The sequence below is a fragment of the Panicum virgatum genome, chromosome 5N (assembly GCF_016808335.1).
Source record: "Panicum virgatum strain AP13 chromosome 5N, P.virgatum_v5, whole genome shotgun sequence".
NCBI classification, from domain to species: Eukaryota; Viridiplantae; Streptophyta; class Magnoliopsida; order Poales; family Poaceae; genus Panicum; species Panicum virgatum.
Genome location: NC_053149.1, coordinates 43,487,716 through 43,556,043, shown reverse-complemented (window position 1 = coordinate 43,556,043; position 68,328 = coordinate 43,487,716). Strand labels below are relative to the sequence as shown.

General features: G+C 45.9%; 7 protein-coding genes and 1 pseudogene across 23 annotated transcripts; 1 reads left to right on the top strand and 7 right to left on the bottom strand.

Annotated features, from left to right (window-relative positions):
• Positions 1–6,681: 6,681 nt before the first annotated feature.
• LOC120672780 (putative glucose-6-phosphate 1-epimerase) lies at positions 6,682–9,916 on the bottom strand. 2 transcript variants are annotated; one of them, XM_039953366.1, is made up of 10 exons: positions 9,761–9,915; positions 9,547–9,663; positions 8,966–9,079; positions 8,835–8,886; positions 8,326–8,463; positions 8,095–8,193; positions 7,762–7,859; positions 7,290–7,397; positions 7,126–7,207; positions 6,682–7,003 (listed from the first exon to the last, which is right to left on the bottom strand). In XM_039953366.1, exons 1-10 carry the CDS (start codon positions 9,847–9,849, stop codon positions 6,938–6,940), a joined length of 963 nt encoding a protein of 320 aa, XP_039809300.1. In that variant the 5' UTR covers positions 9,850–9,915; the 3' UTR covers positions 6,682–6,937. The 2 variants fall into 2 exon arrangements, with proteins under 2 accessions (XP_039809300.1, XP_039809301.1); XM_039953367.1 differs by lacking the exon at positions 8,095–8,193 and having other exon boundaries at positions 9,761–9,916.
• Positions 9,917–13,290: 3,374 nt separating this feature from the next.
• On the bottom strand, positions 13,291–16,308 carry LOC120672779 (annotated as a pseudogene).
• LOC120672778 (pentatricopeptide repeat-containing protein At4g02750) lies at positions 13,291–19,678 on the bottom strand. 13 transcript variants are annotated; one of them, XM_039953358.1, is made up of 9 exons: positions 17,982–19,678; positions 16,173–17,683; positions 15,975–16,083; positions 15,703–15,861; positions 15,413–15,551; positions 14,997–15,327; positions 14,843–14,912; positions 13,988–14,130; positions 13,291–13,906 (listed from the first exon to the last, which is right to left on the bottom strand). In XM_039953358.1, exons 1-2 carry the CDS (start codon positions 19,431–19,433, stop codon positions 16,877–16,879), a joined length of 2,259 nt encoding a protein of 752 aa, XP_039809292.1. In that variant the 5' UTR covers positions 19,434–19,678; the 3' UTR covers positions 13,291–13,906; positions 13,988–14,130; positions 14,843–14,912; positions 14,997–15,327; positions 15,413–15,551; positions 15,703–15,861; positions 15,975–16,083; positions 16,173–16,876. The 13 variants fall into 13 exon arrangements, with proteins under 13 accessions (XP_039809292.1, XP_039809296.1, XP_039809293.1 ...); XM_039953362.1 differs by having other exon boundaries at positions 15,703–15,855; XM_039953359.1 differs by having other exon boundaries at positions 15,975–16,068.
• A 5,789-nt stretch (positions 19,679–25,467) lies between these two features.
• On the bottom strand, positions 25,468–28,410 carry LOC120674825. Its single transcript, XM_039955936.1, has 5 exons — positions 28,365–28,410; positions 26,635–28,178; positions 26,358–26,560; positions 26,051–26,276; positions 25,468–25,482 (listed from the first exon to the last, which is right to left on the bottom strand). Exons 1-5 carry the CDS (start codon positions 28,408–28,410, stop codon positions 25,468–25,470), a joined length of 2,034 nt encoding a protein of 677 aa, XP_039811870.1.
• A 9,428-nt stretch (positions 28,411–37,838) lies between these two features.
• Positions 37,839–42,460, bottom strand: LOC120672777. The gene is made up of 2 exons (XM_039953352.1): positions 41,887–42,460; positions 37,839–38,212 (listed from the first exon to the last, which is right to left on the bottom strand). The coding sequence occupies exon 1, from the start codon at positions 42,355–42,357 to the stop codon at positions 41,899–41,901; it is 459 nt and encodes a 152-aa protein (XP_039809286.1). The 5' UTR covers positions 42,358–42,460; the 3' UTR covers positions 37,839–38,212; positions 41,887–41,898.
• Positions 42,461–44,756: 2,296 nt separating this feature from the next.
• Positions 44,757–46,254, bottom strand: LOC120672776 (protein SODIUM POTASSIUM ROOT DEFECTIVE 2-like). Of its 2 annotated transcripts, XM_039953350.1 has the most exons (4): positions 45,875–46,251; positions 45,691–45,766; positions 45,463–45,554; positions 44,757–45,032 (listed from the first exon to the last, which is right to left on the bottom strand). In XM_039953350.1, exons 1-4 carry the CDS (start codon positions 46,070–46,072, stop codon positions 44,937–44,939), a joined length of 462 nt encoding a protein of 153 aa, XP_039809284.1. In that variant the 5' UTR covers positions 46,073–46,251; the 3' UTR covers positions 44,757–44,936. The 2 variants fall into 2 exon arrangements, with proteins under 2 accessions (XP_039809284.1, XP_039809285.1); XM_039953351.1 differs by lacking the exon at positions 44,757–45,032 and having other exon boundaries at positions 45,316–45,554; positions 45,875–46,254.
• Positions 46,255–47,165: 911 nt separating this feature from the next.
• On the bottom strand, positions 47,166–53,293 carry LOC120672775 (protein MLN51 homolog). 3 transcript variants are annotated; one of them, XM_039953348.1, is made up of 12 exons: positions 52,597–53,213; positions 51,049–51,148; positions 50,744–50,961; positions 49,806–50,644; positions 49,573–49,687; positions 48,934–49,053; positions 48,488–48,531; positions 48,341–48,386; positions 48,178–48,247; positions 48,017–48,093; positions 47,590–47,714; positions 47,166–47,502 (listed from the first exon to the last, which is right to left on the bottom strand). In XM_039953348.1, exons 1-9 carry the CDS (start codon positions 53,211–53,213, stop codon positions 48,220–48,222), a joined length of 2,127 nt encoding a protein of 708 aa, XP_039809282.1. In that variant the 3' UTR covers positions 47,166–47,502; positions 47,590–47,714; positions 48,017–48,093; positions 48,178–48,219. The 3 variants fall into 3 exon arrangements, with proteins under 3 accessions (XP_039809282.1, XP_039809281.1, XP_039809283.1); XM_039953347.1 differs by having other exon boundaries at positions 47,175–47,502; positions 47,590–47,672; positions 52,597–53,293; XM_039953349.1 differs by lacking the exons at positions 47,166–47,502; positions 47,590–47,714 and adding an exon at positions 47,770–47,919.
• A 12,989-nt stretch (positions 53,294–66,282) lies between these two features.
• LOC120672774 (protein TsetseEP-like) lies at positions 66,283–67,327 on the top strand. The gene is made up of 2 exons (XM_039953346.1): positions 66,283–66,650; positions 66,726–67,327. Exons 1-2 carry the CDS (start codon positions 66,344–66,346, stop codon positions 67,058–67,060), a joined length of 642 nt encoding a protein of 213 aa, XP_039809280.1. The 5' UTR covers positions 66,283–66,343; the 3' UTR covers positions 67,061–67,327.
• Positions 67,328–68,328: the final 1,001 nt, after the last annotated feature.

Here is a 68,328-nt window from a genome sequence, read left to right as displayed (position 1 = left end):
CTAGCCACCACGGAATCCACCAAGGGTTCATTGACCTATCACCGAGGTTTAACCGAGGCATAAGTCACACAGAGCTTATCCCTTCTCCTTGGTCACCTGTGTTGGAAATATGCCCTAGAGGCAATCATATTTCCTTGTATTCATGGTTAATAAAGTGTACCTTGAATATTCATGGATGACAACTTGTATTGATTAATGCTTATGTGAAGTATTTGTTAAACTCTATACTTGTATGAATATTCTAAAATGTTCCTAGTCGGAGTTCATGTGAGGACACACATGAATATTAGACTAGCACATGTATTAGTTGATTGACTACGTTTCACAAGTCATGGACATCGGGATGTCAAACTAATAATGTGGGCTCATGTGAGACATGAGACTGAACTGACCCAACACGAGATGATGACTTCTCATTACACAATATGTACGCTGTGTCCTAAGACCTGAGAACGTCGTATGTACTCAAGATGTGAACCGACTTACTTAGGAGCCATCAAACGCTGCACCGTAATAGGGTAGTCAAAAAAGTGGCTTTCAGGTCTGTCAAGAAGCATGCTGTGAGACATAGTCGGTCAAGATGGGATTTGCCCCTCTCTACAAGAGAGAGATATCTCTGAGCCCCTCGAGTGATTCGGATCAGGAAATGCATGGCCATGCTGGGGTTAAGAGTTAACCAAGGATTCCGAATCACAGGATCGAGAAAGAGTGGTCGGCTTTAAGATAGACCAAATATCGTGAGGCAAAGGGAACAACTTGTATATGATATTGTGGCGGCTCGTCTGATATGATCTTTGTGTGCGTATAGGAGTTGACATATCTTGCTAGAGGCCACTGTCTACTATTGGGCCGAATAAGAGTACTCGGGCCATGTCTATTCGCATGTGAGCCCATAGGGTCACACACTTAAGGGAAAGAAGCCTGATAAGGATGAGATCTGAATTAGACTGGGCTTAGGTGCACTAATGGGCCATTTAAGCCCAAAAGGGGGCACCCAAGGTGGGGCCCAAGGCAGAACACCTAACGGGCTATATAAACAGAGGAGGGGGCGCCTAGAAACCCTAACCCTGGCTACTATTCACGCATATGAACAGTAATCCTGGTTTATGTGTTAGAAATTTTTTGTTTTTGCTACCCCATATTCCTACAACCCGTTGCTCTCAGCTCTCCCGATGGCTATCAGACTAACTAGTGGGGTTTATGCTAAGCCGTTGCCACATACAACAGTCGAGTGGTTTGCACGATAGTTGAGTTAGGCAAGATGACACATCAACTCGGTCCTTAATTGCTCGTGGTACTTCTCGTCGACGGGTTCTCCCTCGTTCACACCGTGATCTACGACGCACACAAACAAGCACACAATAATGAAAAAGAAATAAAGATTTTATCATTGAGCTCGAATCGGATACAATTAAGATATGGAGATAGGAGTAATATTTTTGGGTGGTTTTCTGATGGCATGGCCGGAACTATGTTAGAAATGGCGTGATAAAGTTTCAGGTCAATCGGGGAACGTTTGACGCATGAAATGACGGGTCGAAGGAGTGGTTAGGGCTAAACAGGGATTCAAGGGCTTCCTTGTAATTATTTTTGAGATGACAGGGGCTTGGTTGGAATTTTATAAAACATCGGGGTCACTCTGGAAAGGTGTAGGGGTCTAGGTGTAATTATTTTGTATAGTGGAAGGGTCATTTCCTAAATAGGAAAAACCGGGAGGGCTTCTTTAGAAAAGAACATAGAGAGAGGGGAAGGGTTCTTTAAGAAATAGAAGGAAAGGCAGGGGGTTAAGGGCAAAACGGCCCTTCCCCTTCCTCCCCTTTCCCGTGAAACAGGGGAGGGGGCGGCGCGCTGGCGGCGGCCTGGGGCCGGCGGCCTGGGAGCCCGACGGTGCTCAGGAAGAGGGGGAAAAGGGAGAGGGAAGTGATAGGATCCGATTCTCTGCCGCAGCTCGGGCGGAGGTGGTCCGTGGAGGCTTGGCCACGGTGGCGGGCGGCAACGACCGTGGTGGCGCCTCTGCGGGGTTCGGCGGCGGCCCGGAGCTGGGGGGAAAGGGGAGGGAGGCAAGGAGATTCTATCCTTGTCCTCACCTTGGGCGGAGCCAGCGCGAGGAGGCAGCACGACTGTGGAGGGCGGCAGCGGCGCTGGAGCTCGGCGCGGCAGTGCTGCAGGCTGGGAAGGAGGGCTAGAGGTGGCGGCGGGGGTTGTGGAGCTCGGGAGCGACGCGGAGGCCTATTTATAGGCGGGATAAGGCGGTGGAGGAGGGGGTCCGCGGTGGTGGCCGGCCGGCGGCTCGGCAAGGCGACTTTAATGGCGCTCGGCCGCTTGCGAGCGGCGCGGGCGTTGAGGGCGTTGATGTGCAGGGGTGGGCAGTGCACGTGGAGGAGGGGTCGGTTGCTGTGCTCGGCGTCGCCGAGGCGGGTACAGGAAGGCGGTGACGGTGCTGATCGACGGACGGCGCGGCGAGCAGCGCGGCGGGTGTCGCAGCCGCGTGGTGCGCGTGGGGGCGGCCGGGAGCAGGGGCGCGCGCATGGAGCGCGTGGGGGGGTGCGGCGCCAAGCTGAGCAGCACGCGGGAGGGCGCGGCAGAGAGGAGAGGGAGGAAGAAAGGAGAAGGAGGGGAAAAGGAAAAAGAGAAAAGAGAAAAGAGAAAAGGAAAAAGAAAGAAAAAGGGAGAGCGAGAGAGAGAGCAAAGATCGCTCCGCGGAATTCGCGGCGGCGACTGCGTCCGGACGTGCACACGCGCCGGTCGGCGACGCGCAGCGCGTTGCGCGGAACGAGGGAAAGGAAGGGATGGGACGGCGAAAATTTCTGGGAAGGAATTCGAAGGATTAGGGGCTCTGTCGGAAAAGGGGTTTAGAATGATTTGAGCTCAATGATGAAAGGGAATTTTGAAAATTATTTTTAGCGCGTGATTTATCTTGGTAAATTTTTCGGGATGTTACTGTTTACTTGCTGAGATCTCGCATCTCACACCCTCTTTTATCTTTCCAGGTACTTGAGTGGCTTTTGTGTGAAGGGGTGGGGAATTAGTAGCTCACGTCACTCTTTCACACCATTGTCTAGTTTATCTTGTGATGTAACATAAATAGTGCTAGAATGTTGTTAGTCTTGTGGATCATGTCAGTTGTTCCTAGACCCTGGTGGTGATTATCTACTCTTTAGGTTATTTTATCTTGTTGGTGTGCTTACATAATCATATATCATGTTATGTTGTTGCTTTCACTTGAACTCAAAACAGGGGAGATGCTGCCAAAATTTCTTATTGGCTTGGTATATGTTGGTTTGGTGGCATCATGGTTAAGGTTTTCTTAGGGGTGTTACATATTTGAATCCTTGTCAAGCATCTTCACCATGTCATCACGGTTATCTTGAGAAGGTTGCACTTAATCTTTGCTCTTCAACTTGGTCAACTCTATTTTGAGCTTTTCAACCTCTTGTATGGATTCATCATTTTCTTGAGCAATCATCACAAGATTCTACAATAACATGATCAGCAAAATAGTTTTTTTTGCTTAGGAGCAACACAGTTTATCACAAGATAACTTAATTTCAACTTGTGAGCGTGTGCATGTCTGTGTGAGAGGTTGATAGAATTTTACCGATGTTAACACAACCTCATGAGCAATTTCTAGTGCAGCATGTGATTCAGCAAGCCTCTCATAGGCATATTCAAGTTCCATGTGGGTGCCTTGCAAAGTCACAAACTTATTAGTGAGCTTCTCCGCTTGAGCCTTGAGCATTTGATGTTCCTTCTCCAATGTTGCTACACATGTAAGTGAGTTAGTAGCACAAGCATAATCTTTGGACAAATCCTTGTACCTATTGACCAAGGAAGCATGTGTTAGCTTGAGCTTCTCAAGATCCTCGGTTAGAGTCTTGATTGCTCCAACTCTTTGACCTTCATCTTTCTTGGTCTTTTTCTTGCTTTTGGCCATCAAGCACTTGTGGTCACCATCACTAGAATATGTGGACCTTTCTGATACTATTGCTTGTCTTGATCGCCTTCAAGAGCACTTTTTGCTCTTGATGGGATTTTCTCTGGTCAGACCGATCTGATTGATCACAATAACTGGTCCAAACCGGTCTGACTAGTTCAAGCAAAGAACCAGCCAGCTTGCTTTTCTCCTCTTCTTGATTCTTGAGTGTGGTCATTAAAGGGTCATTGCAAAAGTTATTGATGTTGAGCACCACTCCAGTGACTTCTCCGCTATTTGCTCTTGATATGTACATTTGGACGATCCATATAGCTCTTCAAGGATTTCCTAAATGATATGTGCATCTATTTCACATTCTTCATAGATTACATCCTGCACATCATCGCTCAAGACACTATACAAGTATTTAGTTACTTGAGCGTTGAGTTGCCAACACTCTAACTCCTCATGAGACAAAGTTGATAAGTCAACCTTATCCACATTGAGATGAGAAGGAAGAATGCTCGCAACCAGAACCTTGCTCAGCAAGTGGACCGATGGTCCTAAATTCGTTAAAAACAAGAGCAGACCAAGAAGTGTAGTTTGAGCCATCTAGAGCGAGTGGATCAAAAGGTACCTCACATGTTGTCAACATCTTTTCTCACGGCGGTTAAGCTTGAATGTGACTCCAAGCTATGATACCAATTGAAAGGACCTTGATGTCGCCTAGAAGGGGGTGAATAAGAGTTTCTGGAATTTGAAAATTTAATGCCGCTATTAGCACACTGACCGGTCTAACACTTAGAACAGGCTAATAGACTACCAACCGGTCAAACCAGTTGTGTGACCGGTCAAACCGGTCTAAGATAGAAACTACATAGAAACATAGAATCTTCCCTCCTCGAGCTCTAGCACAAACCAAACTTGGAGCAGTAATGATCTCAAGTATTTCTATCAAGTCCGTGCACACAGAAAGGCACACCCAAGTAGATCGAAGCGGAAGCACAAATAAAAGGTAGAGAACAACAAGAGAGGCAAAACAAGAGTAGACATGAGAATTTGTTTGACCGAAGTTCAGATTCAACACTATGTTAATCCTAGTCTCCGTTGAGGAACTCTTTAGGATGTGATTCTATTCCACCGAGTTGGGTCATCTTCCAACCACTTCCTAGCTTCACTAATATGATCCTTTCCACCAAGGGAGTAAGAACACAGTCGGTACAAACTCGCCACTGCTCACCACATGTTGGGAGCTAGCCGGCGATTTCTAGCCATCTTAGAGAGTAACAAATTATTCACGAGTTGCCTTGACATCAACCAAGAGTGCTCAAGCTATGGAATACTCACTGTTTCTCACAAGATGCTCACACACACTCAATCTCTCAACCAAACTCAAAGATTTGCAATATTGTTAGCACAACTCACAAAGAGTTGTTGGGGAGAGCTCGCTGGTCAAGAGAATGGCTTTAGAAAGCTTAGGTGCAGAAGAACCATCAGTCTGTGAAAGAGAGGGCCAAGAGGTATAAATACCCAACTTCCTAAAACTAGCCGTTTGAACTTTCAGTACAGACTTGTCAGACCAGTCTATTTGAAAGTCTAACCATTAGAGCCTGGACCGGTCAGACCGGCCCCCAGACTAGTCAGACCGGTCTGAGCCAGAAGAACCCAAAACCCAAATAGAGTGCCTCACCTGGTACACCAAGACAAGATTTGGTCGACCAATTTGCTCAAAGTTAGTAAACAGGGATCTCTCTCAAGGATTCTCACTTGAGTGATCTATGAGCACTTTTGAGCGTTGTCAAATAACCAATGTTGCATCCCTCTTGATAATACGATGTACCTATATATACTCAAGATTAAATTTGAAACACAATTTTACTACTTGAGCCTTGTATCACTTCAATCTTGCCATACTTATACTTTTTCAAACTTGCGATTCCAACATTGCATATCTTCTTGAGCATTTCCATCTTTAGCTAGTGACTTAGGGTTTTTCCGTTTGTTCTTGATAAAGTGTACTTGAATCCTTAAGTCACTCCATTATATCAATCATAAGATATTTGATGCATTGCATTGCTTCACTCGGTAAGGTTTAATTATGATACTTTGCAAACCCCATGGATACTAGTTACTTCACCTTAGCAATATGCACATGGTCTCAAGCCATAGCTTAACCAAAGCTTGCTTAGTCCCTCGCTCTAGTCATCTCAATTGGTTTCTTCACCACTTACCTTCGCCATATTGAGTTAAGCTTTGCACATGAACAATTGAATTCCATTTGAAACTTATCTTTGTTTGCTTGATCTTGATTTCTAAGTAGCATCCCGTGTCTTAAGCTTCCAACAAGATCAATCAGGTAAGTCATATCCTCATATGCTTATCTTGATTTGCGATCACATTTTTGATAGTTCATTTCTTATGTGCCAAGCCATAGATTTTTTTTTCTCGAGCACGCAGGAACAAGCCATAGATAGAAACCACCATTGTTATGCATGAAAACTTATTTCTATTTTTCTTCACACTTTGCTTGACATTCAACAATATATCCTATTTATTTGATTGCATATCTCATGAGCCAATGCACTAATTCTTTTACAAACAAATTCTTGATCAACAATATTTTAACAAAGAAGTTAGCCCTTTAATCACGTTGTCATTCAACTCGCCTCACGTTATCATTCAACTCACCAAAACCCATTAGGGACCTATTATCAAATGATTATGCACAATGCTTAATCAGCAAAAAGAAAACATATTTCAGTAGCAGATAATTTGTCAAAGATCAATATGGGCACTCGCTTCCATTTCAACAGAGTCCGTGTAGTTTGAATTGTACATTTGCAACGCAGTAAACATCATACTGCCAAAAAAGCATCCTGATTTGCATCACTTATTCCTTTTTACAGGAAATATTGGATAACTTGGGTGCACAACTATTGTGATGACATGTGCCATGAAGAATTCCATTGGGGGGAATGCCATTTGTATCTCACTGCTTGATGCAGTTGCAGCAAGGCATTATCTTCAGATCAGTTCAATTTTCTGCTCTGCCACCCAAGATTGTTTCGGCTCCAGTTGTACTGTTTCAATCTACATGGGACAGTTGATCATATCATCAGCCAAATTCACATAATTATCAACGTCACTTCCCCCATGATTTCAATCAGGAAACGTCAACAAAAGTTAATCAAGTTGTGCAGTTGTTGTGGTACCTTTGCGTTTTCGACACAGACAAAATCTTTGTAACAGGCCTCCATCTGCAAGTGAGGATTCCACAACACTGCATCTGACCAACTGTGTTTCACAATAAAAACTTTAACAATGTGGACTTTACAATGTCAAAACATAGTCCTTCAATTCACAGATATCCACCTACCTTGAATTTGAGATGGCAATTTTGTCACCCAATCCATTGTCCAGGATGAGCTCACCCGGTGCACCAAGGTAGATGCAGTCAACAAATCCTGGAAAAGTCACCTCCTCCCTGTATGGTATCGAGTGGCTCAAAAAACCTTATAAGCAGTATACACCATACTTACTGCCGCAAGGAGTGCATCCAGCACAAATATCTAATAGGTGATGCAACAGCCCTGAACATCTCTTACACAAAAGTGAGAATAAAGGCAATATTGATTTCTGCTCCCACAGAGTCACATACAGTGTATAGATGCAAATACGATGACAAGGCAGGAAACCTAAATGCTAACAGTGTTTTGTGAATACTGGGGCATAGATGGGTAAATTAAATTAGGGAACACAAGAAAACAGAGTCTAATTTATTTTTTCCACACATAAAGAGGGTGAGTGTGGTGATGTCCTCATAACTATTGACCAAAATTCAAACTGACCTCTCTTCTTTGCCCTCCAAAGGATTTTTCGGGTCAGGATCCTTATTGAGAGTCTTACAACCTTTCAGACCTTTCACAGAAACGCCAGTTATGGAAGCCTGTAAACCAAATGTGCGAACAGGAAATACATGGAATCATTGTTCTTAAGGCGGTATAGCATCCTGTGGCGCCTTGAGTACGCCTTATCACCATGGTGACAAAGGCATAGCTAGGTCCTAGTGGCACCTTGGGTATGCCTTGTCACCTAGGCATCGCCTATGATGCATTTAAGAAGAAGGCATGGTATTTCAGAAAGGAAAAAAAGAAAGTGGTTCCAAGAAAACTGCAACTTACACGGAAATAAGTGTGGAGTGCTGAGTTGAATGAGAAAGGCTTGTCATCCATATTTGTTATTTTTAGAGTTGTTGACAAGCTTTTAGAGTGCAGGGAAACCTACAAATATTTCAAAAGAAAAAAAAACTCAAACCCATATGCTTCAAAGGGCAAGGCTACAACTTCTGTTGTGAAAGGTTATCAGTATGGACAGAAATCATCAAGCCACACAGTAATGTGGCAGAGTTTAACCTTGTACAATGCTTGGAAGCTAAAATCCCACATAGAACGACTATAAGAGTCATCTTTAAGTTCCAAAATTACAGCTGGATCTCCTTCGGTGACTTCTGAATCTGCGATGGACCAATTCACATTCCGTGCAAACCCATGCTGTCAAAAGTAAATTAGCCTAGGTAAATACAAAGAGTAAACTGGACAGATGTATCATTATCATGTAGCAGATTATAAAATGTGGTAAACATTATGCTACATAACTGCACCATTGAATTTGGTATAAAAAAACATGGATAGTGGCTACTATGATACTTTCTCCAACCTAGTAGAAGTGAATGAATTACTCAACGCAAAAATTGTAAGGATATTGGTTAATTTGCTAAGACATGTTTAATATTTGAATGTGACATCAGTCAAAATTAACAATTTTTTTTGGGTCCAAAGATCCATTAGGAGTAATGCTTTTTTGTCATATTTACTTTCTTTGCCGGTCCACATGGTTACAACAGAAAAACAGTTTCACAAACCTGCTGCATGGGACCTGGGCCAAACTGGGGGAAACAATGTGGAATTCCGCCACTGCTTTCAAAAAGGTATGTAGTCAGCATGCTTACTGGATAAACACCTGATGTTCTATGGCATATGGTTTCAGTCTAACCTGATGGGTTTCTGCCTATTGAACACTGCATCTGGTCGAACAAAGAGTAGGTCCTTTCCATTAGGGACTTTGAAAGAAGTAACACATGCTCCGAACAGATAGATCTCAGCCTCGCTTCATGCATAAAATGTTACACAATTAGTTGGCACTAAAATGAAAAAGAATTGAGAGTGAATGATAATATACATTTTTTAGTTGCATGGAAAAAAGTGAAATTCAGGATAAGTTTCTAAATACAAATGTACCAAGGTCAGGTTAGGACTGCCCAGTGAAATCCTACCACAGGAACACATCTTGTAAACACTTCTACAAGTCATAATATCTAGGTAAACCACCGAAGAAAAGCATGCACAGTTAGTCAACTCTGGCTATCTGTCATATTTCCCCCAATCTAGTGTTGTGACTCGTGCTGCATACACAGATGCAACCCAATGCTCCCGTCAACTCACCTAAAATCCCCTGCCAAGCTCCTATCTCTAAAAACTCATCTCCTAGACTAAAATTACTCAACCCCCTGACGCCCCTCAAGAATCACCTGATGTTCTTCCCAGAAAACATAAAATGAACTAAAAAAGAAGTACCTTCCATGCGGGGATTTGAGATTGATTTTTGGCAGTCCGCCATTGCCCTCCGACACCGCCACGCCGGGCGCGTACACCTTCTGCCCCACGCTGGCCATGGCCACCACCCTAGAGCGCCTGAATTCAAGAAACGAAGCCGAAGCAGGCGACGAGAATCGTCAGTTCACACCGATACGCATGTGGATCGGCTCGTACAGAGTGGTAGCCGTCGTACCTGAACCGCTGAGGTGAATTGGAAAAGGAGGAGGAGGAGGAGGAGGAGGAGAGTGAAGGGAGGAGGGTGGAGGCGCAAGAAGCCGCCATTTCTGTTTGGCCCCAAAGGTGAAGACGCTGCCTGTGTGCGCGCCCCTTCCTCGGAGCAGCTGAGACTCGGTGGTGTTTTTGCCTAGTTTAGAGTGGCAAGTGCACAGGATCTTCTACGGGAGAGCGCCGTGTGCGTCATGTTTAGTGCCTAATCAAACCCAGGCGGCTGACATGATACCATGGCAACGAAGATAATTGGAAACGTTGCAGGGCTCTATAGTTTAGATCGTTGTGTTGAATACAAAAATGACTCATAGCTGATAACTCCACCTTCATGAATTCTTGGAAGCTAAGCTTTATGGCAGACAGCCAGAGTTTGCAAATGCCAAACTGATCTACTCTATTGCCCATGCATTTATCTGTCATGTCTCTTGAGTTCTTGTACACTTGCATCACAAGACAGCTTTTCAACATAAGCACAAAAAGGACTACAGTCTGTTGCCACACAACCGATCCGAGCTGTTTCGCCGCAGGCACTTTGTGGCCTTGACGGTGGTACAGAACCCAGTTTGTGATTGTCCCTTGCGAGAAATTTTTATTCTGCGTTACGTTCAAAAAAAATGAAATTTTTACTCTGGGATATGCTATTATTCCAATGGAGCCTTTGAGCCACTGAAAGGCCTTCGCCATGGAAGGAGGACATGTCAATGCATATACATTTTCTATTGATCCTTTTTTTTCCTCTTGTTTTCTTCCATATTCTATGATTCATCTCCACGGCAGATTTAGCATCGGCCAAAACGAAATTGGCCAAATTGAAACTAGAATGAGATTCAACTGGTCGAGATAGCACAAGAGTTTGGCATTGACTGGAGTAACATTTTTTTGTTGTAAAATTTCCATAAATGCTCCCTCATAATTTAATTTTTGACATAGAGTAATTATACAGTAAATGCTACTAAATTCTTCACGCTTTAGATTTATTTCTACTAGATTACGGTCGTAGCATTTGACCATGTGAAACAGCTTTTTGTTGCCCTCATGATACGAAACCAGCAAATTGGCAGTTTCAACAACAGAAATTATCGTTTCAGACACTCGCTAAAGGCGTTACAATTTACAATCCTCTTATCAAACCATCGTTTGCACAGTTCAACTTGCTGCCTCTTCCGTGCTTGATTTCCCGCCACCCCCCGCGCTCTTACCGCCAGCACCACCGCCGGTGCTCGACGTCGCCGGCATGATCCGCGCCGCCTCCGTGTCGCTCCCTTCCACCATCAGCGCGCGCAGGCACAGCAACCGCCTCTCGCCGGTGTCGCTGCCTCATCACCACCACCTGCCAGTCTGCCACCGCGCTCGTCTCAACAAGCGGCGCTCTTCTCACGGGCTCCTCTGGCTTATCCTCCTCCTTCGGGGCCAGCGTCGGCGTCGCCACCTCCGGCTCCTCCCGCGCGTTCTTGATGTCCACGTGCACGCTGCTGTTCATCGACGAGTTGTTCACGCTCTGCACGTTGCTGTTCACGTTCGCAGCCACCCTCGGCGTCGAGCCCGGCAGCTCTCGGGGGTGGCGCATTGCCGAGCACCTTGCTAGCACCCACGTTGTGGCCGGCGAGCGTCACGACGCGGACACGTGGTACCCCTGGCCGCTCTCCGGTCTCGGCGCCGGCATCTCGCTCGCGGCGAGTCAAGATGAGAATGGTCGGGTCGACCCATTGAGTCGCTGGCCCGACCTATAATAACAAAACCAATGGGTCACCGGGTCGGCCTCAAATAAAAAACGATCCATTTAGAGTCGAAATCTATTGACCCGATGGATCGATAGAGTCGACCCGTAGCGTGACACTTTCCCCCACATGACCCATTCATAAGTGCACCGTCAGACTCCTCCGCTTTGCCAGTAGCTAAACTTGCTTGGACTGTAGCTGCCTTTTTTTTTTGAAAAGTTAGCTGCCTAAAATTAGGATAGTAGAAATGATGGTTATGCGCTGATTTGATATGCATGGAAAAAATTAATGTCTGTGTTTTTGCCATCTGAATGGAATTAATACATATGCAAATTGGTTGATTGCCACCTTCATCTGGTTCCTCTGACATAGTTGAAGGTAGATTATTGGTGCTGCGTCTTTTCTGATGTTGTGGAACTCCATGCATGCCTTTTATGCATTCTTCTTGCCTTTTACTTTGAACTTGCGGCACAATCTTTTCCCCGTAATATGGATTATATATTTTTCACCTGTGTATTTTTGAGTTTAGACTAGCTGACATTCTTATTCATGTAAACATACAAGATTTAATGAATTACTAGTGCTGATATATTCTGACATCTCGACCACAATACTGCCAGTGATATTTGGGAACATATCTGGTGGAAATCACAACTTCGTGAAAACCCGTGCAAATCACGGCAAAAAAATTGTCTAAATTCACTAAAAAATCACACATTTAGATGATATGATGATACACAATCTTGTAAAATATCATGTCCAAATTCGACTTCGTTTGTGAGATATAAAATTAACAAATTTCAAGTCAGAAAGCTGTCCAAATGATTTGTTATAAATTTGTTATTTTTATATCTCACAAGCGAAGTCTAGTTTGGATAAGATATTTTACAAGGTTGTGTATCATCATATCATCTACATGTGTGATTTTTTTGGTGAATTTAGACGACTTTTTGCCGTGGTTTGCACGAGTTTTCACGAAAATTGTGGTTTGCACCAGATACGTTGCCGTGATATTTAGGCTACTTTGGCCAATTGCTAGCGCTATTCTGAGTATAGCAGTCTTGACGTGTTTTAGTATTCCGAAAGAAAGTATTACCCATTATGATATATGCCAATGTTCTAACATCTTTTGGTGCTTGCAGTAAGATTCCTTTTGGTAATGTAAACACTAACGCCTTTTCCACTCACGGTTTTTTCTTTCAAAAACGTAAACACACTAACTCTTTTGAACGGGCCGACCCGTAATGCCCATTGGGCCATCAAAAATATAGGTAAAATATTGATTTGGGTCGGTCCATAGCCTCATAAGTTGGCCTTGAGGCCAGGGGGGCCAAGTCAAGTCCAAGGCCAGGTCCGAGCCGGCCCATTCTCATCCCGAGCAGCGAGGCTCCTGAGGCAGTCTCTCTCGGGGCGGCGGGCAGCGGAAGAGGGCGATCTTGATGTCGCTGCCGCGGTTGCCCTCGCCCCTCGGCTCTGCCCGAGCTAATCGGTTGTCTATTAACAATCAACTGGCCTTGCACGAGGGGCATCAGATTGGGCCAGGTTTTGCAACTGGTATCTAACCATTTAACTACCTGCAATTTTCAACAAATTTCAATTTACATGTTCCACGCTATCATATAATATAATGCGATGGTCATACTCATGCTGAAGATGAAGGTATACCGTGAGGTTAAAGCAACTAGAGTTGTCCTTCAGGCAGTTGACAGTCAAAGAGAAGTGTTCAGGAAGATCACAATGGAGTAAAAGACAATCAGAACCACTGGAGAGGGGTCGATTCAACAGAGGTAAAATTATTCATATCAGACATATATACTGTTGAACAATCAGCTCAGTACATGTTCACAAAGAGCCATCTTACGCCATATCATCTACGACAACAAAAACCTGAACATTAGGATATCAGACATAAACTAAACCTGTTCTAAAATCAGCATTCACATAGCGTTTACCTTACCACATTTGACTTGTTAGTCTAAGGGAGTTTCCATGCCGTCCCCTTTTTCTTCTCTGTCGCCACCTTTCCTTAATTTCACCACACTCACTTCCTGGAGGACTTTCACTTGCACCGCCATCTGCACTGAATGAGATGCCTCGCAACCGAGCAGTTTCTGCTATCAGGTCGTTCACCAGCATGTCAGTTGTCCCTGACTTGAGGTGATCCCTCTCAAATACCAAGAGATGGGTGGCGGGGGTAAAAGGGCAGGCTCGATAAGCTGATCCAGGGTAATGGCAGATGTAACTCTGCCCCTGCCACCAGTACAGGATTCATATTCTTCCAGAGAGCATGGATGAAGAGGAAGGCATACTTCCTTGTCTACAAATATGGGTTCTATCCTCCAGCAACCCTCAAACTTTCTCATAAAACCTGTTCGTCCTTGTTTAAACTTAACCTGCAAAAGGTATTGCACGAAGACATGAATCAGGCAACATATGCGTCGACCAAAGGGACTGGCAGTGTTTCAAGGTTTTACAGTATGATTTTTTCTGTTCTGGTCAGAAAAAACATGAACTGACAAGACGCCAGACCACCAGAGGAATTTCCAGTTGCTGCCAGCTCCACTTCAACTACTTGCCTTGACCCTTTCTCAAGCAAGACTTTTCTTGATATTACTTCCTGAAAAAAGCGAAAAAATATCCATGATACCTGGCTCTAGGGTGAGATCCTGATTCCCCTCCTCTTATGAGAAAATTCCTTGGCTTCCTAGTATTATTACCAATGAGAATACATTTCGTAGGCCCCCAATTTTACGCAAGAAATAGTATGCTTGGCCCTCGTTTTTTATGGAATACCCTCAGAATCATGTTTTATGTCACACTATTCAAAGTTCCACTCCCTACTCAGTATTACGGAACAACCTAGCAACTTGCAATAACACTGAATATCACATTATGTCAATAACTCAAACTGAGTAACCGACAAAAGAATTGTTTTGCCCTACCACTCAAATGAGATCCTGCTAAGTAAAAAATGGAAAGACCTCCAACAAATATATGATGAATGAACATCATCTAAAAGTTTGGGCTTAATGCTTTATCGACAAAATACAACAAGAACTATTACATTTCACACAATGTTACACAAGGAAAAGCCATTGGCGGATCAGTTCTCCTAAGTAAGCTCAGGGGCCTGTACTGATAATAGAAATGGCGCCATGCTTTCTTCCGTAGCCTGAACTATCCAACTGGACCCTGGCTATGATTTGGCTCCCAACACACATGGTACCAAGAAACCAAAGCTAATGTATTTTCTAAGCTACCCTAAGCAGTCGGAAGAACATTCCATCTTAGTCAATCTTCATAAGAAGTAAAAACACACATGTACATACCTTTATATTTTTTAACACCCTCTTGTTCTCTGGGTCAATTATGATGTTGTATACAGCATCCGGTGGTATCCTGCTTAGATGACAGAACAGTTTTTGATCATGTAATGTTAAATGCTTCAATTATATGAACAATCTTAGAAGTACTATCACATACATTTTTTCATTACTGGAATTTCGTGCAAAAGGCTAACTTTTCCAGAATAGCAGGCAATTCTAATGCATCTTCAATAATGTCATGAGTCGAGGGAATATGTAAACAATCACTCTTGATGCTGAGAGAGAAGTGTGCAAGAACAAATTATCATGCATATCTTGATTTCTGGCGGCTTGTCAGTCCAACTAGGATTGTTCCTCCAAGCTTGGAGCCGCCTGTCCAAGCTAACCTCAGCAGCAGCAATGCGCAACTCTTTCCCCATCTCTGATGGCATTTTAGCATTCATACCGCAGCCAGCAGCATCCTTCTTCAAGAAACGCCCAAAATGCACCTATTGCAATACCCAACCAATTCACATCTGCACAACAAGTTCCGTTCCATTCCGTAAATCTCAATTTTTAAAAAAAGAAACCAACCTTGAGAGAGTTTTGAATCTTATCAGGAATCTGCCAGAAGCTATTGAATCCCAGCGCAGGCTTCTGCGGCAAGCCATCCGCTAGGCGGCTGACAGCCGGTTCTTGCCTGCTACCGTCTCCTATCAAGAAACCCAATGCCCTGAAGCAAGTCACCGGAACATGAATGAATTGTTAAAAGAACTGAGGCATTGCCATCAAATGGACGCAGCGGCTCGAGTCAAAAGAAAAGGAGAGCGAGAAGTTTTATAAAATTGATGGCATGGCAACTGGCAAAGGGGGGAAGATTTAACCTCGGAGAGATGGAGGAAAGTGTCAGGTGGCGATTGACTATGGACCGGAGGGCCGTTGAGGCGATGACAGAAGGGAGCAGGAGTGACCAAGCGGAGATGGAGGCTGCGAGAAGTGACAAGGAAGGCCGTCGACGTCTCGCCGAGCTCAGATCCCTGAAACTATGTGTTATGTAGTAAGGCTTTCATCATCAAGTTGTCATGTAATCCCTGAAATTATGTGTTATGTAGTAGCTATCAACTATTATGAATGACTGCAGAGAAATACAACTTACATCAAAGAAAGATGTGCAGCCTCTGAAGATCCATCCAGCAGAATGAACAAAAAATCTTCAGCTCCATTAATATTAATCCAAAGAGTTACCTGCTCTTTGCTTGTTACAACTAGATCAGATGCATGATATGAACCAGTGTTTTCGCATCATACTCTATTTGCAACCAGATAGCAACCTGACTGATTATGCAAAGCGTACCTGAGCTGATAGAAGAACCTTTATGTTCTGACATCAATGTTATTCTGACAGAAATGGCATGACAATATATTCTTGCAGTTGCATTCTCTGGCTTGGTTTGCCAACACCAGTTATATTCAAGTCAATGGATAATGTTTCACTGAATAGCACAATCCTTTGAATACTCCAAGCACCTGATAACAGGAAAGCAAATAGTTTCACCTCTTTTTTTTATTCTTCATCTGTACAAAATTAATAACAAGATGGTTGTTCTTTTTCAGTACTTCACACCTAACCTGATGGTTCTCCCTCTGACCTCTACCTATTGACAAATTACAATGGATGCATCTTTTTTTCCCCCAAGGTTTCTCCAACAGACAAATGCTAGCATAACTGTCCAGGTAAAGTTCATGTGAGACCAGAACATGCACTCTGTAGATTTGTTCTCTCTAGAAACCTTTTGTGTTTTCCATCTGGAGGTACGGTTCTCAGTACTCACAAAAAAAAAACTGAAATCCCCAGTTAACATAGCAAATCACCAGGATAATCTTTTCGGACCAGAACTAAAATAAGAGGCCTAATGGCTAACATGGCCAGATCCAGACATCAGGATGCCAACTATGTTTGTCTGTAGTCTGCATTGCATGATCATGATTAAGACATCCACAAGACCACAGTACACTATATTTCCTTTAGAATTTCTTTGTACGTATATCTACTCATCATTACCAGTAATCACCACATGAACATGAACCATCTCTAAAATGGTGAAAACGGTTAGAATCCCGCAATATGATCAGCCGGCCCTCAATAGCAGATATATACTTGAAAGCAGTATGACAGTCTTCGCATACTCTCAGGTTTTTTATCACCCTGATAGGCCTCCCAGGAGGAATTTTAAGAATACCATAAGCAACAGCAAGCTTCTCGCTATGATACTTGAGCATGTGCTCCTTCTCTTCCTCCTCCACATCATGCAAAACCATATCTGTAGCAGATACATAGCCTGCCTTTTTCATCCTCATGTCCAGGTCTTCCAGGAAAGCATATATGTCTTCTTTCTCAGGATGTACACAATCACCCACTGAGAAAGTGTGGACTTTGTTCTGCACTTCAATCCAACTGAATCCTGGAACCTTCTTCACACCACGCTCATACATCATAACTCTCATCTTGTCCACATCACGCCATTTGCCAGAGGATGCATATATATTTGAAAGCAAGACATACATGCCAGCATTTTCAGGTTCCAACTCAAATATTTTCTCAGCTGCACTCCTGCCTAGTTCAGAGTTGCGGTGGATCCTACTAGCACCAAGTAACGCACCCCACATGGTAGAGTCAGGCTCAAAAGGCATGTCCTTCATAAGATTAACTGCTTCATCCAATCTTCCAGCCCGTCCAAGAAGGTCTATCATACAAGTGTAATGTTCAGGTTTCGCTGTCACACCAAAATCGTGGTGCATTGAATAGAAGTATGAAATGCCTTTCTCAATCAAACCAGAGTGACTACATGCTGCAAGTATTCCAACCTGAAAGTCAGATTAACCAAGAACATTAGATCGCAAGAGAACGACTATTCTTGATTTTACATTTTACTACACCAAGCCAACTTCCTGTAAGCTTCTTTAGTTTATGTTGTCCAAAAAAAGAAGACACATGCAGATATCATAGTACATGACTTTACTACAAAGAAAGATATATAGATAAATACTAAAATATCATAAAGTAGATATTGATCCCACAAGCGAAACTAATTGCATCTAGTGTAACTTGTCCATGCAACAAACTTAAAAGACAGCTTTCCACCTCCAGAAAGGATGTTCTTACCAAAGTAATATCATCTGGCTTGGTAGAAGTCTTCCTCATTGTATCAAAAACCTCAAGTGCTTCCTTGCCAAAACCATGCCGCGCATAGCCTGCAATCATAGTATTCCATGAAACAACATCCCTCTCCTCCATCTCCTCAAATGCATTGTGAGCTTCCTCCATGTTCCCACATTTGAAGTACATAGCTAGGAGTGCATTCCCCACAAAGCAGCCCACACCATAACCAGCCTTAATCAACCTACTATGCAGCTGCATTCCACACTCAAGTGCAGCAATGTCAGCACACGTGCTCAAAACACAAGCAAATGCTGACCTGTTCACCCACTCACCACAACGCCCCATCCCTTTGAACAACAGCAGGGTTTCCTCACTGAAACCACCCTGCGAATATGCAGCCAGCATTGCAGCCCATGAGACTGCATCTTTCTGTGGCATGGTGTCAAAAATTTTCCTTGCCTCCTCCAACATCCCAGCCTGAGCATACCCTGTCAACATTGTATTCCACGAAGCCACATTCCTGCAGGGCATGGCATCAAACAACCGATTCGCCTCCTCCATCATCCTCCGCTGGACATATGCTGCCATCATTGCATTCCACGACACAGCATTCTTCTCTGGCATGGCATCAAACACCCGCCTAGCCTCTTCGAGCATCCCATTTTGTGCATACCCAGACACAACTGCTGTCCATGTGAACACGTCCCTAATTGGAGCCGCATCAAAGAATCTTCTCGCCTCCATCATATCACCCCTCCTTGCATAACCAGATACCATAGTGTTCCAAGACACGACATCTCTCTGTGGCATTCTATTAAACATCTCCTGTGCTTCAGCCATCTGACCCCACTGCACATACCCAGCCATCAAAGCGTTCCAAGAAATTGAATCCCACTCTGTCCTTGAATCAAACAGCCCCCTTGCCTCTTGAATCCTTCCATTCCGCACATACGCAGCAAGCATGCCGTTCCACGAAACAGCATCCTTCTCCGGTGCAAGATCAAAGTAGTGTCGCGCGAGTGATACAAGCCCATAGTTGGCGTGAGACGAGATCATGACGTTGTAGGACACGGAGTCCTTCACGGGCATTTCGTCGAACAGGCTTCGCGCGTCGGCCAGGGACGAGGACACCGCCAGCGCGTGGAGGAGCGTGTTGTAGGAGAAGGTGTCGGGCCGCGGGATGGAGCGGAAGAAGGAGATTGCCAGCGGGAGACGGCCGTTGGAAGCGTACCCGGCGAGCATGGCGTTGTAGGTGGAGGTGGAGCGGCGTGGCATCGCGGCGAAGAGGCGCTCGGCGTCCGGGACGCGGCCAGCGCGCATGTGGGCCGTGATGGCCTTGTTCCGCCGGATCACCTCCGCGTCGGGCTTGGCCGAGAATGAGGTGTCTCCAGCACCGGCCGGGGGCCGAGGGCTTCGCTGCCGCGCGGCGGCGCGGAGATGGCGCGAAGGGAGCATGGGTGGTTTTTTTCGAACTGAGGTGTAATACTTTGATTTGTCGGTTCAAGGCCTCAAGGGTGGCGAGGAGGACCCCGCGGCGGCGCGCTCGGCGAGGTGGAGCGGCAAGCCCGCGCAGCCGCGCGGAACCAGGTGCCGAGGCAGCTGCCTGGGAGGGAGGAGGGAGGAGGGCGGTCGCCGGCCGCCGGATCCGTTGAGGGAGGCGGACTGGAGGGCAGCGGCGGCAGCCAGTGCCGAGCTACAAAGGCTGGGCCGCGGCAAACCCATTGGCCCAGCCCAGCCCACTATACACATGTCAACAAAAAAAAATACAGATCTTTGCAGCTAGGCTTCAATGGCTGTTTAGGGGACGGTTATGCATCGCAGAAAGCGATAATTTTTTCTTCTATCGTCTGAAGTTGACCCAAATCTCCACCAAATTACAACCTTCTAATTGAATTTTGGTCCATAAAAAATTAACACTTTACTCAGCATCTATACATAGGTAGTCTCCACATGCACATGCACATGCAATATGCAAAAGAGACAAATCTTCTTACGTCGTCATCTGCGTGCAAACATGTTGAAGATTAAAAAATAATAAATTTTAGAGTAAAATGCACTGTGGGTACATGAACTTGTAGTGTTGTGTCAAATAGGTCCATAAACTTAGAAACCGGACATCTAGCCCCTCGAACTTGCGAACCCGTTCACCCCAGGTCCAGTCCGGTTTTGCATGGCTTTACATGGCACTGTGCGCCCGCGATTTGCTACAGTAAATCCGGATTTGCTACAGTTACCGCGGTTTTGTTTTTCCTTTTCTAATTTATTTCGGCTGAATCTTTGAAAAATCATAACTCTTCGATACAACATCGGATGAAGATGATTTTTATATGAAAATTATAGCCCTCGACGAGATCTACAACTATCTAGTTTTGAGTTTTTTCATTTGATGAAGTTAAGTTGCCCAAAAAAATTATACAAAAGTACAGCACCATAATAATCACGTACTTCTGCTTGTCGCACTAGAAAATTAATATATTTTTCTATTTGTTGTCAAATGAAGACACTTGTATACAAAAATTTTAGTACCCTAAAAGATCTAGATTCTTAGAGTTTTAATTTTTTATATTTGAAGTTGTTAAAATGTCGATAAAACAGAAAAATCTAGATCTCGACGAGATCTACAACTTAAAATTTTATTACTCTAAAAGATCTAGATTTTTCTGTTTTATCAACATTTTAACAACTTCAAATATAAAAACTTAAAACTCTAAGAATCTAGATCTTTTAGAGTACTAAAATTTTAGTATACAAGTGTCTTCATTTGACAACAAACAGAAAAATATATTAATTCTCTAGTGCGACAAGCAGAAGTACGTGATTATTATGGTGCTGTACTTTTGTATAATTTTTGTGGGCAACTTAACTTCATCAAATGAAAAAACTCAAAACTAGAAAGTTGTAGATCTCGTCGAGGCTACAATTTTCATATAAAAATCATCTTCATCCGATGTTGTATCGAAGAGTTATGATTTTTCAAAGATTCAGCCGAAATAAATTAGAAAAGGAAAAACAAAACGCGGTAACTGTAGCAAATCCGGGTTTACTGTAGCAAATCGCGGGCGCACAGTGCCATGCAAGCCATGCAAAACTGGACTGGACCTGGGGTGAACGGGTTCGCAAGTTCGAGGGGCTAGATGTCTGGTTTCTAAGTTTATGGACCTATTTGACATAGCACTACAAGTTCGTGTACCCACAGTGCATTTTACTATAAATTTTAAACCATAAATCAAAATTAAATTCTAATTGCATCATTGTGTTTCTTATGGTAAAATCTTCAAAACAAGAGCACACGTAAATATATCTGGATGATTTTATTAAAAATATTTTTATAATACTGGATAATTAATTTGGGAATAAAAAATTAACAACACAAACAAAATAATTATTTTTATGAATAAAAAATAAATATAATGAACAAATAATAATATGCAATGAATAAAATATTACACGTCGCGAACTTTTAAATATATAGAATAAATAATAAAAAATGGATATCACAAACAAATGGAGCGACATCACGGAATAATTTAATCTACAAAGTGAAAAAATAATTTAGCGTTGTGAACAAATTAATGAAAAAGAAATATCTATCTGAGCATTGTAAATAAATAGTAAAATATGATAGGGTGAAAAATAGTATAAAATATAAAATAAATAAAAAGAAAGAAAGGTGTCTCCGTTGCATGCATCTGTATGCGGCATGTAGGTGTCTACTTAGATAGCTTTACATGCGAATAAAATGAGAAAGTGTGTGGTTAAAAGGAAGAAACATCACTAAAAAAACATGTTATCCAAATGGGCCACATCGAATAGTTGTTGGGCCGATAATGAAATAGACAGGCCAAAAGAGGATACTAGACCATTTAAGATAAAGACAACAACTAAATGGGTTGAAAAACAGTCCGGTCAAGAGAGAGCGCAGGCCGAAAAAACAAACATGGGCCCAATAGCGTATGCATGGGATCCTTCAAACGATAGCCCCGCGATTTGCAGCCCGCGCGATTGTCGCACTCGGTTTTAAGAACGAAACCGAATGCATAACCATATATATGTCAGGATCAAGTTTCATACATATAGTGACATTATAAGTGAATAATCAGTAACAGTATCACGTAAAAGAGAAATACAACAATTAAAAGACTATCAAAGTTATACAGCTTTCTTGGAAACGAAGGCTTCAACTTCACAGTCAATCGACTGGGGGTTGCGTACGCCTAGAACTCAGTATCATCTTCAAAAGACTTCACAACAACTTTCTCTTCTGAGCAGCAGTAAGCAAGGGTGAGTACACTTATGGTTGGTACTCAGCAAGGCCACAAGAAATAACCAAAATGTGATTTATATCCATTTTTAAGTTTATTAATCATATGAGGGATCAAGCCACTCTTGACCGTGAGCACGGCTAACTGGTTAGTTTTAACTCTGCAGAGGTTGTACACTTTCACCACAATTCGCGTAAAAGTTTCGAAGAACTTTGAACCCAACCACGCATGTGCTAGCTAGGCACAATAGCACACTTCCGAGGTGTGATTGCATAGGGATGCTACGAGGCATTTACAAAGATTCCCTAACAAATGAATATCCATTAAGGTTTCAAGTCAAAGCAGAGCATAACCCTCCCTAATGGTCAACTCCTTAGCAAAGGCCGCTACCCCAAGAGGACCGGGCTATACCCCATCGATGCATCCCCTCTTGCCCTTTCGGTAAGACTGTCACAAGCTAGAGTTTCTAATTAATCAGCCAAGACCAGAGCCATATAGTATTGTGGTTGTACTGTTTTCCTGGGTGGGTCTCCATGTTTCAATTAAACAAAGTATTGAAAGGATCTTAAGATGCCTAGAGGGGGGTGAATAAGCAATCTGCAATTTAAAAAACACTTAACAAAAGATCAGACACAGACCTGCCCGGATACTCCGGTTTTTTTGTGATCCGGAGTATCCGGAGCTATATCCGGAATCTCCGGGTATGAACGACCTGAAAGGAAACTGAAAGAATCTATGTATGAAAAGTAGATCGAGCCAAAATATGAGTACCAGGGGTTTCTTAAGGTTGATATCCAACAAACAAAACTTACTAGAAACTCGTGAGTGAGTAGATCGAGCTCAAAGGCTAGAAATGAAGTCTCACAAGCAAATAGCAAAGAAATCAAGTAAACTAACACGAAGGAGACAAGGATTTGTTTCCCGAAGTTCACACCCAAAGGTGCTACGTCTCCGTTGAGGAAGGATTCGAGAGACGGTGGTCAAGAACCCCTATGCTCCTCTTCCAAGGGCGAGATCACCTCTCAAGCCCAAGGTTACTTACTATGGATTTCTCGACGAGGAATGGAGCTTAGAAACTTCTTGTGCAGCTCACAATCTTGATTGAGCAATCACAAGCACGCCTAGCCGTCTAGGAGCACAAGGCTCCAAGAGTAACAAACTTGAAACCGCGAACTTGACCAAAACCAAGTGCTCAAGAGATGGGAATGAGGCTCACTTGCACGAATGCTTGCTCTTGCTTGCTTCTCACTCAAATCCCTCAAGGGAATCACTCAAGAATGGAGAAAAGGGAGTGAGAGAGCTCTTTCTTGGCTTAGGTTTGAGTTCAGCTCGTCAAGGTGGCAAGAGAGAGGGCTGAAGGGGTATGGTGGGGGTATTTATAGTCTTCAGCCCAGAAATAGTCGTTGGGCGAAAGGGTACCCGGAGACTCCGGGTATATGCCCGGAGACTCCGGGCAACTCTAGTTTTTCAGTCCGTGAACAGCACCCGGACACTCCGGGCAAAGGGGTCCGGAGTATCCGGCCCTATACCCGGAGTATCCGGGTTAGGCAGGGAAAAACTTCGATTTTTGCTCTTTTGAATTGTTTTGTGGCTCACAAGTATTTGTCTAGGTTCTCTTGAGCACTAGTTTCAAGTCAACACCTTTGAATTAAGTCCCTCTTGATAGTACGGCGTCCCTATACTCAAATTTCAAAAATAAAAGAGTAAAGTGCACTGTATGTCCTTGAACTACTTCTCCTGTTCTGTTTAGGTCCATGAACTTTGAAAATGCATTTCTAGGTCCAGGATCTATTTAAGTGAGCCATTGGAGGTCCAAAATGACATTGACCTGCTCTGACCGGCTACGTGGATTGCCAAGCTGGCTCTGACGTGGACATGGCATCTGACGGAGGCACAAAAAATTGCAAGTACACCCTTCCCTTCTATAGTAATGTGGGGTGCGGATCCATGCCATGGCTCTCATCCTCTGTTCTCTCGTGTTCTTCTCCCCCCCTCTCTGCGCCTACCCCTGAGGCCCAGATCCATGCCATGGCTCGCGAATCCAGTGCATCGGCGTCGGAGCAGTGGGGTGCGGATGAGCTCCCGCTCATCCTTTGCACTGATTGTGGGCTCCGGCAAGTGGTGCGGCGCAGATCGAAGCAGGAATGGAGCTTTGGGAAGGTGTTCTACTGCTGCCCGTTGCACAAGGTGAGTTCGGCTATGGGTTGATGTGTTGATTTGTTGCCCGCTCATCTTTGATTTAATTGAGGAAGATTTGAGCTTGTTTTGTTGGTCTGTGTAGCGTGATGGAAGTGGATGCCCTTTTTGGTTCTGGGAAGAAGATTACGTTGTCAAGCTTAGGAGTCTTGGTTGCTGAAAGGAGGTAGTTCAACGCAGCTGGAAGGCCCTATTGCAGCCCCAAGGATGGAGTTTCTGCATGCTAGAGAAGGAGAATGGAAGAAGAAGAATGCCACTGAAATAGTTAGGTTGCTAAAGTCAATATGTGTTGTATGTGTATCTATTCTGTGTGTGCAATGTGTTTGTTGCTCTTAGTGTTTAAGAACTAAACATGGAATGTATCGAAGCTATTAGCATGTATGATCTGAGCTTGAATTGTGAGAACCATTTGACAGAAACTAGAGGGCAGTGGCTATTATTCACAGCCATTTCAGATAAATGAGTTGACAAGCATTTCAGATAAATGAGTTCACTAGCATTTCACAGACATGTCACAGAAACTAGAGTTCACAGCCATTTCTCATAAACTAGTTCACAAGCATTTCACAGAAACTAGAGTTCACAGCCTAATGTTTTGCTGTACAACCATGACAGCAAGTTAGACAAACCACAAAAGGTCACAAAAGATTTGAGCTGGTCATAGATGCTGTAAGCTAGGTCTACTTCTTGGCTAGCTTCCTCTTCTTAGTTGGTGCCTGTCCATCTCCACCAATCTTGGTATTTGTCTTGGCTGCCTTCCTTTGTTTGGATGATTCCTATCCATCTCCACCAGTTTGACAGTTTTTCTTCGAGGCCTTCCCTTTCTTTGCTGCTGCAGCCTGCCTCCCAGCCTTGGTTGATGTTGTTAATGGGACTCCAGGTCTGGCCCTTGGACGGTTGTTCTGAACAAATTCAGAATCAGGTAATGGTCCATGATGCAGAAGAAGCCTGCTGGATTGTGATCCTTCAGCAATCATCTGGCTCATCATTGTTGAACTAAGTTGTGACATAAGTTGGGAACTACCTACTTCTTACTGGATGTCCTCCTGCACAGAATTAGAAGACAATCAGAAGATATGTGGTTTGACAATTACACATGTTGTCTGACTCATTGAGACTTACCATGTCACATGTTGCATTGCCTTCCTCCTGGACTGTTTGGGCCTTCCTTCTTACTGGTTGTTTGGGTCTCAAGCCTAGCTTCTTTATTTCACATGTTGCCTGGTTGTGTTGATCGGACTGACAGTACCTACAATGCATCACCACTCCATGCTTTGTCATTTTAGGCCCATGTTTTCTTTGGACCTCATGAGGTTGCTTTCTCCTTGACTTCTTGGGCCTCCTAACTTTCTTCTCATAGATTGGAGCTAGAACTTGTGGCCCATTAACATGCTCCCACTCTCTCTTGTCTCTGCATGGCCAAATGTTGAACTCATACGCTTTTCTGAAACTCACTACAGAATAGCAACTTGGTACAACTGATTCAGCTGGAATTCTCTCATGCCTTAAGGCAGCTATAGCATGGTTACATGGTATCCCAGTTAGGTCCCACCTTCTACAATCACAATGTTGGGTGGCCAATTCAACAATGTACTGATTCTCCCTCTCATTTACTTGAAACACACTCTGGCCAGCAGGCAGTGCATAACACAAGTTGGCCCATTCAGACCTCTTCAGAATTTTCTTTCTAATTTTGGGGCACAGGGGACCTTGGAACTTTTCTGCCATCTCTTTTTGCTTGTTCACAATCCTAGTCATCATTTGACACTTGATCTTCTCAAACATAGAGAGTATAGGCAATTCCCTTCCTTCTAGTATGTATCTGTTGAACACCTCACAACTGTTGTTCAACAAGATATCACATTTAGGGAACTCAGAGAAGAAGGCCTTTACCCATGTGTTTGGTGGCATCTTCTCTAACCATGTGTAGGCAGCTGCATTTAATGTCTTCATTTGGTCCATGTTTGTGTTCCAATCCATCACAGTGGTTGATCTTGCACACATCCATAGCTGATTCTTCAGTGTCTCTCCCTTGAAGTGCTGCTGGAAATTGGAGTATAAGTGCCTAACACAGAACCTATGTTCTGCTTCTGGAAAGACTTGCTCCACAGCAGGGATCATACCCTATACAATGGGTACAAGCATGAGTACAAGCATGAGTACAATTATGAGTACAAGCATGAGGATTAGCTGATTACCTTTTGTTTATCAGTCATTACAGTCCAAGGATAAGTGCTCTCAATTCCAAGATCACTCTTCAATGTATTCAAGAACCACAGCCATGAGTCCTTGCACTCTACCTCAACCACAGCCATTGCAATGGGATATATACAGTCATTAGGATCAATACCTACTGCAGTCAATAGAATTCCTCCAGTTCTGGTCTTTATGTGGCACCCATCCAAGCATATCAAGGGCCTGCATGCACTTAGAAATCCCCTTTTGGATGCATCCAATGAAAAATAGCAGGTGCTGAAATGATTAGACACTACATTGAGATAGAAAGATGTCCCAGGATTACTTCTCCTTAGCTCTTGCCCATAATCCCATAACTGGTTGTACTGCTCTTCCTCATCTCCGTGGACCTTCTTCAGAGCAATAAGCCTAGCTCTTGCCAACTTGGTTCTAGTTGGGGTTAGATTCCATTCTCTCTGCACAACCTTTGCAAAGTTTGCCAAACTCAGTTTATCATTACTTCTGAACACCTCAATGTACTTCTCTACTAGCCACTTGGAAGTGCATCTCTGCAAAACAAATTCCTTTTGACAGTTGTGCTCACTCTGATATGTCTTGACCATGAAACATTTGGCCCTGCTATCATGGGAAGCATACAACCTCCATGGACATTCTGGAGCACAGTGAGCCTCTATCCTAGTTCTATCATTCCTTGGCATCTTTATCTGCACCCTATTCTTTACACTGTATTCAGTGATTGCCTTCCTCAAAACCTCAACTGAAGGAAACATCATCCCTGGTTTGAACACTGGATTACTTAAGTCCTCTGCAGACCAAGACTTGAACCTTAATCCTTCATCCTCAGAATCTGGAAGATCCAAGCAGTCCTCATCTATACAAATATCATCAGCAGCACCTTGACTTGATGATGCATTCACAGCTGCACCCTCATCATTCACCCCCACATCAACATTCTTAACAAATAAATCATCATCATCTGCATCAATTTCACAGTCACTGTCCACGAAATCTGAGTCTTCAGAACTGCCATCATCACCACCACCACTTGAATCACTTCCTTCATCATCTACCATGCCTCTACTAGTGGTTGGTACATCACTGTAAAAATTTGGTAGCTTCTCATCCACCTTCTTTGGAACATACTGCACCTTGTGAGGGCTCAGTACCTTGGGCAACTCAGCAATTGGGTTCACTACAATATCATCAAAGCCCAAGCCTGCAATGTTGTCATCATGATCAAAGTATACCACAAGGTTCTTGACCCTATCTACAACTGACACCATCACATTAGTGTCTGAGTCATTGGAAATCACTCTTAATCCATCAGCCACATCCTTCCCAGGTAACTGCCAGTAAATCCTCATGCTTTCAGTCCTCTCATATCCAAGTTGCTCTATGAAATCATCAAACCACAAAGGAGACCATGTCTCTGACTCACAATAATCGAACCAAGAAACCTTCCCATCCACATAGCTCCTCAACTGGCCATGCCCAACAAAAAACCCGCCATGTCGGACCTCTACTGTGAACTCGTCACTACCAGAACCTACACAAAATTGCACATGAATCATGAACACAACCTTCCACAAAACCCCACGGCTCAACCAAAACACTAACAATCTTCCTGAAATCGACCAAATACCCAAAATTTCCACCAAATACATGATCTACGTGTACCAATACTCGACCGACAACTAACTAATCTCAAAGATTGGGGATTTAATCGACTCACCATACACGGGCGCAGGTTCTCCTTTCCGCCGCAGTCGCGGTGCCATCGCTGCGCTTCAAGTGCCACGACTGGTCCCTCCTTGCCTCCCTTCAGATCCTCTCGCGAGCATCCACTGCCGCCGGCCCCTCACTATCTTCGATGAACGCCGATCGCCGCCGCCCTAATCGCCCCCTTCCGCCTCGTCGCTGAGGAAGACGAAAGAACAGGGGAGCGTAAGGAGGGGTCGGGATGGGAGGGCCTACTTGCACTTTTTTCTTTATTTTTTGTCTCCGGTCAGATGCCAACACACAGGCCACGTCCACGTCAGAGCCAACTTGGCGATCCACGTAGCTGGTCAGAGCAGGTCAATGATGTTTTGGACCTCCAATGCCTCACTTAAATAGATCCTGGACCTAGAAATGCATTTTCAAAGTTCATGGACCTAAACAGAACAGGAGAAGTAGTTTAAGGACCTACAGTGCATTTTACTCAAAATAAAATCTAATTTCATGAGTATGCTTGAACACCGCCTTTTCATTTCCTTTTTGAGGGGCCATACGTCATCACTTGATTCACCTATACATATTCATCACCTGCACACATGCTTAATTACACAATTAAATATACATGTGTTTTGTCATTATTCACCAAAACACACCTAGGGGCCTAAATCACTTTCAAGTATTCTTGTAAATAAGCATAGACAGAAAGATGGTTAGGGTCACTTGTCTTTCACCAACGAAAAGCTACTTTTACTGCTCTTCGCTGCTCTTCAGCTTTTGCTCACTTGTAATTCTTGATTCTTCAAGTTTCGAACAACGATCCTTCTACTCGAAGCAATCATCGAGCAAACATACAAAGCAAACAATAAACACAACTAAGAACAATACACCAAAACAAAAGGAAGGCTTAGAAGAGCATATGGGAGGATAGGGCTCGTTGCTACGGTTACGGGAACGCAAGAAACATGGAAAACGTAGGTAGGGTTGAAAAAAAACAGTTATCGAAAGATTTATATTATAAAAGAAAACAACAGAAAAGAACTTTAAGCTTCAGTTATTTTATTCAATTAGATAGCAAAAGATATTCCAAAGAAATATCCAAGATTACAGTGAACTTATATTATATTTACATTTATAAAATCACAGTAAAACTTAGTCAAATTTATTTATGATTATCTATGTATAAATTATATTAATTAAATAATTAATTCGAAAGGAATATGTGAGAACATCTAAACGTACTAGTTTTATTATTCATATTGAACTAACTAATTAAATTGCAAATTCATTTGAGTTGATATTAATCAGGATAACATTAATTATGAAAACAAACGGTAAAGACTTAAGTATTATTTTAATTATTAGAAAAGCTAGATGAAAGGATATTAATCAAATTAAATTTATATTTATTTTTTAAAGAAGAACTACGACACAACGACGCTGCAACACGATAGCTTACGCTAAAACAAAGCTAACACAACAAGAACGTCGAAACGGATGTAAAACGGCGATTCTACGCAAGAAACAAGCTGCAGGGATCTAGTCGCGATTAAACATAGTCTACGAGGGTTAGCTGCTGATTTTTACAAGACACAGAAAATAGTGCTCGCAAATTCAGCAAAGGTTAGGGTTAGATCTGAAAAAGATTACGGATGGGCCTAGTTGGAAAAGACCTGATAGATGTAGGGGGTTATTGGTAAAATTTACAAGACACAAGAATTAACTAAAAGATTATAGGATTCTCTAGGGGTTTTGTGCAAAAGCTTGTGGATAGATCTCCATGGCAGCCATGGCGTACAGAACCCATGGTGGTTCCCGTCGCTGGCTTTTGGGACTTGGGAGGCCATGGGGAGGAGGGGAAAATAGAGAGGAGATGGAGGGGGTTCCGTTTGATGTCTTACCCACGGCGGAGACTCACCATGGCGGCCGGAATCGAAGCCGGAAGGGGCGCCGGCGGCTCTGTTCCATCCTGGGAGCAGAAGGGCACACGCAGGGCTGGGCTCTCGAGCAGATGGGGGCGCAGGTCTGCAGGGGTCACGGCGTTCCTGGTGAGTATCTCACGAGCAGGAGGGGGTGCGGGTGCAGAGGCTCGAGGAGTCCTCAGGCCGGCGAGCAGGGATTGGGCGCCGGGGAGTAGGAACGCGACCAGGCCTTGGCGCTAGAATCCCTGGCGGCGGCGCTGTGCAGGGTTTGCGGGGCAAGGGCAAGGCGCGGTGGCTGCTGTGCAGGCGGACCAGGGGAAACGAGAGCTCGGCCTCTCGCAGGTTTTATAGGGCGAGCGCCCTGGCTCGGTGTGGCACGCACGCCAAGGAGGAGGCGGCGTCTTGCAGCACCCAGACTCGATCGAGGCCGGCTGCTGGTGGGGTCGGCAACACGCAGGTAAAGATGGACTGGACCGAAGCTGTTCGGGTGTGGGCCAAAAAGAGAAACGGGCTGGCCGAAGCTGAACTATTTGTTAGGCGGCTTGAACGCTTAGAAAGAAAGAGGGATCGGCACGATGGAGATGGAACTTCATGCACGGTGCGGATTACCGGACTTGCATGACACACATACCGAGGACAGCATCGAGAGTCATCCGATCTCGACAATGAAAACCAAGTTGGCATGGGGTAAACTGCTAGCTCAGTCTGCACGTGGTGTATAGGCGTATGAAGCCGGGCATGCATGGCCGGACCAAAATCGCTCAACGAGTCCTGGCACGCACGCTGGGAAACCGAACTTAGCACGGTAGGGCTGAGTCAGGTTTGGGCCCAACGGGTTCGTTTGGTGCTAGGCTAGATCATCGAGTTGGGCCACCACAGAAGAAAATAAGGGGAAAGAAGAGTTGAGCGATCTGCACCTTTTATAGAACGCGGATGGTCAAGGTTGCGTGTTGTGCAAACCGAGGATCGTAGTGCCCGTCATCCAATCTCAAATGAAATCTGGAATAGGCGCATGGCAAATAGCCAGCTTAGCCTGTAGGTGGTGAATGGGCATACAATGATGTTGGGTATGCGTGGCATGGGCCGGACTCGGTCATCAAGTCCTAGCGCACAAGCATAGGAAAACCGAGCTTAGCATTGCACGGTTGTTGCAGAGAAGAGAGACAAGAGAAACCACAAGTGGCACCATGACCTCGAAGAGAAAAAGGAGCGATAGGTACGTTCAACATTGTGCCGAGAAAGAACCGAAAGACTCTCGGGATAGCCGAGATTGTATCAGGACAATGTATAGAAATCGGGTCCGGAGAGGGGAAAAGGTTTGGGCGGCTGAGGGGGATCGAGTTGGGTCTATGATTTTGATCAACGATGCTGGTCGCCAGAACTGACGCCGATGGAGCATCGTCGGAACAATACTGAAACGAGTCACATAGCACCGTTTCGGGCATAACTTGATTGGGAAGAAAAATTAGACCATGGAGAACTCAGATGGTCAAGATGAGTTGGATCCAGTCTGGAAAGAAATGAAACTTGATTCATTTTCTAGAATATATTTTCATCTCATGCTTAAAACAAATCTAGAAAAGTCAAGATAAATATTTTAGGCCACGAAAAATATATCCCGAGTATTAGGAAATTCCCGAAAAAAAATATTGAAGATAGTTTGGGACTCGAGAGTCCAAATAAAATATTTAAACATCGTGAAAAAGACTTTAGAGCCATTCAAATAAATTGATTTAGCTCACAAGAAAATAAAAATAATTGCTAGAAAAACCTGGAAAATTCTTGGGAAACCCTAAGATGGATTAATGCATTTTAAAAGATATTCACATCCTAAAATTAAATATTTCAGGGTGTGATAGCGATATATATAATCTGTGACCATTTAGTCCTCTATCCGCCCACGACTCAGGGTTTCGGAATTCCAATTTACCTTTCGAAAAAAATTCACCTGGAAAATTCTTGGGAAACCCTAAGATGGATTAATGCATTTTAAAAGATATTCACATCCTAAAATTAAATATTTCAGGGTGTGACAGCGATATATATAATCTGTGACCATTTAGTCCTCTATCCGCCCACGACTCAGGGTTTCGGAATTCCTATTTACCTTTCGAAAAAAATTCAACTTAACTTTTAATGTTTGAGATTCATGTAAACAATCAGAACTGTTGAATCCATACCAAAAACTCTAGCTTCCTCTCTCTCCTCAACCTTCCTTTTCTCACTCCCACGTCACCGCCTACGCTCGGCGTCGTCTGGGAGCCACCGCTTGCGCCCGCTACCACTGCTTGCCCTCCGCCGCCGCCTACGCCGCTCGCTGCGCGCCCAGCTCACCGTAGAAGAAAGCATCCAAGCTTGCCAGAGAAGAAGCTCTTGTTCACATTTTGATTTTTTAGTATTTTCAACATTTTATGCTTCCAATTTCAACATTTCCTCTTTACAGTTTCAACATTTTAAAAGTCAAATGTTAAACCTGTTTAAAGAAATGTTTAGCTTGTCTTATCAAAATGTTGAACATATTTCAGTAGCTAATTAGATCAAAATGGATTTTAAAGATGGATACATTTTCACGTTGCCCAGCGTTTCAGCTACCGTCGCCGAGCGCGATGTTTCACGTCGTCATGATACATGCAGTCGAGCAACACGAACGATTGGTCCTGTCGGGGTGACCGACCGTTCCACGGGAGAGCACCGCCGACAAGAATATGAATGTTGTGTTACCGGTCCATAGGGTGTTACCGTGTTATCAACTTTAATTGCATCTAAATTTGTTCATCAAAAAGTTATCCAAAAATATAAATGGATAGAGCACATAAGCACCTACAACCATAAAAAGTTTGAGATTGAACAAAATTTTGTGCAAAAAGAAACAAAAAAGAGAAATTTGCACTTGAATAGTTGCAGGTTGCGGATCATCCGTGAACCGTTGAATCCGCAACTATTTAAGTGCAAGTTTCTCCTTTTTGTTTCTTCTTGCACAAAATTTTGTTCAACTTCAAACTTTGCATGATTGTAGATGCTTGTGTGCTCTATCCATTAATATTTTTGGATAAAATTTTTTATGCAAAAATTTAAATACAATTAAAATTAATAATACAGTAACACCTTGTGGACCAGTAACACCAGATATGTTCTATGCCACCGCCCTGCCGTTGGCCCTGGTCACTGATGTGTGAGGCCGGGCCCACGCGTCAATAACCCAACGGCAGAGGATTTGCTTCCGTGCCCGTGGACACGGCGAGCCGCTGATCGCACGCTCAATTCCACGGCCGTCCGCTGGTGCAGCGCTTGACCGAGCAGCCGGCAGACCCACACCGGTGGCAGCAGCACGGCCGCGTGACAGCTGTTGACGCCTTTTATAGGTCAACACACGAATGCACTAGATCGTGCGGCGCGAGGAGGGGCTCAATGCAGCTCCTCCTGCGTGGATCGGTCAGACCGGTCGCCAGGGTGAAATCAGCGACGGCCGACAAACGCTAGCCTGGGAGGGGGCCCGTCAGGGCAGGCGCACGTAGGGTTGTTCTAGGATCGGCAGACCACTTAGAACGCCTTTAGACGTCGTGGAGACGAAGGAAGAACAGTAGATGGAGGTTGGAAAATCTAGGGTTTGGAGAAAAGGTAAAGAAGATAAAAAGTAGAGTTTGTATTGATTTGAGTGGATGTTCTCAATCGGCCATGACCTTTTATATTTATAGGGTGGGGTGGACTTATCCCGCATGGATCCTTAATTGACTCGGACTCCTCCTAAACCGATCAGAACCACGGGTCAGACCGGTCGGTCCCCGTCGGATTGGCCACAGTGCCTCGACCGGTCAGACCGGTTGGTGCCAATTTTGGCTGTCAACATATGCCCCCCTATTATTTTGATAAAGCTTGCTTGCCAAAAAATATTCTTCTGAGCCAAAATTGTCTAAGGGCGATGATTATCATTACATCAGCCATTATTTGTGCTAAGGGCGATAAATAACTATCGGTCATGACTTAATCAAATCGATGTTGAAACAACCTATTTCGGCCGCCACACCTTCTTCGTGATTGCTGACGTCTTAGGCATGGCCCCACTTATTTTTTCATTGCCTCCTTCTTGCGCATATGTTACAGCCTTCGCTTCTGAGTATGAGACAAGCTTGAGGGGCACCACCTCGGCTGTAAAATACTTTGAGTTTTGCTTCTTGCTCTTATCATTCTCCTTGCTGCAATCAACATCTTGTTGGACCAGATTGTTGCTAGCAACAATCGGTCTTTGTGGCAATACATGATTTGGATACATAGGAGGATATTGATTATAATATGACTGCATATACGTCCTACTATAATCCATTGGCGTATAAAAGTAAGGATATCAGCAATACCATGGAGCAATCGGTACACTAGATGAAGTATAATTACCTTGACTCGATTGCTCTTGATGTTTCAACGATGATTCTGTATCCTTGACTTCATTTGGCCGCCCCTTCTATCTCTGAGCACTCCCTTCCTTCTCATATTTGCCAAGAGTTCCTTAAAACTCGGTCTTGTTTTGTTTTTGGAGGAATTCCCAAATTCACTGGGCGTACAGGTCAGACCGGTCCTAGGACCGGTCAGACCGGTCGACTTGCTGCCGGTCTTCTTCTTCTTGTCTTGCCCCCCGAGTGTTTTTGCACCTTGAGGGGTCTTCTGTGTCAGCTTCTTTTCAGGTCTTTCATCACCAATGACTACATTCTTCCCTTTTGTTGATTTGGCTTGGCTCGGCCAAACTAGCACTTTAGGATTGTTCAACTCCAACATATGCACCGGGAAAGGATTTTGATCAATCTGCATAGTAGGAATCACCAATTGTCCTTCATTAATGGTCGATTGAATTTGTCTACGCAATACATTACAATCATTGGTGGCATGTGAGAAGGTATTATGAAATTTGCAATATGCTCGCTGCTTTTAATTCTTCAAGCGGCGGTACAGTATGTGACATCTTGATGTATCCAATCCTATATAACTCATCAAAAATTCTTTCGAACTTGGATACATCAAAAGTAAATTTTTCATCTTGCCGATTTTTGGGAATCGGCTTAAGAGCAGAACAAGTAAACGGTTTGCCTTGAGATGGCCAAGCAAACTCAGCAGCATATACAATATTAGACTCATCATTCAAACAATCTGAAGTACAATCTAAAACATGCACACTAGAACGATGATGCCTATGGGATTCTTGAGACTCTTTGCTTCGGCTTTCTATAGCCAAAGCTCTTTGATGCACCTGAGTGACAGTAAAGAAATCATAGTCCTCTAATCTTTCTTTAATATGAGAGCGCACGCCATTAAAAGCCAAATCAGCTAAGTCTTTTTCTGCAATATTCACATTAAAGCATCGGTTTTTTGTATCGCGGAATCGTCTTATGTAATCATTGACAGATTCATCACGCGATTGTCTAACCGATGTCAAGTGAGACAATTTAAGCTCATTATGCCCACAGAAAAAGTGCTCATGGAACTTCTGCTCTAATTGTTCCCATGAGCCAATGGAATTAGGTGCCAAGAAAAAAAACATGAGAAAACGGTTCCAGTTAGAGATAAAGAAAATAAACGCACTTTCAACTCGTTTATTGAACCAGCTTCTCCTAATTGGGCAAGATACTGACTAATATGCTCAAAAGTACTCCTAGTATCTTCCGCACTGAATTTAACAAACTCAGGCAACCTAAAACCAACAGGGTATGCAACCAAATCAAATGAAGTAGGATACGGCTTTTGGTATGTGCGAGTTTTGCTTCGAACATCCACTCTTAAACTTTCTCTAAGCAAATTAGCCAAATTATTCTTATAATCAGCAAGCGCTTTGTCAAAATGACTCAAAGAATTTGGCTGTGTGGATGTAGATATGTCACGCTGGTTTGGAACAGGCTGACCGGATGGACCGGTCGGACCGGTCGGTACGACCAGTCGGACCGGTGGGGGGGAACCGGTCTGAACGGTCTCTGCCGGTTTTGCCAACGCTGCACGTATCGATCGAACATCTCGTCGGAGATAGGATCGATGTGTGGCACTGAGTTCCTGGGAGGTTCTGGTGGTATGTACGAAACAAGCTCGTTTGTTCGGCTAATAATGGCCGAATCAGGAATACTCATAATGGGATCAGTGTATGTGGGTGTCATAATTTGACCACTGAAATAATTCATCGGCATCCCATATTGAGGTTGCCTCGTAGAAGATGCTGCCGATGGTTGATAAATATAAAATTCAGAAGTAGAAACAGATGGTGGTTCATCGACTATCTCTGGTTTCTTACCAACCGATTCTCTTTCCTTAGAGCTAAGCCAATTAATCCAATAAACATCACGCTCAGCTAGCAGTTTCTGAATTTGTTCCATAGTAACATCAGAGGATGGAGCACTTGCAGCAGGTGTTACCTCAGTAGATGCATCCGTGGAGGTGGAAGCGAAGTCGATATCTTTGATCTTGGTGACCTTGCCTCGTCGATCGACCTTGATGCTTGCAAGCGCCGCTAGTAGATCTTCTTCATCACGCTTCTTCTTGCGCTCCTCCAGCACCAGACGGACATCCTCAGGAAGATGCTCGTACGTCGCAGGGATGATGTTTTCTTTGTCGATCTCGGTAGTAGAGCCCATCTTCTTCGGGGTAGATTAGATCGGTTTTGAATAACCAGAAAAGTGTTGTTGTATGACTAGATGACTTGAGCATACGCATGTCTTCATTTCAACGCATGGCCGGCCCATCAGACCCCCATCAGAGATTTTCATAAGAATGTTAGAGGTAGGGTGGATGCTTGAGAACACAGCACAAAGCAGAATGAGCAAGCTCATGGCCATTACTGGGGGGAAAAAGAACTAAATGGTTTGTGAATGTAATGCTCGCTCCGGTGAAGCCTAGCATCACCTGGGAACTAGAAGTGATCAGTGCGTCTCGTTTCAGTGGTCCGTCAGAGATTCAGGGGTTGAATGTAGAAAGTTTTCTGGATGCTAGATAACGCAACACAAAATGAATCTGCCAACGGCCATTACGAAAAAAATAAAACTAAATTGTTTCTGAATGTGATGCACGCTCCGGTGAATGACAAGCCTAATGTCACCGGACTTAGAACACGGCAATCTTACACACACACACACGGAAATATATACTTACTCCTATGAATGTCCACGGAGATTTTTTTTAACTCAATGTACACGGAGATTGACTGGCGATTGACGAAGCCACCTCAAGTGAACAGGCACATGAGCTACCGATGTACCACGCTTTTTCTTTCTTCTTTTTTTTGATTTGAAGAAATGGGACACACAGGTCAGAGGACATCGAACATACAGGACATCGAGTCATCGAACATAGGTGTTGATTCCTGATGGGTATAAGGTACACCAATCTCTACTAACCAACCACCATCCAAGTTATGCTGGGTTCTCACAATTAGATTGCGCTCCCCATTGCTGGATGATTACAAGAGATCAACTAAAGGATAGCCTTGTACTGATTACTACAAAAGAAACAAGAAGAAACAATTGCTGACCGCTAGAATTTCCAAAGGCCTCAACTGTTCAGTGTTGAATATCACCTAATCAGGCACCCACCTCAGCAACAACAAAAAAAGATGCATAGTCTTCTATTCATTAGGCATTTATTATATATGTTGATTCTTATTCTGCCCAGGAGTCATATACCGTATACAAGTATTATACTTCCCAATCTGATAGTACCAAAGATAAGAACCAAACACAAGTTTTCAAGCAATGATGTCGCGCATCACAGTATATTCTAATGAAACGCGGGAAGCACTTCCGCAATCCGCGGTTTCTTGGCACTTAAGGGCGACAGGACAGGCTCCAACGATCCAGTCTGTCTTATGCATCTAACATATAATTACAACAAAGACAGGTGAAGCTAAAAACACCGATGTGCCTGAAGTCCAACTGCCCTTTTATGATGCCATGTACCATGGAGCAGGCGAGAGGATGACCTGCAAAACAGATGAACAACTTCCACCAAATTAACCATTGTACAAAAAATAGTTGAAGATCATGAAGTAGGTATGAGATCATGCGTATCGTTTTTGTATGAAGTGATTAATAGTTGCATTACCTATTAGAAACCAAAACAAACATGGCTAATGTACAAAAAAAACATAAAAGATCATGAAAGTAGGTAGGAGATCATGCAAAGTGTTTCTTGTATGAAGTGACCAATAGTGGTGTTACCTATTGGGAACTAAAAAAACACCACTAATTGTTTAAGTTAAAAATTTGAATGGTAGTCCAGATCCACACATCTCGAGTACCAAAATTCCTATCAGCACAACGCTTGACCCCATATGTTTGTTTGAACAGAGTCCAAGAATCTGACCTGAAGATGCTTTGGATCAACAAGCTTATAATGTCCATGTCACACTGCTGCATCTACTCTATCCCAATTCCCACATCCCTAGATGTTGTTTCTACCCACCCCCACTGGTCACTTCCAACTCCTCCCCATATCAGGCCTGATTTTTTTCAATGCTGAGCCTGTGTGACTGTAAGGCAAAAATAATGGTTAGTGGACTTTAGGAAGGTGGGTGCAGCACTTGTGAGGTTGATCTACTTCCTTTTTTTTCACTTATGCTTGTTTTCGAAAAAGTAATGTCAAACACATTCTTCAGTTCTACTATGACAGATGATGAAAAACGATAATAAGAAAAGGGCAATACAAATAACACGTGCCTTCTTAGTAGACATCAGATGAAAGAGCTAACAATTAAAATATTTGAAAATAACACAGAGCAGCGCTGAAGAAATGATACTCTATGCTCCCATGAAAAGCAAAATCCAACCAGGATGTGGAAGCTAATTATTCAAAGCTCAGGTGCATGCTACTTTGCTTGTAATCTACAGTTACAGATTCAAATCAATTCGTACGGAAGTATGTGCAGCATCAGGGAATCCTCTCAGGATCCCCAATCCCTGAATGCAAGAACAATATACTGGACAGGCATCAAGAAGCCCAAAAGGCTGCATGCCTGCTTTGCCCCAACACATAGGATGAAAACATGGATGAAGAAGCTGTCGATACTGCAGTCACTAGGAGTTGTGTGGTGTTTTCTGTAATAGACTACTAGTCCAGGAATCTGTATCGTTTCTTACATCTATATGTTTTGCTTTTAGTTTTCTTACATGTATATAGACTAAAAGCTATATTAGATTTGCCACTGGCTAAATGCAAGAAAATGGGGCTAAGACATGGTTAAATAGGCTGTTGATACAGCGGTGTCTGAGAATGGTGCAGTGTGATTTCTGTAATAGTCCAGGCAACCTGTCTTACTTTATTCTTTCTATGCGTGCTATGTATACCTATATGTTTTTTCATTCAGTTTTTGGACGCTCAGTACTCTCAGTGTTATAAAGACTCTTGGTCCATTCTAATTCTCTAAAGAATGAGACTCATAGAGACTGTCAAATTATTTTTGAAAAAAAAATGACAACAAGCAAATCTAAATGCAACACTTCGTTCAAGCAAAGCAGACAAGCTCAACTCAGTCGAAAATCAAGGGCTAATTGCATCCAGGTCAAAAATCTAGAAATGCTATGTGCATGATTTTTGTAACTTGTTCTTCTAAAAAGGGAAGGTAAAGAAAGCAATGTGCAGTTTGCAAACTCAAAGTATTTACTCACAGCAGACTCGTGCATTAGGCCATGATTGTTGTAACTTTTCCTTCCACAAAAATTCATGAAATACAATTAAAAATACTCTTTTAAAAATAAAAAAGTGGCGGGGAGTGAAATAGCAAAGATCTTGAAATCCAAAGGGCCTATCAAACACATTGCGCCCATTTCGGAGCAACTAGATGCTCTTTAAAAGAGCAACACCACCCAGCGTCCCAGCCACTACATTTTTTCCCATGGCATGCTAGATAAGCAAGCCTTCTACTCAGGACTTCCTCTCTCGACCATTAGCCACCATCCAGCTTCTCAGCCACCCCTCACAGGCTTCTTCCTATCACGTATTACCATCATGAGAGTAGGGAGTCAATTGCAAGCTTCAGAGAGGTAGTGGAAAGTTGTCACAGAGAAGCCAGCAGTGACTTGTGTGCCTCCGACCCTGTGTCAAAAACTCCCCAGATCCCTCCTCTCATTAACTAATTCAAGCTTTGACAGCTGTATATCAGCCGGCAGCCTAAGCGCTAGGTGACAATTACAGGCTACCTAGCATCTAGCAGTTTCTAGAATCTTGAAAGCAACATGCTAGAGCAACAGACCCATCTACCACTGATTAACGACCCTGCATAGAAATTTTGTCAGTTAGGAAATAAAGATGAGTACTGTTCTTGCCAAGTCAGTCTTCTACTTCACATGTTAACTCTGTGTTCATTCTTCTTGCTGTCAGTTTGCCACAGTAGAAAGCCCATGAAAAACAAGAGTATTTCAATAGTGTAAATGATATCTTTATAGCTAATAGCATTGGTTGAACTGTTGAAGTTTACTCGAGGAAACATGGGACATCACCGCCGCAGTGCTTCTAACGTCTTTGTGAATGGTACAGTTATAGTAACTTCTACTTAAAAGTCAGCATGTTGAAAAAGCATAAAATTTCTGCATGTGGTTACAGTGTTCCCCTGTCTCAGAGTTTGTGGCAATGACCAGTGACAAGAATATCACAAAGCTTGGCATCCAGAATCCTTGAAAAAGATATAACATCAGTTGATTCCATGTTTTTTCCTTTTTTTTAAAAAAAAGGCTGGCTGATTCTTACTAAAATTGTAGCAAAGTATATGTTGTAATTGTAGAAGATTGGCCCTACGTTTGACACCACAGACTTTCTAGCACCGCCACTGGCAGTGTTTCAAAGCAAGTCAGCTTCCTGCAGACCTCACAATATATCTGCATTTCAGTGTACTTCCATTTCTTCTTATACCAGTGAAGCATTGTAGCATGAAACAGTCAGTGAAGGAAATGATGCTGTCTAAGACAATCAAGTGTATAATAATGTTTGATTCCAGGGAATGAAGTACTGGTGCGTGGTGCCTATATTTGTGCTTTTGGGCTACTGCAGCACAAGCTCTTCTATAGTATCATCGCAAGATTTACTGTTCACACATGAGCTTGCACTAAAAAAATTGCTAGTTATTCTATTTCTGACAGGGTTAGCAGTAATTTATTGCTTTGCAGCTTTCAAAAATTCATGGACTTATGATGAATGATTTTCCAAAATTATCATCTAAGTTTGATTTGCTGCCGCGGGTCCTATTAAACATTACAGAAAATTAATCGCTGGAACAGTTCTCACCAGTCACCACTACAAACAGCCATCATTACAAAAACAGAAGTGTATCTCAGACCTCTTAGCTTTGTGTTCTTCAAATAGGGTTCGTCTTGTTAACATGTTTACTAAAAAGATTAGCCTTCCCCCATGTAATACCAATTAGCCCCTCAAAGAAAAGGTAATAAAAAATGAAACAATTGGAGCCTGCTAAACTGATAACATAACAATACCGCAGATATCCTTTGGCCATTTGGTGGTACAAATTAAAAAGGGCAATAACCATGGATTGTGCGTCCTTAATTCCATGAATCAAACCACACGCAAGCAAGCAGACAGCACCAGCACAAACTGAGGCTGCAAAACACGAAGTAGTGAGCGCCAGTAGTCTAGAGCAGCACTCACCTAGCTGCTGCATCAGGAGTCGGCCTTGGCGGGGCACTCGAGGCTGGCGTTGAAGTCCCGCGCGGGGAACTTGGCGGAGACGGAGCCGACCTCGAAGACGAGCTGGTCCCCGTCGGCGCGGATCCCCGTGATGGACCACCAGCGGAAGAAGGCCCTGACGCGGATGCCGCTGAGGCCCGAGATGCGGCGGTCCCCGAGGCGCCCCGTGAGGCGGTCGCTGAAGGCGGCGAGGTAGCTCCCCGCGGGCAGCACGATGCTGCAGCTGGAGCGGAGGTCGACGGCGAAGTCCCCGGACCCGGCGTCGAGCGTGTACCCCCGCACGTTGGCCGGGAGCAGGCCCCGCGGGAAGCCCCGGAGGCGGAGCTCGTCGTACGCGGTGGCGGTGGCGGGGAGGGAGGGGGAGGAGTCCGGGCGAGCGAGCGGGAGCAGGAGCGACGCCGCGAGGAGGGCGGCGAGGAGGCGGCGCGCCATCGGCGTCGCGATGGGGGTCGGCGGAGGAGCTGGAGGAGTCGACGCGGGGGAGGCGGAGGAGAGGGAGAGAGGCGTGAGCGTGAAGCGTTGGAAGAGTGCGAGGCGGTTGAGGGGGCGCCACGTCGGCGGCGAATGGTCAAACACGGTGGGTTTGCTGTTGCTGTCAGAGGAGAGCAAATGGGTTTCTATACGATGATTTAATTAGTGGACATCAAAAATCAATTTCCAGAGAGAGTAAATAAACTGTTATTTTAATAGGTTTTTCAAATTTCTCCCACGCCCCTCTAATTTAGTTTGGTAGTCTTTGGGCTGCTACCTGTGTGGGTCCCACCATTTTTTGCCCTTTCCTCCTTGCGGCCCGGTGCGGCGCCCCATCTGTGCATCGGGACCAGTCCTCGAAGGAGGGCATCGGCGACGGCGACGACTCGGCGCCGGCATCGGAGAAGTCGGAGAAGGCAGGGGAGGACGACGCGGACGAGGAAAGCGAGCAGCAGAAGCTGCTCTCCTTGGAAACGAGGTGGTCCATGTACTCCTCGTCCTCTTCCTCAGCTTCACTCTGCAGCAGGAGCAGCTTCCCGTCATCGGCGCTACCGGTGAGGCCGCCGCCGAGGTCGGCGCCGTCCTCCAGGCACATGAGGGAGAAGGAGCAGCTGGCCGAGCCGTCTTCCTCTGCCTCCCCCATTATCAGTTCGTTGTCTCCACCACCCCTCGTTTCTTCTCACGCCGGCCGCCGGAAATGCAAGCTCGGAGGAGGTGGGAGCCGACCAAGTGGCTGCCGCTCGAGCCGAGCACCCTCTATTTAAGTGCCTCTCTCTTTCACTGCTCCCTCACTTCAATCACTCGTCGACATTTTTCCTTCTCAATGACCTCGAGGCACTTGTTGTTCCGGCGCCGAGTGAGCTTTTGCATTTTCTTGATAGAATCCCGGTGGCGAGGCGGTACACGGGCCACCCGGCGGGCCTGACGCTGCTGCAGCGGATGGGCGTGGGGCGGCTCCTGGCGGTCCCCGCGATGGGGGCGGCGGCGCTGGTGGAGACGTGGCGGCTGCGGCGCGTGCGGGCCGGCGGGAACCTGAGCATCGGGTGGCAGCTGCCCCAGTTCGTGATCCTGGCCTGCTCCGACGTGTTCTGCGGCATCGCGCAGCTGGAGTTCTTCTACGCGGAGGCGCCGGCGTCCATGCGCAGCCTGTGCTCGGCGTTCCAGTTCCTGGCCATGTCGCTGGCGTACTACGTGAACACGCTGGTGGTCTCGGTGGTGGCGGCGGCGACGACGGCCTACGTGCGGCCCGGGTGGCTCCCCGCGGAGCTGAACGACGGCCACCTCGACTACTACTTCTGGATGTGGACGGGCATCCGCGCGGTGAACTACGCCGTACGCCGTGTACACGGCGTTCGCCAAGCGCTACACGCTCAAGGCCGAACGGAATCTGACCAACAAAGCAACCCCACGCGTGGACGCCGAGCGGGCGGCGGCGCCGGACGGTGGCGGTGGCGCGCGCATCGGCGGTGGGCTCGAACGGGCAGGGGAGGGGAAAGAGAATATGACAGGTTGGGCTCGGTTGTCAGGTTAAGGCCGTGTTTGGTTGTGATGGTGAAAAAATTTGGTGAATCTTTTTTGCACCTTTGACTACTAATTATTAGTATTAAATAAAGTCTAATTATAAAATCATTTCCAAAACCTTGGGTACTGTAGCAAGTTGTACCTTATGAGGGCTTTGACCGTGCGATTAGAGAAAGATTTGACCTTGGTTACTGTAGTATTACTGTATCTAATCATGGATTAATTAGACTCATTAGATTCGACGCGCAAAGTTGCAGCTATCTGTGAAAAGATTTTGCAAACAGACTTCGTTTCGTACATCATGCATAGAAGATTCTCTTTGCATCTACAGTAACCAAACACGGCCTAAAAATGGAAGCTTGTTTACTCAGTCTTGCCGGAGTGGAGCCTCATGTTTAGATGTTTATGTGAGTAAAATTTAAAAGTGGTTTTTAAATGGACATTTGTTCACTCAAATTTAGCAGTCCTACTGAGTTGCTCTTAACTTTTACTGGAGTAGTAGTTCTCTGATGATCAGAGTGCTGACGATAATGAAGTCGTAAGATTTCGTGTTATGATAATTGAGCGAAAGCTAAATTGTGGAGCGGGCGCTGACGGATCGCAGTGGCATTTCATCTCGACCGTTGGGTGCCACATCGAAGGGTCGCTGTCGCAATAAGAGTAGCACTAGTAAGTGCAGGAGCAAAATGGCCGGTACTAGTCGCTCTCTAGAGAGGCCCCCGAATCTGGGTAATTGACCAATTAATACGGATCTTGGATCATACTGCTTGCTAGGCTCGCTGCAGGTAGCTGTACTACATCATAAATCTTTTTTTTTTCAGAAACACATTTCTTTGGTATATGGTCCCTTTATTTTATCTTGTATGGGCCAGTTTCACAGGGACAAGCCATACGATCGATTTGAAAAAAAAAAAGACCGATGTTCTCAGGCTGATCTTGTGTGCTTCTCGTGTTAATGACAGCAGATTCTCCAATCGCAGTGATGATCTTGCTCTGGATTGTTCTTCTCTCTCGGCTTTTCAGACATTGTAACCAAAAGACAGCGAAAAGGAAAAGAACTCCAATTCCAGTAGCTCCTCTGCTGAGATCAAAGGTTTTCCCCTCACAGTATTTCCCTGCTACGGAAAAACATTTATCCGACTCTGACAGTACGAATCGCCCATTCAGAAGTAAGAACCTCCTCCATGGGCCCCCAGTGGTCGCCTCCGCCGCATATGCCAGGATCCGCATGAAGGGCTAAATGAAATCTATTTGTAAAATATTTTTAGAGATGGGTGTAACTTTTCGCGACGTATCTAATGACGGTAATTAATTCATAATTAGCTATAGTGATGCTACAGTAATCATCCTCTAATTACGCGGTCAAAGATCTCATTAAATTCGTCAGGGTTTCTAGCATAGGGTTTTGAAGTTGATTTTGTAAACTGACTTTATTTAATACAGTAATTAGCGGTTAAAGTATTACTATTTCTAGAATTCTAGAAACCAAACAAGCCAACTGCTCGCTGATAATCAAACCACCAGAAGCTCTGCGTGCTTCATCACCTTGCATATGCTCTCCAGGACATCCGTGGGGCTAACGTCTCCCACGACGGTCACCTTCTTGCTCTCCAGCTCCACCTTTAAGGACACAACTCCTGCGTACCAGAGACGAATTCAGAATCCTTGCTTGCTTGCTTGCAATCGATCGTGTAGTAGTGCTACAAGCTAGACGAAGAAGATGAGCTGTGGTGTACGTGGGTCCTGCCGTGCAGTGCTCTGCTCGTCACCTACCTTGCAGCTTGGAGACCTGCTTCTCGACCTTCCTCGCGCAGCCATGGCAGTGCATGGACACCTTCAGCGCCACGGTCTGAGCAGTTCAACGAACGAGCACGATTATTAGTAATAATCATGTGAGAGGAGAATGGAATGAAATAGGCAACACCAGAAAACTAAATGCTTCCAGTGATCGGACCACCTTTGGCTCCACATGCAGGGCTAGCGCTTTGGTTGTGTCACCGGGATCGGTGACCGGCACGATCTGACGATCTAGGTGGCTCCTCAGCAAGCCGCTCCTCTCGCCGCTGTCCTCGTCTTCTTCCTGCAAACCACCTGAAGCGGAGGAACGAGGGAACCAGCGAGAAACTCTCTTGAAACTGAAACCTCTTGCAGCCATTCTGGGGGCCTCTCCCCGCAGGCTGAAACTGCAAGACGTTTGTTTGGCCAGAGGTGTCACAATATAAAGTCACTTGTTTATATAGGCAACAGGCAACCTACAAGGATATTCACACAGCCAGTGCCAATGCTTCTTCGTTGTTAGTGTTGCTTTTTATTTCATAACAACTTATAGTGTTCTAGAACCTTTGTAGTCTCCGATAGTGTTCTTGGGAGGTCAACCACCGGAGACTACAAAGGTTCTTATTAGAAGCTCAACGGCAGATCCATCAGCTCAACCACTTTGATGGTTGAAACAACCTGCTCTTCAGCAGCCTCTCCTGGATCTTCCATGCTGGGTGACCTATAGAACATTAACATGCTAGGCAAGAAAGCTGGCACTAACACGATGTGTGAAAACAGATGTGAGTGCATTGCGTGCCATCTAAAAAGTCAAACACTTCACGAGTAATCATCAGGAGGTGATTTCCCTCAACCATCACGAAAAACTGTGGCAAGCAAGGCATGATATCATTGGACACATCTCTACGCTATTGTGATGTATTAGCATCCCTAAAAATGCATCAACGCTACTCGCTCCATCCTGAAATATAGGACATTTTGGTTTGTGCTAAGTCAAACTGTTCTATGTTTGACCAAATTTATAGAAAAGAATAATAATAGTTTGAAGATAAAATGAGAATAATTATATCCATTATGATATATATTTTCATAATTTCCTCATTTGATGTGTTAGATGTTAATATTTTTCTCTATAAATTTCATCAAACTTAGACTAGTTTGACTTAAGACAAAAAAAATAACTTACATTTCATGACAGAAGGAGTACACTATAGTTTTGTAACCACAGCCAACGCCCAGCAAACATGCCCGAGAGGCCGAAACAATACCAGTTCTAGTCGTCCACCACTATCACCACAGACGATCACTCAGGTGTTGAATCAAACCGGTTCATCTCTGATTCTTGAAAGGTACCATGCAGCGCAGCTCATCCGACCATTACATAATAGAAATGCTACAATGACAATGTAAAACCATAGCCCTGGTAAATGGGAAAGGACGGGCAGGTACCTGATTGGTTTTTCAAGCAGATAGCCAAAAAATAACATCCATGTGAACACATGCAACAAAATTAACTGGACATACTCATTCGAGCTGGAAATAGTTGCAAACCGCACCCACATTTCAACATATTCCAAATGATACAAACTGCGGCAATAAAGCTACTCGGTCTTAGCAACCACTATAAGAGGACCGGTACACCAGAGTAGACTGACACCCATGGGAGTCACTAACAAGATGTACTTTTGAAAAACTCAACTTTATCAACCAACGCAAATCATTATTTCAAGCTCTCTTCAACAACCACCCACATCTTCATAACCAGCCAACGAATATGACATTTCGAGATGCATCACAACCGAGCCACACCTAAAATAATCATGATGCCATCAGTTGCACTGTTGCCAAAACTGAAATCACACTTTGTAGTAGGGATCTTGGGAGGGAAATACTTACTACAGTTCCAAGTAACGAATGACACCCCTGCTCTGCTGTGAAGTGACCCTATCAGATAACTCCAGCATGAACAGGCATACGACCTGGCAGATGAACAGCTAGTCTCAGGCACAGAGTACATCCAACTGTTGGAAAATGCAATCATTTCTCAAATGCTAGTCGAAATTATACATCAGAATGTTTACAGAATATGGCACTAAAGTTGATTTAGACATAATTGTAGCAGAGTAGCTTCATTTGGAAAATACATATCATTTTAGCTTCTCTACACAACTTCTCCCTCCAAATACTAGAAGCTGTGTGGTGTGTGTGATGATGTCGTATTTCAAACTAGGAGCAGTGAATTGCAAACATCATATGCATTCTTCTTTTATGCATTATGTACACTTGCTTATGCATTCAAAGATGTCTAAAAGTAGGACATTACCTAACATAATTTACGATGCCAAAGCCACCCAAAGTGCTCCAATAAAAACTGGAGATCACAAAGGGCCTAAATAGGGCCTGCGGAACACATAAGCAACAGATAAGTTTGAACACAAAGAAAATGAAGTCAATAGGAGATATCAGAAACAATATGTAACTAACCACAGGCAGCTTATTCAGATGCAGTTCACCTTACAAGGTGCATCACTGACTGAAGTTCATCTCTGAGTATCTGCGGTACAAAAGTGTATATTATGCATAAGCTTGTTGACAAACCAAACACCAATGTGATTTGCAAGTAAAGAAAAGTCAAAGAATATCTTACCGCCTAGGCTTGTTCTGGCGCTGATCAAGCTCCTCATTCCCAATATCTGCAGTTCAAGTTAGACAAATATTAGTGAAGCAGCTGACAAATTGTAGCATGAGTTAGTGCTTTATTTTCAATGCATAATAAAGATGAAGTACAACTCACCGTTTCGAGGAGGAGATTTAGACCCTCTATTAGCACTAGATTCCCTGTAGGAGTAATAAAGACTTAGCACCCTTTGTTAAGAGAACATTTTTAAATGATGCAATAAAAACATGGCCCAATGGGTCAATACAAGCAGAGTAGCAGACAATGGGGCAGAGGGGTGCAAATGTATGAGCACTACAAGCAGCTTTCACCTAAAGCATGTACATTGCAACTGAACGAACTACTTTACATAAGAGAACATTTTTCAAGCTCCCATCAGGAATAAAAATGTATATACATCCCCAAATGCTTGTGTGAATGACCCATTAACCACAATTGAAATGCTCTAATAACCCGTTTTATTTTACACAAGGTGGCGTAATTTGTATGGCTAATTGGATTGCCACACGGACTAACAATTACATAAATTGTATGGCTAGCTGGATCAAGCTTTATTATTTCACCTGGATGGAACTGGCGATGATGTCTGTCCTGAAGGTCTGGAGTAAAAACTCGGATCAAGGGCTATATAAGGCGGATATGATCCCCCAAAAGCACCAGCAGCACCAGCCAATAATGGCAACCTGTACCAATTTTAAATAAGCATTGTAAGGCACAACAAAAAGAAAATGCAGAAATAGGAGGGCCAATCCCCACCAACATATTAAGTCACAGAAGAAAAATTCTGGTGCGTAAACTCATAACAGTTTAAGTACTTGTAGAATACAGAGAGGTTTAAGATCTTCTATAACAAGATGAAAAGGAAACATGAAATTGTATCCTTGCATTTGACAAATAAAGTAATAAACTAACATTGTTGAGCAAGCGAGGTATTGATCCCATTCGTATTATCTAAGTGCATGAAAATGAAAGCATTCTTACAAGTTGAAGAAAAGAAATGTATGTTAGGCCAATAAAAATTAAAAGTAATGTGAAACAAGACATATGCATCCACGTGATTTTAGTGCAAATACTGCTGTTGCCTACATTTTGTTGTCTTTCAATCCATGCAGTTAACATTACTACCAGTAATACATGAATACACAAATAATATTTGCAGGCACAACAGAGAAAATAGAATTTATAGAAAGAAATGAATATACCATGCCATTTCGTTGTTTCCCATCCCCATCTGCTGCTGAGCTACATAGCCAGGGAGGGCCATACCAACAGTAGGAACTCCAAGACCACCAGGATGCTGACCCCCGAATTGCATCACTGCATTACAGGAGACGAAATAGGAAATGAATCAGTTCAAGTGATTATCAGAAAACTGAAAATAATAATCAAAACACTAAAGGAAAGTAAGGTAAACTGAATGATGAAAGAGGCAAACCTGGCAGCAGAGCTGGAGTGCCTGGAAAGTTTTGGTCGCCCTGGGAAAGACCAGCAGCCCCAATAACTTGGGTGCTACCATACATAAATGAACCCATCCCGGTTTCCTGGTTATTGGCTTTTACCACAGCAGAAGGTGCCTTCGAATTATTCTGACTAGGGTATGAACCATTCTCACCACTTTCTGCTGATTTAACAGGTAGATGCTGAGCAGCTGGTGATGAATTGCTAGTCCGATTGTTCAATGACTGAGATGGGACCCTCGCTGCAGATTGATTTGGCATTTGACCTGATTTCGGGTGCATCACTGGTGCGTGACTTTGCATTTGCGTAGAAATCCTTGGCATTTGGTGAAGTGATGAAGTGGTCTGATTATTTGGTGAAATTCCGGCATTTGAATTGCCCCCTGAAGCCCTGGCAATAGGTGATTGGCCAGGATTAGCTGATGATGATGTGAATCCGGAATTCAATGATGCCATTGGCGCTCTTCCAGGTGATGACCTAACAGGACCATCAGCATGAAACCTATCACGTCCACCATAATCCATAGCTGTTCTCCCTCTGACCATTGGACCAGATTGTAGCTTTGAGCTATCATCCATCTTCATGGAAGAAGGAAGGACCTTATTGGAACCTCCTGTTTGTATGTCCCTCCTTTGAGCTGGTACAGGAAAATCTTGATTGGATGCACCAGAGGGATAAAAAGGCGGTGATGCAGAATTCAGGCTTGAATTGATGACATTCTTTTTAGGAGGGGCAGCCTCTGCCTTTGCATGTGAAACTTGACCAGAATCTCTGGCAGCTGAAGCATTTGGAGCAGGTTCTCGAAATCTTGCTGCTCTGAACAAGCAATGAGAAAACTATGTAAGAGAAATTTACAGGAAAAGGTGCAGTAATGACCAGAAATATTTATGTCCCAAGATACTTATTATCACTCACTGTTTTCGCTGGGATCCAACAACCTCTCTGCTGTTCCTTGCAACAGCTTCATAGCGTCGAGGACCTCTCCCTCTAACTACCTTTGGGGGGTGGTTTTGGGTGTTTCCATCTTCATGGAAATTGCGGGTCTTTCCACCTCTAGGGAAACCACAACCACCACCTCTTGCTTTACCTCGACCACCACGGCCTCTAAAACGACCTCTTGACATTCGCTGATCCTACAATACAAAGATTTTGCATCGTTGAGATTTTTTGGTGGCAAAATATGTGCTTGGTTTTGTGCACTAAAGGTCATAAGCAATTACTTCATAGCGATCATCTTGCAAGTTCATCTCCTCAAATCTGTCGTGCACCCAAGCTTGATCATCTTTAGCATCCCATAACTTCCTCCCACCAAACATTCGTCTGTTTATAGAGCCATAGAGCAAAAAAGAAAATAAAACATTAAATATTGCCATTATTACCCACTGGCAGGTCGCATTATGACAAAGCCAGCACGCATAAGAAAATTGACTTAATAGAAATCACAGGACTGAATTTGTCACAAGCTTGAAAGTAGTGGTAAATAACGCTGTCAATGCCACTTGCCAGCCTAAGAGTTGATGAAAACCACCACAAAGCACAAATAAACTCAGAACACTCCACAGTCTGTCACTCTGAAACGCACCTCTGATTGTTATGAACAATTGATTATTCATAGGACATACGTAACATCTAACATCAGCAGTATTGCTCCCCAAAAGGCTAAACTAAGTGCTAACAAAGTAGAAGATTGTTGCAACTGCCCACCAACCATAATGAGAGACAAATGTCTTCACATCATCCATTAAGCTATTATAGTATAGTCCTTGGTTTGCAATTCTCCCTCCATTGGTAAATATATGATGTTTCATTGTTTTGGGCAACAAGACTATCTTCAATGTGGAACCCTGACCATTACTTTATATATGAAACCAGTATTAAATATCTTAATATCTTTCACAACAAATACAATGATCATGTCTTCGCGTGATCAATACAAATAGTTTTTCTTTAATCAGTGATCAATAGGCTTCACTGCACACTTTCTAGGGTGTCACAAATTATTAGCATAGGGAGAGCTGTTTTTCTCCCTGGCCCTTAGCTCTTCACCAATGTTCAAAAAGTGTTAGGATAGAGAATCATATGGGGCCCGGGCGCAGCCTAGCAGACTCCATTTAGAACAGTGCTACTATGACCTTCTTCAAAATGTAAGTGCATATTTCAAAAAGCACTTTGTGTTGACGTTCAGGCACAATGCTCAGGTGCTAGGCTGAGCAGTGCTGTTACACCTAGAATCTAGGCACCACCTTCTGAAACAGAGTGCATATGAACAAAGCTGTGATTATGGCAGACAATATTCGATATCCTCAGCTATAGAATTCTGCTTTCTACTTCGACTATGTCAAGAAAAGCTGTAACATTTTTAATGGACCGTTTTCATGCTCAACAAAAGCCTTGTTTTGTCGGAACTGCTGGTGATATCAACCCAATAGGCCAATATTATCCCCTAAGTTTACACAATTACACTAGTGTCCCCCATCCCTGGCTCCCCTTAACCTATTGCCATTTGCCTTGATAAAAATTATTCACCATTGAGTTCAGTGCCAAAATTTTGGTAAGGCTCTATTCAATTTGGCACTATCATCCATTTTAGGAGCCGGATTTGACAGACACTTGAGCAGACAATTTGGTTGCCTCGATTTCGACAATGCCAGACACAGAACTAAGAGGCCCTAAACCTCTGGCCCTATAAAATCAAAAGTAAACAATTGTGATTCTACAGAAAGTATGAGCTAGAACTGACTGTGTAGTTTTAAGGAAGCTATACACACCTGCGTCGGCCACGGTTCTCCTCCTGAAACCGGTCATCATGCATGTAGAAGGCACCGGAAGTGGGCACTGCGAACGGCTCCTGCTCCTTCTCCTCCCCCTCGCCCTTGGCCTCCCCCTCCGCAAGTCCCTCCTCCCCAGCCACGCCATCCTCCCCGCGTGACTCCTGACCGCCGCCGCCGCCATCCTCCATGGGTGGTGCCGCGCGCCCTTCGTACTCCTCGAACCCCTCTCCCACCTCCTCCTCTTCCTCGTCGTAGTACTCCTCGTCCTCCTCGTCCACCTCGTCGTCGTACGCCTCGGGCGCCCCCTGGCCGTCGTCGTCCTGGTCTGGCCCGATCCGCGCCCTGGGCCTCCCGTCCTCGGACCCCTCGTCGTCGCTGGCCTCCCGGCGCCGCATCGTCGGTAGCGGCGCCTCGTCGGGGTCGCTCACGTACTCCTCGTCCTCCTCCACCTCACCCGCCCCCGCAGCAGCGTCCGGCTCCGGCGTGAGCGGCGCCGCGGGGGGCTTCTCAACCGGGGCGGCGTCGGCGGAGGCATCGGCAGCGGCAGCGGGAGCGGGAGCGGCGGCGGCGGGCGGCTGCTCCGTCTGCGCATCCGAGGCCGGCGGGTCGGCCATAGCGAACCCTAGATTTGGCCGCGGTGAGGTGTGGTGAGGATTTTTTCCCCCTCGTGCGCTGCGGTTTTGGCTTTGAGAGAGTTCGAATCGAAGGGTAGGGGAGAGGAGGGGGAACCGGATCCCGCTGCAGTTACCTCCCCTGCAGTTGGGTCACTGCCACGTGGGTTCCACGCGTGCAGGCTCCACACGCAGTGACTCATCTGTACGGTGCCAACTGCAGCGGAGCCTCGTCCGGGAGGAGCAGGGGACAACGTGGGGCTCGTGGAACGGAACGGGATGGGTGGGGTTGAGCCGTTGAGGCGGACGGGCGCGTGGAACGGGTACGGCACGGGGACGCGATTCTAGGTAGGGTTTTCTAGTCCAGGCAAATGGAGGCTTTTGCCGCTTGGACAAGCCTCCTAGATGGCCATGCAGCTCGAAGCCCACGGGCCCGGCCCAAGGACGGTGATTTTGGCCCGGCCCAAGTACGGCCCGACCCGATCCAAACCGTGCCCGGGCTAGCCCGGTCCGCTACCCGTGTCCGGGCTTGGGCCGCACTGTAACACCCCGGTGTTAATTTTAACACTAATAGCGTGCTTAATCGCCAAGTAAGGTTAATCACCGTCATTAGCGCTAATCGAGTTTGCATAGTAACTTTCGTTTTAGCCGTGTTCGGATGTGTTTTTCTCTTTGATCCGAGTCTCAAATCAACTTTCGCCCAAAACGAAAGTTGTAGCTCTTCTTTTGCTCTACAACTTTTATTTTGGCCAAATTTCAAGTTGTTATACGAAATTTGGAGTTTCAACTCGTCAAACTCGAATCAATTTCAGTCAAACGAGCTCCACTGTTTTTCCCCTGTACATCCACTGTGCTCGCCGCGACCGATCGCCGGCGACTCCACGCGTCGCGCGCCAGCGATCCTCGCCCTCCGTGCGCGTGGCTTATCCATCCGCGTGCCCTGGAGGCTTCTCGTCCCCTCCCCATCGTCTTCTCCCTCGATCTCACGCCGAGCAAGCGAGCAGAGCAGCTCGAGCCGCCGCCGAGCTCTGCGCTGACCATCTCTCGCCACCCGCCTCGATTCGTCGCGCCCAGAGCCGCGCAGCCTTGCCCTCCACCTCCTCCGCCCCATCCCGTGCCCGATTGAGCTGCTCCACGGCCGAATCGGCTTACGCAGACCGCCGGCCGCCATTGCCGCTCCGCCGGAGCTTCGCCCCTCCGTCGAGCCCGCTCTCCCAGACCTCCTCCGCCCAAATCGAGTGCGCGGTGAGCTTCCCCGCACTCTCCTCCACTTCCCCCACCTTTTTCCCCTTGGCCCCTTGCGCTACCGACGCCGGAGCGTCGCCGCGCCGCCGTGGCCGCTCGGCCTCCGCCGCGTGCGCGTCGCGGATCGCCCCTGCGAGGGGCCCTGCAGCTCTGCCGCGCGCCCCATCGCCGCCGGCCACCCTGGTCGCAGGCCCGCTCCTCCGCGCCGTCGCCCTGCCCCGCGCCGGCGAGAACGCCGCGCGCCACGCCATGCGCGCCCCTGCGCTGCCGCAGGCTGCGCCACACGCGGGCCCTGTCGCGCCGCCGCAGGCGCCGGCCCCGCCGGGGTGCCCTGCCTGCGGGCCGGCCAGGCCACGCCGCCGGCAGACCGCGGGCCAGCGCCAACGCCGTCGCTGCCGCCGTGCCTGGCTGCGCGCCAGCCATGGCGTGCAAGGGCCGAGCCAGCAAAGCAGGGGAGCTGGGGGATGGGCTCCCACTTACATGTGGGGCCCGCCTGTCAGCCCCCTTTTTCTTTTATTTTTGTTATCCAGAAATTATTTATTTTAGCTGAAAGCTATGAAAATGTGTAGAAAAATATAGAAAAATGCGAAAAATGCAAACTAAATTTTATTGGGTTGCTTAGATCGAGATCTTCAGAGGAAAAATACTCATAAATGGGAAATGTCACTTTTGCCCTGCTAAAATTTAGTTTATGTTTAAACTAGTTTATTTAATACCGGTTGTTCTATTGCTCTAAAAAGTTATGGTAAATTACTCTTTGTATGTGTAGTCCACTGGAAAATTTTTAGGTGCATGGCTTATGTGCATGTGTGTGGATCTATTCTTGTTTAATTTCTTTTCTAGAGTTAAAATAAATACTTTCGATCGTCTATAAATGTTGGAAAATTTATGTGGCATGCTGTATCAAAATCTTGTTATTTTGGATAAATTCTTGTTGCTAGATCATATCTGCAAGTCAAATCCTTGTTTTTAATTTGCTCCTAACTACACTTTTCTTTTATAATTCTGGTTATTTGATTATTATTTCATGCATGTGTAACCTCAGCAAAGCAGACTTCTGTTTTAATCCATGCTACCCTAAGCAAGTTTAGTAGTTGTTGTTTTGAAGGAAACACTTCAGGCTAAAACGAGTTGAACTTCTGAACCGCATGGCATTGCATCGTTTTGAAATGCATCACATCATAAGCACTCATGCATCGCACTGTGTCCTAATTGTTGCATGGCATTCTTTTTTATACGTGTAGACGCCACGAACGACGCCGCCTACGAGCTGATCGCCGAGCCATCTAGGAGCCGCAAGCGGGAGAGCAGCAGGAGGACGTAGTTGAGCCCACTTCAGAAGAAGTTGCTAACCCCGCTGACCTGCAAGGCAAGCCCCGGAGCATAACCCTTACTTTCAGTATCAAATGTTTATCTAAGTATTTGTGCATTTACGTTTATAGGAGTTGTATGAAACCCTAGTATGCATGTTTTTCCATAGGTACCGATGAGTCTCTACTAGTGTGTAGGTTGTTAGTACAGCAATGCTTAAATAGGATTCGGTAGAAGTCGAGTGATTCCTGTCACTCGCGTGTTTTAAGTCCTTGTCTAATGGCAAAGTTACTGAAGGATGAACCAAGGAGGAAAAGAGAAATGGAGACAGGGCGGGAATGAGTTGGAGTATGGATATGGAATAGAGGAGGAAGTGAACTTCCGCCTGTGTTGATTGAGGACCGTACCTTTGTTGGCCCTGATGACTAAGGATTGAACAGTACTAACCACATGCCGGGAGTAGGAGGTAGTCGAAACCGGTAATCTCATTACTTGAGTCACAACGATACTTTGAATCACGACTTGCTACTCTGGGAGTGGGATGATGGCGGGTGTTGTAGTCGCCCTCGAGTCCACTGGGTGTTCGCCGTGTGGGGCTCCTCACCCGGGTTTCGGCAGGTGTGATTCAGATGTCGGGGTGATGAAAGGAACAGTTGACGTGTGTGGCCCGACGCGGTTGCATGTGTCGTGTGAGTTAGGTCCACCTTGCAAGGTTAAATCGGATTGATTCGCCGTCTCTCTCGGTTAAGAGAACCTTGGTCACTGCGTCATATCGTAGTAAGAAGTGGAATAAGCATTGAAAGGTGAAGATGGAATGTTGTTTCTGTTGTTTTGAAGAATTAATCTGATCTATCATGTGTGCTCTAGATACTTAAGGAAATCTAGTGGTGTTCGATATATTAAACTTGAGCTAAAATATTGAAAGCAAGGATTCACTACTAGCGGCATTTCAGCAAAACAAACCCCAGAGCCAAAAGCCTGCATGTCTAGGAGTCGGCTAAGTATATACCATAGTTAGGTAAGCCTTGCTGGGTATTAGAATACTCAGGGTTGTTGTTGTAACCCTTCTGAGCAGGTTGTGTTCCCGCTGACTTCGAGAAGGTATGTGCGTCCGGGATTGGACATCCACTTCCTCCGGGTTGGACCGTCGAGTGGGCCCCGTCTTTCTCGTGAAGATCGGGCAGGTTGGCATCACATCGGTGGGCAGGATGTGGAGCTCACCTTGTATCGTCGTCGTGGTTATCGTATAGTATTTCGAACTCGGTTTAAAACTTCCGCTGTGTTTTTGAACTCTGTCGTTTGTACTTAAAGTTTTTATGTAAAACCTGTGTTGTAAATCAATTTGAAGATTTCTGTATGCTTGTATCACCTGTGCTCGTCTTCGTACGGGTCTACTAGTGCAATTGTGATCCTGGAGTACAGTAGTTTAATCGGGATTTACCCGACAGCTTGTCAGATTACACCGTTTTAAGTGCACAGTAACTTGATTAAGTATTAAGATGATAGTTAGCGCACTTAAGCCGGTTTAATTTGGGCGGTGCTGCTATAGCACCCCCTACCCGTGGGCCGGCACGCCCGGCACGGATGTTGAAGGCCGGCCCGTAGGCGGCCCGTTAACTTCCACAGCCCAGCCCACACACACAGAACACAGCGCGGCGCCTCCCACACACACCGCCCCGACCGGCCGACCCTCACAGCCCAACCCTAACTCATCCGTCATCCTCAGACCCCGACCCCAATTCCCCACCAGCCCCAACCCGGCAAGCCCCCAACCGGCCAACCCCCGGCTCCCCCCGTCGTTTCGCTCACCTGACCTCCCAGACTCCCACTCCCAGTACTCGGCAGCACACCAGGCGCAGCTGAAGCGGAGCAGTCGCGGCGGCGGCGGCTGCCGAGCTGCCCGGAGCCGCGCCGAGCCGGACCGCGTACGCGGCGGCGTCCGAGCGGCCCGGAGGCCGGAGCCGCGCCGAGGCGGACCGCGTACGCGGCGGCGGCCGAGCGGCCCAGAGGCCGGAGCTCCTCCAGCGACGGCGGCGGCGCATGGACCTCCCCGCAGCGGATCCGGCGGCGACGCAGCGGATCCAACCTCCCCGGCGGCGGCGCATGGTGGCGGTCTCGGATTGGACCTCCCCGGCAGTGGATCCGGCGATGGCGCATGCTGGCGGCGCATGGTGGCAGGTCCGCCGCTCCGAGCTACACGCTCGCCGCCTCCTGCGGCGCGACGCCCCCATCGTGGGCCACGGGCGGCCCGAGCCCGACAAGCAGACCGGGCTCCGCTGGCTGGCCCGGCACGAAAAAGGCCCGTGGGCTCGTGCCGGGGCCGTCACCCCAGCCCGTGGACTGGCCCGCTAAGGGATAGGGCCGGGCCAGGCACGGCCCGGAGATGATCGGGCCAGGGCGGACCCGGGCTCGGGCCGGGCCGGGCCGGGCCGCCCGAATGGACATCTATACAAGGCTCCGGCTAAGGGCTATTGAAAAACATCAAGTCGGTTCAAGAAATACTATGGATATTAATAAATGTTGGCAAGCAATATCGATCACCAAGTTGAACTTATTTTACTTAACAACTTTTATAGTCATAATCTCTCTAACAAGCGTTTGTTGTTTAATGATCTATCATCCAATGCATTGTTATCGCACACCATTGTGGAATTAAAATAATTTCGTGACTATAACCTATGATCATGTTCGGCTGGGCACACAAGTGGCTGGGCTGGAGCATGTTCCTTGCTGCCCGCCAAGGCTGTAGTCGCTGCTTCCATTTATCAGCCGGCTCCAGTAGCAGTTTAAGACCAGGCGCTATGTCTAACCGAATGGGACATATCTTTTTTCATTTTTCCTTTGCGTATATATGATAATCATAATCATGCACACGTAAACATATTGTTATTATGCTCTTCACTCTCTCAATGTTTCTTGACGTCATTTATTTCCTTAAGCTACATACTACGTCTTGCTTACGTCAGTATCCAGTCAGTATCCAGTTTCTGACCTTTATTCATCTTCTACGCAAGCAATTTAGAGTGAGTAGGGATGAAAGTGATTGGGAAAACCCTCTAACACATTTTGTTATTTATTTGTCTGGAATAGGAATCGAAAAAGCCAACGGGGAAACTAAAAGCGGATATGCGGAATGTCGGAATCGATAACTCAAATGGGCAACGCCGACATGTATAACCACTTTAAACATTCGTCTGAACATAATTGGTACAACGATGTATGGTATATAATAAGTAGATAGTACACATATAAATACATGATAATGAGAAATTTAAATTGGACGACTCTACGTGTATATAAAATTTAACAAATTATTTTATTAGTTCTATTTTAATTAATCAAAGAAATACATGTAAACAAGAAATATTTTTAGAAAGAATTAGAAAAGAAAAAATAATAAACAGAACATGGATGACCGCAACAACAACACTTCATCACCCCTTTTATATCAGAAACATAAGTTTCCATTAGCAAGCGGCTCTAGGTTTGTCCCTGGAGCTATAAGTGTGATGCCTCCCCATCCTACTCTTTAGTTTAGCCTCACATTGTCACCTTTACCGCCACCGCAAATCGCGCCACCGCTCCACGACGCCGCGACGACTCCAAGCGCCATTAATGGCCGTCCTCGGAGCTCGCTAGCCGGCCACCTGCCGCGCCCTCTCCACCACCTCTCCCAGCCTATAAGTAGCACCTTCGCGCCGCTCTTAGCCACTACCACCGCCTCCGCCACCGCGTGCCTTCCTTCCCAGCCCGCAGCGCCGCCGCCACGGTCGCCTCTACTGCTCGCCACCTGCCGCCGTGGGCCGACCTCCTCGCTCCATCCCAGCCCAAGGTGAGGAGAGCAGCAGGGTGCCCTCGCTTCCCTCGCCATTTCCCCCTAGCCCTAGCCGCCACCGGGACCTTGCAGCACCGCCGCCGCACCAGCCAGGGCCGGCCGCCGCCCGCTGCCGTGGCGCCACCTCTACGGGCCGCCGCCCCTCAAATTGAGTAGGGGAATTGATTCCCCGTACGCCCCTCCTCCTTTCCCCCTCCTTCCTGGCCGCCGCAAGCCCCCAAGGCCGCCGGCGCCCTGCGCCCTCCCTCCTCTGTTCTGCGCGTGAGGAGGAAGAAGGAGGGCACATTTGCCAAAACCCCCTCCCCTTCCCTCTATTCTTTAAAGAACCCTTCCACTCTCTTGACCTTTTTCAAAAGAAACCCTTTCTTTTATTTTTATTTGAAACCAACCCCCCACCATATGAAAACATTTACAAATAAGCTGCTGCCCCTTTCTAGTATGCCCCAGATATTTTTGGAAATTACAACCAAGCCCTTCTCTTCCGGCAATAATTACAAAGAGGCCCCTGAACCCTGGGTTAACCCCTAACCACTCCTTTAACTCGTCATTTCATGCGCCAAACAATCTCCGATCAACCTGAAACTTTACCACGCCATTTCTATTATAATTTTGGCCATGCTATTAGAAAACCGCCCAAAAATATTACTCCTATCTCCATATCTCAATTGTTTCCGATTCGAGCTCAATGATAAAACTTTTATTTCTTTTTCTTGATTTTGTGTTTGTTTTTATGCGTCGTAGATCACGGTGTGAACGAGGGAGAACCCGTCGATGAGTAGTACTGCGAGCAAGTGAACGAGGACCAGTTCCGTGACCCCCGAACCCGAAGGACAGTACCTCGATCAGGACTTCCCGGAAGGCTTTGAAGACGGCAAGTTCAATTCCACCCTTTGTTGCATATTTTGTCCTAGTTTTTATAAACACAACCTATTGGCCTGTTTTATAAAATCGCATATGTTTTGACTGCTGAAAACATGGTTGGATAGCCACCCCTTGATTTATTATGACCATTCCTTGACACCTAGATTAATGTCTGAATATGATTTATTCTATTTGGATGTTAATCGCTGCTAGAACGCTTAGGACTTTAAATACGGTACCACTTATTTTATAAAAAGAAAATGTGTGAGTGCGTGTGGGAAGGGAAAATGTGGAATTTTCGAAAGATGAGTTTAGACGGGATGGATGGCACTTCTGTGTGATGTGCCAAATGGTGTGCTCATACCTGTGTGGTAGGGCAAGGAAGGGAGATATTCATCTTGTCACAATTAAGGACCGAGTTGGTGTGCCATCTTGCCTAACTCCACTATCGTGCAAACCACTCGACCGTTGTATGGGCAACGGCTTAGCATAAACCCCACTAGTTAGTCTGATAGCCATCAGGAGAGCTGAGAGCAACAGGTGACCAAAGAAAAGGGATAAGCTTTTTGTGACTTAGGCCCCGGTTAAACCTCGGTGATAGGTCGATGACCCCTTGGTGGATCCCGGGGTGGTTAGTCAGGTCTAGCTAAGGTGGGTAATGACTTTGTTGGGATCTGCACCGACACTAAAGTGATCGTGCTGTGGTACCACGCTTGTGGGTAAAGTTGCACACCTCTGCAGAGTTAAAACCTATTCGAATAGTCGTGCCCACGGTACTGGGCGAGTTACGGTTTGGTCACACAACTGTGTTTCTTCTGGGAATGTATGAGTTGGCGTGTGTTGTTTTGGAAAAGTGTCCGGCAGCTGTGCCGTGTGCTACGGCGGATGAGGAGTCCGGTAGCAACTTAAAACTGGGATCCCGTGAGGATCAACCTTACGTGTTACTCAGTGAAAGATGATGGCTTTTGAAAACCCTTTCTTTCAAATAAACCCCTGCATAAAAATTAGTTTTTTACAAATTAAACCCTAGCTTTATCCTTGGTTTATCCTGTGCATTATATTTTGTTTATACCCCCTCCGTGGGTGTGGTTGGAGTTGCTGAGTACGTTTGTACTCACCCCATTCTTAATTCTTAATTTTTACAGAGGAAGATCCAGACTTCGTTTCCAAAGACATTGAGTAGAGGTTCCGTCCTGCACCCAACCTTGCCTGTGGATAGGGTCACCCGCAGGAGGTTCCGTGTGGCGCAAGACTCTGATGGCCCCCTCTTCGTAGTTAATATTGTTGTGTGGGTGTTAGTTGTTATCCTCGCGATAGTGGCGCTTCACTGCCCACTTCCGCGTAGAGTTGTACGGTGATGTACCATCTGATGTAATAAAAGTGTTATCAGCCTCCTGAGACTGATATTGTATCACTTTTAAGTTTTCTCTTATGAGGGGACACTTCACCTGAAGGGGGAGGCGTTCGAGCAGGCCATGGATGCAGTGGCAAACCTCAAGGGCGTGCGCCTGCGCGTGGCGAACATCGCGGCCGCCATGCTCTACCTCGCCAGCACTGAAGGAGGTGCGCGGTCGAGCGCTGCCCCTACCATCGCCGTCCCGGGCCGCCGCCGCCGTATCAGGCCGCCGACGAGCGCTGCCCCCGCCCTCGCCGCCCCTCGCCGCCGTCGAGCACAGCCCCCACCCCCGCTGTCTCTAGGCGCCGCTGAGCGCCGGCCTCGCCGTGCAGGGCCGCCGTCAAGCGCGCACCTGCATGGAGGAGGCCGCACACAATTTGGGCGCCCTCGCCGCGGCGGCCGTCTCGCAGGCGAGGCGCATCGGGGGAGCGAGAGGAGAGTTGGGGAAGAAGATAAGAAAATGAGTATGACATGTGGGTCCATAGACATAGTAACATATAAAGAGTGCAGTTTTAAAAAATCTGTTGGTTTACTCAAACTATATGAAGTCTTCTATCTTTTTAAAAAACTTGTGAAATTTTAAATTTAGCTAAGATTATAGAAGAGCTCTTGGAGATGCTCTTATGGCCCATGATCAGGCATATTTCTTTCTGTCGACCAGGGGCAGGCCTGCGCCGAGACAAAAAAAAAAAAGAAACAAATAGCCCATGAGCCCAAAACCCAACAAGATTGCTTTCACGTTCGGGAACAAACGGCGGCGGCACGATTGCTGCATGTTATTGTTGTGTACTGTGGTATTAAGCTAAGAAGAAGCCTCGGCTTTTCTGACCGAGAAAATCCCCGAACACGGTCCTCAGGCCGACCTGAGCCGGCTCTTAACCAGTGCTTTGGCACACAGGACCGGCGAGAGGATTTTTTAACCACAACCTGAAATTCGCTCCCACGGGGATTCAAACTCAGGACTTGTGGAGTGCCGCTCGAGTGTATTAACCGCTAGGCTAAGCACCCTTTGGACTCATGTCACGTTGCCTCGGCAGAAACGCGGAGACGGGCCCTGAAGCGACGATCACGCCGGAACCATGAGCTGCCGCCCCGTCTCGGCACACGCCACCGCCACTGGCGCCGGGCGAAGCTAGAAATTTTCAGCACCGGAGTCGACGTGTAGTATTCTTGATTTTCTATGACATCATTTGGTATAGACAACAGTGATTTAAAGGGGATTTGCCATTAGTCGTCGGGGTCGGCGGACCCCGTGGCCGGCTGCAGCTCCGCCCCCACCGGCGAAGCCTCGCATCACATCCACGTTGTCTCCTCGGAGGCTCTCACACCGAGATCGCCCTCTCCCGTCCCGGCCGGCCTCGCGCGCGCAGTGCTGGCAGGAGCCCGTCCCGCGCCGCCGCCGGACAATATAAGCATCCGGCACCCAGCTGCCACGCTCGGGCGATATCAACAACCCGTCCGTCTTGCCCGCGGCCGGCGTGAGGTCTCGATCGACCAGCGCCGGAGGCGCGCGCCTGCAAGCGATGGGGGTCGGCGGAGGCACGGCCGCGCTCCTCGCCGTCGCGGTCGCGGTCGCCGTGGCGTCCTCGCCCGCGGGCGGATGGACGGCGGCGGCGGCGGCGGCGGAGGAGGAGGACTACCAGGGCGCGCGGCCGCCCTGCTTCCACGCGTGCTTCGACCAGTGCGTGCCGCGCGACGAGTTCTGGTTCTGCCAGCTCTCCTGCTACCACCGGTGCGCCGGTGCCGGCTACCCGGCGTTCGTCCGGGTATCCCCCGGCCGGCATCCGGGCTGCGAGCAGTCGTGCGCGCTCTCCCTGTGCGGCCAGCTCCGGCCCGGAAGCAAGGTGATGGCCGCGTGCCGGGACACCTGCCGCAAGAGCTACGCGGTGGCGGCGTGCAGGGGCGGCGGCGCGTGACCGCCGCCCCCGCGCTGTATTGTAGAATCCGACACGAATAGGATGAAACCAATCTTAGACGACGACCCGGTCATGTCGTCGCAATGCAGCAGCATCGAGCTTCACGCGCGTTTCAGTGATACGGACGTGTTCCGCGACCTGTGCGCACGCTGGCGACTATCAGAATTGCTTGATTGCTACTGCCTACTAAGACCACGTTCGTTCTGCTCTGCTGCTGGCAGATGTGTAAACATCCTAAGTGATGCTGTCTTCCGTGATCTTAGTAGCCCTGTGATTTGGTTTCTGGTGCACCAAATTTGTTATGTACAAATCGTCTCTATTCCTGCAGGTCCCATATATAAAGGGTCTACCTGTAGGTGTCCTTGGCCCCAAACTATCATTGGCCTAGCCGGGATTAGTGGTAACACGTTCAGGTGGGGGATTCATCGCCCCCCAAGTGACACGAAGGGGTAAACTAACCTCAGTAAGGCATAGCGGAGGGCGGGATAAAAACAAGTACTAATGCTCAAAAGTATTAAAATTTAACACTAGTTAATTCAAACTGGAGTAGGAATAGGCAAAACTTTAGCGAAACTCAAAAACTTTAGCAATAGTATGAGTGGTAATTGATGCTAAAGTTTAGCATTTAACTTTAGCCCATCCAACACACCTTTACATCAGTAATGCTATTATTTTTAAGCCAGCTAATGTTGCACCACGAAGGATAATGGATGAACAAGATCTAGTGGGTCCATCAACTATCGAGGGAGTCCGAAACCCTCAACCGAAATCAACTTTTAGAACCACGAGTTTTGCACCTTCGGCGGTTTCTATGACGATTTAGACTACATGGCACAGAACTTCATAGTTTTGACCAATATGTTGTCGAATCCAATTGCCTTGGGCCAATTTCAGGAAAAAAGCATGGGGAAAAAAATCAAAGAAGTCCAATTTTTAACTTTTAACTACAAAACGAGATAATAGAGAAAACATGCAAATTTGGCTCTTAGAGTGGTTTCAAATATGGTTTTGTACTTTTTAAAATTAAAATTCTGGTAGATCTAAAAAATCAAAACTAATTAATTTTAAATTAAAAAATATAAATCCAATACCAAGTTTTTTGAAAAATGTACCCTATCTGTTATGGCTCTACTTGAATCTTATTTATTACAAATAGTAAGATAATTATGTAGGTAGACCCAGGTACCTTCCTACCCATTGGGATCCCCATGTCTGGGTGGCCATCCTACTTGGCGACTCTGTTCAAACTACCCGTGGACAGGTACTCAGCTGGACGATGGAAGGGTCTTTTGCGGATCAGGATGGAGGCTCCAGCAAGACGCCTTAATTATTACTAGAGATCTTAACCGACCTTCTTCCTTATAACAACAGAAGAAATTTCATCTCATTCCATCCCAACTCCACGCTCATTGTAAATAGCACTAGAAACCCTAATTCCACACCGAACATAGGGTGTTACGCTCATTGCGACCTAAACCTGTCTAACCCTTGCGTCTTTGTATTACCATTAAGTTCTTGGCTCCGAGATCTCTCCCTCCTAAATTCTACCGCTGGGTACCCCCTGGTGGACTTGCTAGATAAGCAATCCGACAGATAACTATAAGCAAACAAATACTAGAAACATGAAAAATTAGATCCAAATAACCGATAAGTAGAGCACTAATAGAAAGGTTATATTTTGATAAAAATAAAAGCACCTATTTTGTATTTTTAATTTGAAATAAATTAATTTTGAATTTTTTAGTTGAATTTGATTTTTTTAAGTTTCACAAAATGAAAAGCACATGTGAAACCATCCAAAGTGCTAAATTTGCCCGGTTTCGGTGGTTGAGTGGTCCCCCAATATCCCGTTTTGTAGTCGGATGTTGGAAATCAAGCTTTCATGATAGTTTAAGGGTGTAAACTTAACTTTTCAAAAAACAAATTCAGCCCACATAATGCATAGAGAGAAAATAGAGTAAGGCATAGCGAGTATTATACCTGATCATAGGCTGCCCGAGATGACAAACACGACCCGCTGGAAAAATACGACCCGATAGTTGGGTCGAGCCGAAGAAAAAAATACTAGGTCTAGCGGGAATCACAAAGCACGTCATTCCGTACAGGTACTAGGTAATGCGGTTGAGAAGTGAGAGCAATGAAATAATTAGTGGCCTGACTTATTATAGAGTTAATTATTCAAAAAAGAGTCAATTAATTAATGTATAAAACATTTCACAATGTTTTCGCATGTTTCTTTTGTCATCATGTCAAGTGAATCAGCTCTAAGCTCACCCCGCTCGAACAGATTTCAATTCCTAATTTCCGTGCACGCACCCGCCGACCGCGCCGGCGAGCCGTGAGCCGGGCCGGGCGCCGGGGCCTCACGCTTCCGGCATGCACGGGGGTGACGCGTTGCGCTGTCGCTCTAAAGTCTAAACAGCACCGGCGGCATCTAGCACAGGCCTCGGTATATATATAGGCCGGACCTCCTGCAGGAGCGCCATGCAATCGCTTCCATTGGTCGAGAGCCCGCGCGCAGCAGCTCAGCTCAGCTCGCCTCCGGACGCGACCAACTAGACAGCGCGCGATGGTGGGCTACAGCGCGGCCGGCGTCGTCCTCCTGGCCGCGGCCGCGCTACTCGCCGCGGCGGCGAGGGCGGGGGACGCCGACCAGACGTGGAAGTGTTTCAGCTCGTGCTCGAAGGCTTGCCACGACGACGACGACCACGCTGCCCCCAAGGACGACGGCCCCTATGGGGACGTGGCCAACGTCTCCGTCGGCGCCGTCACCGGCGAGTGCAAGGGCGGGTGCCGGAGCGACGAGTGCTTCGAGGGCGTGCCGGCCATCGGCTACCACCAGTGCGTCTACACCGCTTGCCTCTCATATTCGTGGCGTATGTGCACAACTATCAAGATCCATCAAACAATTAAGCCTACTTCCTATGCTCATAATTTTTTTTATTGTACAGATAAAGAAGAGAAGAGGACGTGCTTGAAGCACTGTTGCCATAAATGCTTCCACCACCATACCCCTCCTGGGCCTGGCCCTGCCCCGAAGCCGCCGTCCCCGGAGCCACCATCTCCAACTCCACCTGGTCCCGCCCCCGAGCCGCCATCTCCGCCCGGTCCCGCTCCGGAGCCGCCATCTCCAACTCCACCTGAACCCGCACCGGAGCCGCCATCTCCACCTCCACCTGAGCCCGCACCGGAGCCGCCATCGCCATCTCCACCTGGACCCGCTGCGGAACCGCCATCTCCGACTCCACCTGGTCCCGCCCTAGAGCCGCCATCTCCGCCAAATTAAGCAGAAGACGTCTTGGATCTTTGCTTGGATGGGATTTCCTGTGTAGCTAGGCTTTTGTGGGTAGCAACTAGCAAGGCTTGCCATACTCTTTGTGGAGCGCTGAAAGCTAATCTATTGCTCCTTGCACACGTCGTACTTGACTGGTATCCATGCTTAGTTCTAAGATTTGATCACAAATGAGGAGTTTGTTCTCAAGAGTCGCTACTCGATTATTGTAACATCATTCCACAATTCTCATGCAAAAAGAAACAAATAAGACATGTGTGAGCATGGAAAAAAAAATGCTAGATGGCGCTCCAGATCTCTTGGAGGCACCTATGAGATTGGGATATTGAGATTGACGTAGTTACATCAGATGCGTAGTTACCATTGAACGTATCACAACCGGAAACTGCGAGTTCGCCGTGTACCTCAATGTTTGCCGTGTGCTTTTCCTCGGGCACACGGTGAACAGAACTTTTGCCGTGCGCCGAGAACTAAACACACGGCGAACAGAAAGCACACGGCGAATCAAGACTTCGCCGTGTGCACCAGGCCCGACACACGGCGAATCAAGATTTCGCCGTGTGCCCATCAGACAGCCCACGGCGAAATGAGCTCCACATTAACGGCCATTCGCTGCAGCTCAACGACGTCAGCATTCGCCGTGTGCCCACAACCCAGCACACGATGAACCTTCATCTTTGTCGTGTGCCTTGGGGCAGCACACAGCGAAGTCATGGCCCCGTTAACCGATCCCAACGGCCGTGGACGTCGTCGCCTTTGCCGTGTGCTGGAGTTAGGCACACGGCAAATGTAAGGGTTTGCCGTGTGCTGCTTCTAGGCACACGGCAAAGAAGAATGTTCGCCGTGTGCTGAGCCTTTTGCACACGGCAAAATAAAAGGAACTGGTCGAATCCTCTAAGCAAGGCCATGAATACAAATATTATGGATAATCATTTACAAATTATATGAAATTGAAACGTGAACTAAAAATTATGAAAATTGTCATGAACTCATGTCATCATATATCGAGTCTCTAGTAAAAATTTGGTTGGATTATTCACTTGTTTCACAAACACTGCTTATAAACTGCGGTTTCTCCGCAAAAGATCCATATACCTTGAAAGGTTTTAGTTACGTGTGTATGTGTAACGATTTGTAAGTAATAATTTGGATTCTAAACTTTTTCTATGAGTAACACACCACATAATAGTAGTTCATGTGCAATCATGATATTTTTCTGAATTTGTTTGCCCTTTTTTGATTTTTTAGTACTATTAGAATTA

What these genes read in the sequence shown, in the direction of transcription:
- LOC120672780 (XM_039953366.1), bottom strand. Translation starts at nt 9,849, where the DNA reads ATGGCGGCTTCTTGCGCCTCCACCCTCCTCCCTTCACTCTCCTCCTCC. An exon ending in AATAGGCAGAAACCCATCAG is followed by an intron (nt 8,887 to 8,965) that starts GTTAGACTGAAA and finishes TTTTGAAAGCAG; the next exon opens with TGGCGGAATTCCACATTGTT. An exon ending in GCCCAGGTCCCATGCAGCAG is followed by an intron (nt 8,464 to 8,834) that starts GTTTGTGAAACT and finishes TACTTTTGACAG; the next exon opens with CATGGGTTTGCACGGAATGT.
- LOC120672778 (XM_039953353.1), bottom strand. Translation starts at nt 19,433, where the DNA reads ATGCTCCCTTCGCGCCATCTCCGCGCCGCCGCGCGGCAGCGAAGCCCT. An exon ending in AGCCAGATGATATTACTTTG is followed by an intron (nt 17,684 to 17,981) that starts GTAAGAACATCC and finishes TCTGACTTTCAG; the next exon opens with GTTGGAATACTTGCAGCATG.
- LOC120674825 (XM_039955936.1), bottom strand. Translation starts at nt 28,410, where the DNA reads ATGGCACCGCGACTGCGGCGGAAAGGAGAACCTGCGCCCGTGTATG. An exon ending in AGAACCTGCGCCCGTGTATG is followed by an intron (nt 28,179 to 28,364) that starts GTGAGTCGATTA and finishes AATTTTGTGTAG; the next exon opens with GTTCTGGTAGTGACGAGTTC. An exon ending in AATGCAGCTGCCTACACATG is followed by an intron (nt 26,277 to 26,357) that starts GTTAGAGAAGAT and finishes GTTGAACAACAG; the next exon opens with TTGTGAGGTGTTCAACAGAT.
- LOC120672777 (XM_039953352.1), bottom strand. Translation starts at nt 42,357, where the DNA reads ATGGCGCGCCGCCTCCTCGCCGCCCTCCTCGCGGCGTCGCTCCTGCTC.
- LOC120672776 (XM_039953350.1), bottom strand. Translation starts at nt 46,072, where the DNA reads ATGGCTGCAAGAGGTTTCAGTTTCAAGAGAGTTTCTCGCTGGTTCCCT. An exon ending in CCCTGCATGTGGAGCCAAAG is followed by an intron (nt 45,767 to 45,874) that starts GTGGTCCGATCA and finishes TGAACTGCTCAG; the next exon opens with ACCGTGGCGCTGAAGGTGTC. An exon ending in TCCTGGAGAGCATATGCAAG is followed by an intron (nt 45,033 to 45,462) that starts GTGATGAAGCAC and finishes TTTCCGTAGCAG; the next exon opens with GGAAATACTGTGAGGGGAAA.
- LOC120672775 (XM_039953347.1), bottom strand. Translation starts at nt 53,213, where the DNA reads ATGGCCGACCCGCCGGCCTCGGATGCGCAGACGGAGCAGCCGCCCGCC. An exon ending in CACTCCAGCTCTGCTGCCAG is followed by an intron (nt 49,688 to 49,805) that starts GTTTGCCTCTTT and finishes CCTGTAATGCAG; the next exon opens with TGATGCAATTCGGGGGTCAG. An exon ending in GGAAACAACGAAATGGCATG is followed by an intron (nt 49,054 to 49,572) that starts GTATATTCATTT and finishes AAATTGGTACAG; the next exon opens with GTTGCCATTATTGGCTGGTG.
- LOC120672774 (XM_039953346.1), top strand. Translation starts at nt 66,344, where the DNA reads ATGGTGGGCTACAGCGCGGCCGGCGTCGTCCTCCTGGCCGCGGCCGCG. An exon ending in TTGCCTCTCATATTCGTGGC is followed by an intron (nt 66,651 to 66,725) that starts GTATGTGCACAA and finishes TTTATTGTACAG; the next exon opens with ATAAAGAAGAGAAGAGGACG.